General features: G+C 37.8%; 2 protein-coding genes across 4 annotated transcripts; one reads left to right on the plus strand and one right to left on the minus strand.

Annotated features, from left to right (window-relative positions):
* Window positions 1-16,351: 16,351 nt before the first annotated feature.
* tmem121aa (transmembrane protein 121Aa) lies at window positions 16,352-56,657 on the plus strand. 3 transcript variants are annotated; one of them, XM_065288439.2, is made up of 3 exons: window positions 18,111-18,432; window positions 21,249-21,346; window positions 54,483-56,657. In XM_065288439.2, exon 3 carries the CDS (start codon window positions 54,920-54,922, stop codon window positions 55,868-55,870), a length of 951 nt encoding a protein of 316 aa, XP_065144511.1. In that variant the 5' UTR covers window positions 18,111-18,432; window positions 21,249-21,346; window positions 54,483-54,919; the 3' UTR covers window positions 55,871-56,657. The 3 variants fall into 3 exon arrangements, 2 of the variants coding, with proteins under 2 accessions (XP_065144512.1, XP_065144511.1); XM_065288440.2 differs by lacking the exons at window positions 18,111-18,432; window positions 21,249-21,346 and adding an exon at window positions 16,352-16,572; XR_010544396.2 differs by lacking the exons at window positions 18,111-18,432; window positions 54,483-56,657 and adding an exon at window positions 21,481-21,561 and having other exon boundaries at window positions 20,981-21,346.
* A 7,980-nt stretch (window positions 56,658-64,637) lies between these two features.
* On the minus strand, window positions 64,638-68,603 carry pth2 (parathyroid hormone 2). The gene is made up of 3 exons (XM_065288805.2): window positions 68,340-68,603; window positions 65,514-65,623; window positions 64,638-65,419 (listed from the first exon to the last, which is right to left on the minus strand). The coding sequence occupies exons 2-3, from the start codon at window positions 65,621-65,623 to the stop codon at window positions 65,056-65,058; spliced, it is 474 nt and encodes a 157-aa protein (XP_065144877.2). The 5' UTR covers window positions 68,340-68,603; the 3' UTR covers window positions 64,638-65,055.
* Window positions 68,604-72,089: the final 3,486 nt, after the last annotated feature.

Here is a 72,089-nt window from a genome sequence, read left to right on the forward strand (position 1 = left end):
ACACACAAGCAGATGTCGGGGCAGGCGGCAGACAATCAGAATAGTCAATAAACACTCCAAAGTAGGCACGGGGTAATCAGACAGAATAATAACGCTTAGAAATGATGCCAGAGCAAATCAAGACTTCGCAAAGAGAGCCCATTGCTAAGAGTCTTAAATAGGCAGAGTGATGGGAATCAGGTGCAGGCGAAATCAGTTCAGGTATGTGGGCTCATGGGAAACGTAGTCTGAATAACACTAATACCCAGGGGCTGGCTCCCTCTAGTGGTGATCGAGGAGCGAAGCAGGAGCTTCACTCGTAACAGAACCCCCCCCCTGCGAGCGGCTCCCGAAGCGAGGAGGCGGATGACGCCGGGGTCTACCACGAGGTCGAGGGGCCGGCTTCCCAGGATTGTCTCGGTGAAATTGTGTGATGAGTGATGGGTCAAGGATATCTCTGACCTCCACCCAAGATCGTTCCTCGGGACCGTACCCTTCCCAATCGACCAGATATTGTAATTTATTACCCCGACGTCTGGAATCGAGGAGGTCGTGGACCAGATAAGCCTCCTCACCATCTATGCGCAGGGGCTGGGGATCCTGCCCAGTGGTCGTGTCCTCCTGCTCCTCCCTCGGACCACCAGCGGGTTTCAGCAGAGAAACATGAAATGTAGGAGAGATGCGATAAGTGGGAGGCAAATTTAAACGAAATGATACAGGAGTTATTTGTTTAGAGATTTTGAAAGGACCCACATACCTGGGACTGAGTTTCTTGCAGGGTAGTTTGAGACGCAGGTCTCTGGTGGATAGCCAGACCCACTGTCCGGGTCTGTACTCGGGATTGGCTCTGCGGTGGCGATCGGCCTGAACCTTTTGTCTCCTGACGGCTCGTTGGAGATGGTGATGAGCTTGTTCCCAGGTCTCTTCGCTTCTTTGAAACCAGTCGTTAATGGCGGGTAGATTAGAGTGTTCATCAGACCAAGAAAAGAAGGGAGGTTGAAATCCTAAGATACACTTGAAGGGAGTTAACCCCGTAGAGGATTTGGTTAGTGAGTTCTGTGCATATTCGGCCCACATTAAATATCTGCTCCAGTCCTGTTGGTTCTGGTTGCAATACGAGCGGAGAAAGCGAGTAAGTTCCTGGTTCATCCTTTCAGTTTGTCCATTGGATTGTGGGTGATATCCTGATGTGAGACTGATATTGACATTTAACTGTTTAAAAAAAGCAGACCATACCTTAGAGGTAAACTGTGGCCCTCGGTCGGATACAATGTCTTCGGGAAGTCCATAAAATCGAAAGACCCAGTTGCATAAGGTTTCAGCTGTTTGAAAAGCCGTGGGGAGTTTGGGTAGGGGAATGAGCCGACAGGCTTTAGAAAATCTGTCCACTACTGTCAGAATGACTGTGTGATTGTTGGACTTGGGGAGATCAGTGACAAAATCTATCGCTATGTGCGACCAGGGGCGTTGTGGAATGAGGAGAGGTTGTAGTAGTCCGGCAGGTCGCTGATGGGAGGATTTGGATGTATTACAGGTGTAGCAGTTATTGACGAAAGCAATGGTGTCCTTAGACATGGATGACCACCAAAATTTCTCCTGTAGTATATTAAGGGTGCCTGTAATACCTGGGTGACCTGTGCTGGGTGATGAGTGAATCAGTCTGATGAGCTTCTCACGGATAGGTTCGCTTACGAAGGTTTTGTTGAGGGGACATTGAGCTGGTGGTGGAGATTGAGCATTAGCCTGGTTGATCTCTGTCATGATATCCCACTGGATGGGGGAAAGAATGAGGGTCTCAGAGATGATGTTTCTGGGAGGGTTGGGTGGGTCGGAGTCCTCATAGCAGCGAGACAAAGCGTCAGCCTTAGTGTTCTTTGATCCCGGTATATACGTGACTGAAAAGTTGAAGCGGGTAAAAAACATCGACCATCTTGCCTGTCGGGGGTTCATTCTCTTAGCGATCCGAAGATATTCCAGGTTTTTGTGATCAGTGAGAACTGTAAAAGGATTCTGAGCCCCTTCTAACCAGTGCCTCCATTCTTCGAAAGCGGCCTTCATGCCCAGTAATTCACGGTCGCCCACATCATAGTTGCGTTCTGCAGCTGAGAGTTTGCGTGAGAAGAAAGCACAAGGGTGCATTTTGGCAGGTGATCCGTGACGTTGTGAGAGAATGGCACCAATACCGATGTTGGAAGCATCTATTTCGACAATGAAAGGTAGGTTTGGATTGGGATGATGAAGGATTGGTGCAGATGTGAATCTTTTCTTTAATTCCTGAAAGGCATCTAGAGCTTGAGGAGACCAAGAGAGGCGGGACGTTGAGCGTTTGGTCATGGCGGTGAGAGGGGCTGCTACAGTACTGAAATTACGGATGAAGCGTCTGTAGAAGTTAGCAAATCCCAGGAAGCGTTGTATTTCCTTAAGGGTTTGCGGTCTGGGCCAATCGAGTACAGCTTTGACTTTAGATTCATCCATTGCAACTCCATCCGATGATATGATGTATCCTAAATATGATGTTGACGTCTGATGAAACTCACACTTCTCCGCTTTGGCATACAGTTGGTATTGAATGAGACGCTTTAATACTGTTCTTACATGTTGGATGTGTTCTTCAAGGTTACTGGAGTATACTAAAATATCGTCGATGTAGGTAATGACCCACCGGTCCAACATGTCTCGAAACACATCATTGATGAAAGACTGGAAGACAGAGGGACTGACAGAAAGGCCGAAGGGCATCACCAAGTATTCGTAGTGACCAGATTTAGTAGAAAAGGCTGTTTTCCACTCGTCTCCTTCCTTGATACGAATAAGGTTGTAAGCACATCGCAAGTCAAGCTTGGTGAAGAATTTTGCCGTACGTAATTGCTCTAGGGCTGCTGGAACTAGTGGTAGTGGGTACCTGAATTTTACCGAGATATCATTGAGAGCTCGGTAGTCGATGCATGGTCGAAGAGTGCCATCCTTCTTCTTCACAAAGAAAAAACTAGATGACGCAGGAGAGACGGAGTGACGGATGAATCCCTTAGCTAGTTCCTCCTCAATGTATTTGTTCATGGCCTCGGTTTCAGGTTGAGAGAGAGGGAAAATTCGCCCCCTAGGTGGTATGGTGCCTGGTAACAGCTCGATACTACAGTCGTTTGGGCGATGTGGTGGTAATTGAGACGCGCCCTCTTTGCTAAAGGCTCTACTGAGGTCAGCATATTCTGGAGGTAGTTTACATGTTGCAAAATCCTCAGATGTAATGATAGTGTTAAGGGAAGTAACAGGATGAATGGATGACAGGCAGGTTGAGAGACATTTATCGCTCCACTTAACTATTTGGTGTTCCCTCCATGAAATGTGGGGGTTGTGTTCCTCCAGCCATGGCAGTCCTAGAATTACTGAATAATGTTGAGAGGGGATGATGTAAAAGGTGATGTGTTCGTGATGCAGAGATCCAACTTGTAAGTGAATTTTGCCGGTACAGTACTCAATATTCCCCTCTCCAATGGGTTTTCCGTCTATCGTCTCGACTGTTAAATGAGATGGACAAGATGTTAATTGTAGATTATGACAGTGAGCAAAACTTTGGGACATGAAATTTCCTGCAGCTCCAGAGTCAATTAAAGCAGAGGTAGAGATACATCCTTCATCAGTGACTATTTGAACTGGGACTTCTATGTTACGTTGAGAGGAATGAATTAAAGCACTCACCATGGTGGTTTTGCGAGGAGGAGGTCTGGTGGGACAGGTAGCCAGAACGTGTCCAGGTTTACCACAGTACAGGCACAGATTATTCTTAATCCTTCGATCTCTCTCCTCCTGAGTGAGATGAGTATAACCCAGCTGCATGGGTTCGGAGGGAGTCGGGAAGAAACTGGGCTGAGTGTAATGACGACGGGACCGGATTAGGTTATCTATCTGGATAGATAAGTCAATAAATGCTGCTAAATCTCTCCCCTCATCACGGCAGGCCAATTCCGCTTGCAATTCGTGGTTTAATCCGCGTCGATACATCAGTTTTAAAGGGCCTTCGGGCCACCCAGTCTGAGCAGCGAGTGTGCGAAACTCCAAAGCATAATCCGCAGCTATGCGATCACCCTGACTAATGGTAATGAGACGCTCACCTGCATTCTCTCCTCCGGCAGTATGTTCAAACACCTCTCGAAATTTAGCCAAGAAAACCTCAAAGGTAGGGAAAATCGAGCCGTCGTCCTTCCAAACGGCAGTAGCCCAGTCCAACGCTTTATCAGTGAGTAAATTGCACACAAATGCGATTCGGCTTGCATGCGTGGGGTATAAACCCGGTTGTTGCGAGACAAACAGAGAGCATTGTAATAAGAAGCCCTTACATTTGGCTGGATCACCGTTGAACTTCTCAGGAAAGGCTAATCGAGGGTTCACAGTAGCCGATGCTGAATGAGCACTTCCGCTCGATGAAGCATTCGTCGCTGCGGACGGAGAGATCTGTAACCTTTGTAAAGTCCTAACCAACTCCTCGGTTACGGTGCTAAGGTGTCCGAGTTGTTGTTGTTGTGCTGCTAGCTGGTGAGCTTGAACCGACAACTCCGTAGTGATTTGAGAGACGGTCGCTGGATCGCTTTGCGGCGAAGTCTTCTGTAATGAAGCTCCAGTAGGCTGAGGATCCATTTGCAAACTTTATTTCACTCGTTGTCGTACAGGCAGGGTCAAACACCAGCAAACACATATATGGAGGGTAAGGCAATCTCGTAGTGAGTAAACAGGCAGATGTCAAGGCAGGCAGCGGGCAAAGAATAGTCAACACACAAGCAGATGTCGGGGCAGGCGGCAGACAATCAGAATAGTCAATAAACACTCCAAAGTAGGCACGGGGTAATCAGACAGAATAATAACGCTTAGAAATGATGCCAGAGCAAATCAAGACTTCGCAAAGAGAGCCCATTGCTAAGAGTCTTAAATAGGCAGAGTGATGGGAATCAGGTGCAGGCGAAATCAGTTCAGGTATGTGGGCTCATGGGAAACGTAGTCTGAATAACACTAATACCCAGGGGCTGGCTCCCTCTAGTGGTGATCGAGGAGCGAAGCAGGAGCTTCACTCGTAACAACGTCCTTTCCACAAAGTCTCAACCTTGATAAATGTCACAGATCACTATAATAGCTGATCATTATCAATAAAGAATGAAAGCCGTGCGAGAGCTGTGATTCTGTGAAACTTTGCTTTTATCACAGTAAGTTTGTTCAGTCATTTGGTTTTGTAAGATCACTCAAAATCTTAAGATTTAATGTAAGTGCACCGTTATTTTTTCATGTAGAACCTGGGTCCCCAATGCTGTTCCTGAAGGGCACCTTTCCTGCATATTTTGTGAGGTCATTTCACACTCACTGTGTGCTCATATTATGGTCACAATGTGAGGTCACACTACACTCACAGTGAGCTCATACTATGGTCATGATGTGAAGGCACGGTACACTCACAATGTGCTCATACTACAGTATGGTTATCGCTTGGGGTTGGGGTTAGAATCACTTTCTGTTACATTTTTAGACATCCTAACCCAAACACCAACTCTAACCCCAACTCCAGGCGTGAATAGTTTTAAAAACAAAAAAAACCTGAAAAAATACCTCTTTATATTTGGGGGCCGATAACTGATATATATATAGGCCGATAAATATTCATATTAATTTCACAATGAAAAACTCCCAGACCGCAGACATCTTGTCATTGCGCTAGACTAGCATACTCTTCTTAAGCCCACAACACGTGTCATCTTCGTGCTATGTCACAGAAAGCACCAATCAAACTCCACATGGCCAGCAATGAGCAAGTGAAGTGGTTCAACAAACCAAAATAATCCATAATTTATCGGCTTTCATTTATCGGCCTAATTTTGCTATCAAACCGATAATATTAAAAATAAGCAGTTATCGGCCGATAACGATATGTCGGCCGATATATCCTGCATCCCTAAAATTTTGCATGACTATAACACGACTTTCAATGAGATCATGTTGATCTGGAAAACATTGAAACGTCACCCTTCTTACCTATTATTTTTAAGAAATATTATAGGAATGATCATAGGATCAAATTTAGAACACTTTCTACACAGCATTTTATACAGCCATATACATGGTGTGTATATAGCATATAAAATGTCAACAACAAGGTTATGGCATGAAGAAGCCTACAAATAAAGGTTCTAGAAAGCTCACACAGATCCCTGTAAAATCCCTGTAAAGTCAGATATTAAATGTGTTCTGAGTTTGTCAAAATAATCGCACTGAATCGCACAGCCGATATTATTCACAGCTATTTCATGTACTATGGCTTTTGATCAGTAAGTCTTATCGATCTGAAATCACTGTTAGTTGGATTTGTTTAAAACATGCATTTGAAAAATCAACACTCGTCAAACATAATCATTATACATATTTTTTATTATCATGAAAATACCTGAAAAGGTGTGAAGAACAGCAATATAAATATATCCTTAAGCCATTTCCTGGAGCGTGTGTAGGGTTCTTCGTCTACCGTGCATATTGAGTTTCAAGAGCGAGAGCGCCCTCTGGCTTTCAGATGTAGTGGCATTTCACCGAATTCATTGAGAAGCATAGCACGCATCATCGGCCGATATATCGGTGCATCCCTAAAAATAAGTAATCAAAATCTTGGAAAAATGGGCAGCATTCTTTACTCTCAAGCGGTGGGGGCGTATTCGCTGTTAGCGCTGAAACCACGCCCACTCGCAGCATAGCTGCTGTCTCTCTCAACTTTCAAATATGGCTGCAACCTAAATAGATGTTTCAGATTGTGTTAGAGGCGGGGACATGCGCATTGTCTCAAGTGCGTCATTGAGCCACCGTTTTAGGCCCGCCTAAAAAATCCTGAATTCAGAATTGGTGAAAAACTGTTTAAAGGAATATTCCAACATCAGAAAAAATTCTGATAATTTACTCACCCCCCCATGTCACCCAAGATGTTGATGTCTTTCTTTGTTCAGTCAACAAGAAATTAAGTTTTTTTAGGAAAACATTCCAGGATTTTTCTCCATAAAGTGGACTTTAGTGGACCTCAAGTTTATAGTTTCAGTGCAGTTTTAAATTGCAGTTTCAGTGCAGCTTTAAAGGGCTTTAAACAATCTCAAGCAAGGCATAAAGGTCTTATCTAGTAAAAAAGTTTATTTTCGACTGAACAAAGAAAGACATAAACATCTTGGATGACATTGGGTGAGTACTGTACATTATCAGGATTTTTTTTTTTTTAGAAAGTGGAGTTTCCACAAACCATTGAAACAATGTTAAAAACAGTTGATTTGTCAATGTTAACTGCATTGAATCAATATCAGGTTTGCATCCTCCATTAATATTGAAAAAATATTGAGATTTCAACAAATCACCATTATTGTGATCAGTGTTTGCTTTAGTTGGGTCCTTGACTCTTGTTATTCACTAAGTTAAATCTTTCTTTTTTTTTATGTTTGTATGTGTTTCTGTAGAAACACATCTGCATTGGAAAAGAAAGATGTGTTTCAAAGTTAAGTTGAAACATAATGCTTTTTGTGAAAAAGTCAAGATTATATAAAATTAAGCTGCTTTACATGGCTATGTTGGTCCGTGTAACGCTTTTCAGTTCTTTTTTCAATTTGCACCATCAAAATGAATCAAAGAAAAATTGGTTTCAAAGTTTCATTTTTCAATTTTCATGAGTAATTTACAAACGGAAAATTGTCTCTCGGTTTAATTTTCAATTCTACGTGTTTAGGTTGTTGCTTTAGAATTTCAGGTTTTGGAACAAACATAAAAATGACGACTTGTTCTAATTTTCCATTTCTGTGTTTGCGCTTGCGGCTGGAACGTACCATTATCGCCGGGGGTGGAGTGTAGTCTACAGCCGGTCACAGACCCACAGCGCTATCGCGTTAAATCTCACCTTATTTATCTCCTCTATGTATATTACACATTTATTATATATATTTTGAATAACAATAATGCCTGTTAACATTTATCTATCGGACCTCGGTTGCCGTTTTGGTTTTTATCAGTAGATGGCGATGTAACGACCTGGCAGTAAGTGCATGCACTCGAGACGTGATGGATAAACCTGTATCTGCCGCAGTTCAGCCTGCATAATGGCTCGGAAATTTAAATCATGTTACCCCGATATATTACGAGGTAGCGAGTCAGGTTTGTCACCTGAAAGTTGCCGTTTCGAGTCTCACGGGCGGCCGCTTGGGACGTGTCATTGAGCAAGGCACTTTACCCATTGCTTCCCGGGCGCTGGGTGCCCACTGCTCCGGGTGTCATGACTAGCAGTGCGTGTGTTGACTACTTACTGGATGCATTCCTTACTTGAAAACCATGTCACTTTCACTTTTGTTTTCCTTTTTAAAAAACTTTATTAGCCGCGAATGCCCACCCCGTGACGCCTGCCCTGTTATATTGGCTCATTTACTTAATATTTGAGATATCCACAGTGTATCCATTCCCAGCTCTTCTACCAGCTAACGGATCACACCTACAGTGGTGTTAAAAACATGGTAGTGTACTAATAAAGGTGAATAAATTGCAAACATTTTATAATTTGATGCTGCATGATCATAAACAGTGGTGTTAAAAAAATAGCAGTGCAACATCAGTAACCTGATAAACCACTATTGTTATTAGTAGTAGTAATATTTCTGGAAATTATTTATAGAAAAAAATAGAGCCATTGGTAATGATATCCACATTACTTGCTCTGAGTGATTCATTTATTGAAAGTGGCGTGATCAAAATAATAGCAGTATGAAGTTTAAAATGAGTTCAACCTGTGAAAACAGCTTCTTTCTGTCCTTTATTAAGAAAGAGAGAAGGCAAATGTTTTGCCCATTGTTATAAAATATATAATATGCTGCTGAATTTCTAAATAAAATGGGTCGTTTCAAACATTGCTCAGAGGAACAGAGCAATTTGATTAAAAATTTGAAAACATTTAGAAAGATAAAAGATGATGATCTTGTGACAGTCACTGATGCAAGAAGCCCCAGTAAAGCACCACTGTTGAAAAAAGACATCTATAGAATTACATCAATACATCAGCTGGCCCAAAGAAAAATAGTGTAAAATTTTGTGGCCTGATAAGATTAAAATCTTTCTTTTTGGGGTCTTTACAGAACCTCAGGCAACCCCCGGGTACTGAATTCAAGCCACAGTACAGTGTAAAGACAGTTAAGCATGGCGATGTAAAAGTCATGGGATTGGGATGTTTTCATACTGCCGTGTTGGGACTATTTATCAAATACAAGGGAACATGGATCAGTTTGACTACAGTAGAATACTTGAAGAGATTATGTTGCCCTTTGCCGAAGAGGAATGCCCCTAAAATGGGTGTCAACAAGACAACAAACACAAAAGCAAGAGGGCAAAATCTGGTTCCAGACAAAAAGGATTAAGATTATAAAGTGGCCAACTCAATCCTCTGATCTCTCTGCACCATTAAAAACTTGTGGGGTGACTTTACAAATGCAGTTTCTGACACAAACCTAAAAATTGACAGGAACTGTGAATACTGTTTTAAATTAAGGCAGCTCAAACATGCATTTCAGTCTGGGACTAGGATAAGCCCTGTCCGGGAAACCACCTTTAAGTTGTTAATGCTTTGTTTTGGAATTGAATGTGTAATGTTTTCAATACATTTAAAATAAAGAAATAATCTCACTTTATATTTTTTTTGCAATTTATTCACTTTTATTAGTACCATGTTTTTAACACCACTGTAGGTGTGATCTGTTAGCTGGTAGAAGAGCTGGGAATGGATACACTGTGGATATCTCAAATATTAATATGGTTAGTAAGCCAATATAACAGGGCAGGCGTCACGGGGTGGGCATTCGCGGCTCATACCCTAATAAAGTTTTTTAAAAAGGAAAACAAAAGTGACATGGTTTAAAATATGGAATGCATCCAGTAAGTAAGCAACACACGCACTGCCAGTTATGAACACACACCCGGAGCAGTGGGCACCCAGCCCCCGGGGAGCAATGGAAGGTGCCTTGCACAAGCGGCCGCCCGTGAGACTCGAAACGGCAACTTTCAGGTGACAAACCTGACTGGCTACCAGGCTCGTAATATATCGGGGTAACATGATTAAAATTTTCGAGCCATTATGCAGGCTGAACTGCGGCAGATACAGGTTTATCCATCACGTCTTGAGTGCATGCACTTACTGCCAGGTCGTTACATCGCCATCTACTGATAAAAACCAAAACGGCAACCGAGGTCCGATAGATAAATGTTTACAGGCATTATTGTTATTCAAAATATATTTAATAAATGTGTAATATACATAGAGGAGATAAATATGGTGAGATTTAACGCGATAGCGCTGTGGGTCCGTGACCGGCTGTAGACTACACTCCACCCCCGGCGATAGTGGTACGTTCCAGCCGCAAGCGCAAACACAGAAATGGAAAATTAGAACAAGCCGTCATTTTTCTGTTTGTTCCAAAACCTGAAATTCTAAAGCAACAACCTAAACACTTAGAATTGAAAATTAAACCGAGAGACAATTTTCCGTTTGTAAAGTACTCATGAAAATTGAAAAATGAAACTTTGAAACCAATTTTTCATTTGATTCATTTTGATGGTGCAAATTGAAAAAAGAACTGAAAAGCGTTACACGGACCCTATGTTGATCCATTTTTGACATTTATAATTGTTTTGATTTGTAAATATTGACAAATCAACGATTTTTTACATTGTTTCAATGGTTGCATGCTATCTTGGTTTTCATTTAACAATCTAACTCTGCAATCTAGTACTACATAGTTTACAGTCCTTTGGGCGTGATTCAGCAGTACATTTCTAACATTTATAATGTGTTTAGAAACTGATTTTACAGGGACTTTAAAGGTAGTCAAATGTCTTTGTTCTGATGAACACGAAGGAAGATAATTTGGGGAATGTTCATAATCGAACGGTTCATGAGCCGCATTCACTTCCATAGTATTCTTTATTCCTACTAAAAAAGTGAATGGGCCTCATGATCGGTTTGGTTACAAATTTCCTCAAAATATCTTCCTTCGTGTTCATCAGAACAAAGACTATACAGGTTTGTAACAACATGAGAGTGGGTAAATGATGACAAAATTATAATTTTCGGGTGAACTATCCCTTTAAAAAATCCCGCTAAATAGCACTAAAAGTGGTTCACTGCCTCGTAATCATAAGGGAAGCACTTTAAGTGCTATATAGCACCTTTTTTTAGAGTGTAAAGTATCTCTCAACCTGCCTCAACCAATACTGTATTAAGGATAGAACTACCTACTTGTGCATCTTATGACAGTAATTGTTTAAAATGAGTAGGCTGCTTTTATAATCCTGCCTGTATCAGTAACATGCCTGTCACTTTCACCTGTAAATGTGTAGGTTTGTTTATGCCTCTGCATGTTAATAGAGTAAAATAGAGAGAGAAAGGGAGAGAGATGGGATTTAAACCCCCATACACCTTTTATTATTTGTGCTTACACAAAGCCTAAGTGATAATGACAGTTCGGTGAGTGTGTAAAATGTGAATTGTATGATCTGAATTTCAAATCTTTTTGGGATTCATTTAACTTGATACAGTTTGTGTTGATCCAATCAACAACATTATACAGTATCCTAATAGACTCTTTTTGGAAGAACGATACTGAGTGGCCTCTTTGAATCAGCATTGCAAAATAGCCCCTGTACACAACACGCAGGCCGATGGGAGACAATTACCGAGTTCCAGAAGAGGGACTGAGCGAAACTAGAACTTATCATACAGATGATGGCAGAGCCAATATCAACACTGAGAAAACAGAAAAGTATTAGATCTGCCAATATGGCCTAATGCTTTCTTTCCGGTACTGTTTCTCTCTTTCTCTTTTGCAGTCCGTGTATAATGGTCCCTGATGTGATATTTCACTTTAGCCTGGACTTTAGTTTGGAGGTAATAGTCACTAGCAGAGAAAAAATGTTTAGAGGCTTGTGTAAATAGGGGTTTTGAGTCAGAAAGCATATTAAGATAAAATAAAAAGCAAACAAACAAACATTTATACTAGGGGTTAAAGAATGAACTAGATTATACTGGCATTTATGCTTTTTGTCTGAAGCTCGTCTGAGATTTTGAAGGGGGGTCGGAGATAGTCTTTGATATGATAAAGAGTGCTGCATGTCTGGTTCCTTAGTCGCTCACATGAAAGAGAGTAAAAAGGGGGCATCAAAGGGGACCTGAAGGGTGGAGAAATCATTTATTGTTCTGCTTTTATCATTTGCTGGACATTGTTGACACACAAACAAATACACGCTGGCACAACCGCTCCGAACGCTAGGCAGTACTTCTGTAACAAGTCTTTGTCGTGTTTTTTGGAGTACACATACATAGACAGATAGAAAAAAGCATCAGACATCAAAAGCCATCAGAGATCTGATCCCCCACATATATATCTATGAATTCGTAACCTCCCCCCGAATCCTTTTAGCATTCCATGGGTGCAGACCTTGTGAGTGAGGTGAGAAAGCATCACTACCATGAAAATAAGCTTGAAGGATAAATTCTCTTACGCGTTTATTATACAAAGAATAGACAGGAGCTTAAGCTTTCTGTATTTTAAAGCGAACAATGACGTAAGAAGTTAATCTGCATTTGATCTCGAAAAGGTCTATTTTCCTTCATTGCCTTTCAAATGCCTTCCGGCCTTGAATATGCTCTGTGAGGCAAAGGAATATATCGCTTTTCACAGCAAGAATACACAAGAGGGAATAAAAGTTTACGGACTCCAGAAATGAATCACTCAGATGCTGAGCTGCAAAAACACTGATGAAACTGTGGCGGAGTGAAACTAAATGATTTATGGTTTCATTTAACTTAAGCTTGATACAAACTTGTTGCAGACTTGTTTGCTTGGACCAAATAATGATTTTGCATGATTATATTTAGAAATTACAAACAACAAAGCGCCTTTCATATTTTTATATTGGTACAGACTTCTTGCAACTAGAAGTAACAAGGCCACTGATTTTAGTAGCAAATAAAGATGTTAACTTCTCAACACACTGCTAATTAGTTCGCCTGTGCGGTTAAAGGGCCGGTGCTAATGAGAGGCAATGTGCGAGCCGCACGGTGTCAAACTGCTACAGGGATTGCAAGTGGAGGGAAGCAGACCGTGTAAAATCAGAGTGATGTTTAATTAAAATTACATGTCAGTCCATGGCCTAAATGCTGCCAGCCCAACAACACTCCAACACCCTCACAATAAACGTCTGTCCATCAGGCACAGCGTAATAATGAAGGAGTATGTGTTTGACTTGACTGCTAAAGAGTGGCTACATTTAATAATGAATTGAACTTCCAGTTACCTGGATAGAAAGTAAACTTGAAACTTTTCTCTTTCGTGAGTGTGAAGAAGCTGCAGTGCCCTCCATAAGTATTGGAAATAAGTATAGAAAAGACTGAATTGCTCTGTTTGCTGTGAAGACAAGACATTTCTAAGATAAATATGAGGCGAAAGTACAGAATGTTATTTGATTATGTTTTAACACATCCTTTACCAGCAAAAAAAAAAAACTTTTCATCCAGATGTACAGTTTGTGTGTTGTCACCAAGTGCAAGACTTGGAATGCAGAAGCAATGGATCAAACTAAGGCCCTGTTTACACAAGAACGCTCGAGGGTAAAAACGTAAAAATATTTTATCGGATGTGAAAAAAAAGTGAAAAAGTGAAAACACACTCCAGAGTGGAAATCTTAAAAACGCTCTACCATCGTGTTCCAGTCTAAAGGGTGCCAACGCAAAAGTCTGCTCACGGTGGCTCTCGTCGCATACGCGTTTACCTCACAGGCATGCACCAGTTCAGGAAAATAACAACAAAGATGTCGGATTATTTCCATACATCGGACCTTCAAGTTGCCATAGCAGTTCTCATAAATATAAAAGTTTTTCCAGCAGTTGTACGAAATATTCACAGCTAGTAATACTGATCAGAGAAGGCGCATTAATTGCCTCTATCAAATTTTTGATGCGCCAATTCGTCAGAGACAAACCAGATGGCTTTGGACGAGACCTGGGAAAACAAGGAAGAAGGTTGTACGCAGGTGCGTGGACTTGGTGTTGTTGTGTGTCAGTGCTTCACATTGCCACCTAACCGCCTGGAGTATATATTACATCGAATATCACACACTTTTGCGTCACCATGCACGCAGATTTCCCTCAAAACGCTTGTATAAACGCGGAATAAAAAGTGATAATGCAACACCACTTTTGCGTTTTCTCTTCAGATTGTTACCGTGTAAATGTAGTCTAATACTATAGATTCTCTGTTTTTGATATTTAAACACTTAATGCATTAAAACACAGCTCATATTAACAATTGTGAGCCAATTTTCTCAATATGTTCACATGAGATAAAAGTATTAAAATCCAAATGTGTTGTTCTGAGAGTTGGTAAATTGCAGGCATGCTGCTAGACCCCTACTGAGGCACGCGCCCCAGTGTAAATTTGCGGTGCCCCAGTACAAATCTCTAGTTTAAATTTGAACAATTTACTTTAATTAGATGTATTCATTTAAAATGATAATCATTCATGTTGGTATTTTGGCTGTGAATAGTCATTGGGATGTTTTTGGGATAGTTTATAATGATCACTGGGCTGATTTTGTAATGCAGATCTGGCAACCCACGTAGCCACACACAGAAGTCTGTAGGGCGGTATGTGATTGAGGCATTGTACGCTATGAATATATGAGGAAATAAAGTGATTTCTTTTTTTGCGAAGCCGGGAAAGAGAAGCACAAAGGAGAAATTATGAGTTTGAGGGAGATAGAATTGATGAACAAACTAATCAGGTCAGTTTTAGATATCAGATAAAAAATTCTCAGGAAAACCTCTCTATAGACTTGCATTGTTGCTGAGACAACACATTTGTGTTCTGTCTTTGTTTGTGTATGATAACAATAAATCAATCTTTCAGATATTAAATAAAAATTTTATTCACAAGTTTAGGACACGTATTTTAAATGCATACATTTCTAGTACGTGTTGCAGTGTAGGGATAGTGGGTTAAGCAAGCATTATGCTGCACATTTCGGCAGGCAGCAAACGTTTAAGAAAAAGTGATAAAAAAGTAATGGGGGGCATGTGCCCCAGTACAGCTTTATGTCTAGCAACGCCCCTGATAAATAAAATGTGACATTCTGCACTTTTGTCTCATATTCACCTAATGTTTAGACAGTTCTTGACTCCTCAGCAATTTTGCATTTATTGTCCCAATTATGGAGGGCATTGTGTTTCTCCTGAACTTTTGAGAACTCAGATTCCGATAGTCTGATAGAGTTGTTTATCTGCTTATGTTGTTATGCATTTTTAGTGTCCTCTATCAGGCTGCATTTTACATTCATTAACTTTCATTAAAAAGAATGATGATGTTTTGTTGTAAATGTTTTATTGTCATGTTCATGATTTGCTCCTGTGGGAAATTCAAAAGAAAATTCAGAGATTGAGATCTTGAGTTTGCTCTCCACATCTGCCAAAATACGATGCACTATTCATTTATTTCTTAAAGGCGTAGTTAACCTAAAAGTAAAAAAAAATGTCATTATTTTCTCATCCTCATGTCGTTTGAACCCTCAATGTCTTTCGTTGTTCTTCAGGAACCAAACTGTTTTAAAATATATAACACAAGTCAAGGGAAGTTTTTTTTTTTTAATTGTAGGTCCTTTTGTAGCTAAAAGGTTTTTCTGGTTACTTTAGAAGTGGAAGGTAACCGATTTGGACACATCCACTACCATAGTAACCAGAAAACCCCAAACAACACATTTTTAAAAAACTGTGTTTGGGTTCTGAAGAAAAATGAAATAATGAGAGTGAGTGAATACTGATAAAGTTTAAATTTTTGGATAAACTTTACCTTTAACATTGATCCAATTAGATACAAACTACAAGTACATGTTAGGTACAGTATCTGCATTGTCATGGTTCAGGCAAATATTCATATTATTTGTTACCTACAGGTATATTTAAACTATAAAAGCTCTTGGAATGTAATTATCTATTCAATCTATAAATTTCTATAGACAAATCATATTAAAATAGACAAAGTGATTGACACGAAATAGTAATATTTCACACACATGTAAGCACACACGCAACATTGACTCGGTTTTCATTTAGCTGTTGCAATGTCCACTAAAGGGGGAAGGCAGTTGGCTGACGGTCTCCCAACATAAGCAAATTGCCTATAAATTATGTTTTGTGCTGGAAGGGTGAGGGGAGTCAGAGTCGCAGATTTCGACAGAGAGAGAGAGAGAGAGAGAGAGAGAGAGAGAGAGAGAGAGAGAGAGAGAGAGAGAGAGAGAGAGAGAGAGAGAGAGAGAGAGAGAGAGAGAGAGAGAGATCGGACTGACCCGCACACGCGTGCCTGTTTCCTCTCAGTGGTGCTCACGCGCGTTTCACTACTTTTGACACGGAATTGCTTTTTTCTTCGAGGCGACATCTCTTAAACGTCAAACGTAACGCTGTTTTCCATCAAGTCTTTTGTCGGCGTGTGCTTGATGCGGATTAAATCACTCCAGAAACATCAATCTCGTCTGAAAGCGGATCAGCACCGTGGACAGCGGATGCCAGAGGTACAGTTTGCTGAACCGTCTTTTCGGATAAGGGAGGGTTTCCTGTCAAAACCATGAATTACCCGTTGTGCAATGAGCTGTGCCCAACACATAAGGCGCGATGGGCTTCCTAAATTAATATCAACTTAATTAAACTGACTGCGTGACGGGAGCCGGTGGAGGACAATTAGTTAATGGCTGGCTACATACATGTGTGGATAAAAACTATTGTGATTTATAGCGGCAGTTCTGTTTTGAGCATTTGTGAGTTTTAGTCCAGTTTCAATCGCTTAAGTGTTGGTGAATTCGTGGGATTTAACTAAGTTAATGGGCTGTTGATTCAGAAACTATCGTTTAAAGATACTAAAGAAGGTAAAAAATTCGTGACTTTAACAGATTGAATTCACATATTGTCAATAACGAATGAAACTGGAAGATCGAAACCGTGTTGTATTTTAAGTGTGAATATAGATGTTTAAAAAGTAGTCCGTGAACTGTCTTGTGTCTGTGGGGATACCGTTCACCAACACGCGCGCTTAGCTTAACGAAATTTAGGGACCAATATATCTCACTTCAAACAACAGTATTTGCCCCATTGACTGAAAAACATACCTGCAACTCGTAGGATATGAATGGTTTTTACAAACGACTCGTACATCTGTTTGCTCTCACAGCAAAAGCACGAAAGCCGTGGTGATTTTTTTTCACGCGCGCTCGCCACACTGCTGCAGTGTGTCTGAGGTAAGCCAAGAGCGCGAGACTTCGGGCGCACGTCACACATCAACAACCTGAGGGATCCTCAAACCCAATTCACCCTTCGACCATCTTTCCAATTTTACTGGATTGTTTGTTCATGAGGTTTTAATTTTGAAAGTAAAGTTTTGTAAAGGCACAAAGCTTATAGTATTATTACAAAAAGCTGTTGTCGCTGTTGTTGATTGAACACACATTGACCCTTTTGTGACATGTCCCTTTATATCATCTGGCTTTAAATTAAGTACCTACTACTTGACCGTTGATGGCTGCAGTATGCTTACACTCCGGTCATATCCTCCATGTTTTCATTCTCATATGACCCATATGTTTGTTCAACTATGACATACTATTGATAGCCTTGGATTATACTTTGGCTTAACATCTGATGCATATAAGCACACCAAACAGGAAGCACTTTAGGAGTCAGGGACATCAACTTCACATTTTCACGCCCCTAAGAATGACACTGAACTGATCAAACTGTGATTGGTTGCTTAGCATTTCAGTGAGATGGCCCCCTGAGCGGTATTTTGCTATAAAAGCTGCTGTGGAGTAAGTCTGAAGGTCTGGCCACTCTAGACTATTGATGTAATGGCAACAACCACAAAATAATTTACTCAGATATTGTTAGACAAGAACAATTTAACCAAATAAATGCATTTATTTGAGTCATAGTTGAGTCACTAGAAAATAGCCACTCAGTTCACGGTTCAGGGCCGGCCCGAGGCATAAGCGAACCAAGCGGCTGCTTAGGGCCCCTGCCGGCCACCAGGGGGCCCCCGCCCCAATCGTTTTTTTATTTTTATTTTTTATAAAATTAAATAACTTAAACAGGTAATATAAATGGATGAATGAATGAATACGAATTTATAAATGAATAATTAAAGACAAGAAAATTTTGATTTGCAGACAACTATGTGTCTGCAGTGCTAGCGTTTTAGTCAGGCGCAACATAGACACCTGCGCCACCTGCGCGTCGGCGGCGGCGCGCAAGTGCACAACGTCGTCACTCACTGTAAACAATGATGAGCCATTTGACATGTCAAAAAAAAGGATATATCCCTCTGGGGCCGAAAAGAGAACAAAGAAAAGGACCGAGGATGAGAAAAAAAGAGCAAGATAAAGGTATGTTTGCATGATTATATACAGTATGTTTCATTTGTGTTAGTGGTGTGACAGATCGACGTTAATCCGTGACCGTGATCGACCCACGGTTCGGCTCGCATGCGCTTAAATAGCGAAAGTTTATAATTCGCACGTGTTTCAAAGGCTTGCAAAAGTTAACATTTCAAGTGATTTTAAACAATTTATCCCGCAAAAAGGCGCTAAAGTGAGCAGTATTCTGCGAGCCCATGCGGTTTAAATTGTCCAGCCCAGCTCCCTTCAGAGATCAGAACACTAACACTTGATGTTTAAACTTTAGAGAGAGTTACGCTATTTTGTGTCATACTGTAGTCCATTAACATATATTTGAGGAATAGAGCACTGAAAAGAACATAACGTTTTTATGCTCCGCCGTGTGTATTTCCGTCTGTGTGAGCGCGCCGCGTATAAGTGCACTTAGTAGGGCACACATAAAATCTTTCTGTTCTTGACAGGGCACATGCAAACAAAATGATCTCCACAGTACTCTTTTCCAATAAAAACAGTTGTTTATGTCTTTAGACGGTTTATGTATAGATTAGGCAGAAACCAGGTCCGTGCTTCTCTTAAAGAGACAGTAACCTTAATTAACCTACTTAAGTCTGTGTCATTAATGTTAATCAAACCTTTCAAGACAAAGAGAAAATCACTTCTGTAGCTCTAAAAAAGAATAATTATATTTAATTCATACAATAAAGTGTTATGATTCATTTGATTTGATTTCTGTTCCTAATGCTGATTTTAGCCCTTACTTAATGTGCAACTTTGTTCTTTTTATAAATGTTTGTAAGTAATTTCTTCATTTTTTTATTAGTTTTTCCAACCCCTTATTCTGCTGATCCGAAAAATGATCAGATCTGTGCCTCAAAAACCATAATGTGATCCGAACCGTGAGTTTTGTGATATATCTAGGGCTGGAACGACGCGTCGACGTAGTCGATTACGTCGATTACGTAATTACGTCGATTTGCCGGAAATGCGTCGATGCGTCGCACTGTTTACATTTTGAAATGAAGGCGGGCTTCAGTGTTATACCAAACAGACAGAACGCGATCAAAAGTGTGGGAATACTTTAAGCAGAGACCAAATAAAACACATACTGTGTAAAACTGAAATGGCATACCACAGCAGCGCAACACCTGTGTATGATCATCTTAAAAGAAGAAAACCTGGTGCTCTCCGACCTCAAAATGACGAGACGTCAGCGTAAGAATTTGAACTATTACAGTAAGTTTTTATACTTACTCTATAAACAATAGAATCAATACATATTGTGCTTAATACAGCTGCGTTTACATCTTCGTTTAATACGAGCTGCGAGACGCCTGACAGACGCGACATTGCATCGCTTCTGGGCAGTATGTTGAAACAGTAAATAAAGAGCAGGACATGTTTTTATATCAAGAAGTTATGAAATAATAAGTTACTGTCACATTGAGAACTGATAGGCATGTGCCCGCGTGCACTGAAAGCCAGCAGCAGTGCAGAGTTCCCAATGAACGTCTTTTTTGCGAATATGTGCGCAGATATTACAGAAGCTCGTCTTGTAAGGTATTCCTGACATGCGTTTATTTAAAGTAACAGCGGCGTAAACGCTGTTTATAAAATATTAGAAGATCATACTAACTGAACTTGTTTTTTACCCGGAACTTAAGAAAAGTTAAATGTTAAAGTTAAATGAGAATGCAGTACTACTGTAATAATATTAACAGTAATAATATAACCATTACATCTTATATAAGGGTTCATGAATCACAATGAACTTATTTTTACTTTAGTCTGAAATAATGCTGAGTTAATGCATGTACTAATCATAAACTAATGTTTAAAATATTAATATATGCCTATTTTATTGTTTAAGGTGAATAATGCCTCTTTTAAAGTGGCACTGCCACTTTATTTTTCATGTTGAAAATTTTGGTTTGTGTGTTTGTTTAATTAAGAAAATGCTTAAATAAAATGTTAGCGTTAATGGCAGATGTTACATTTATTATTTGTTGGGGAATTATATGTATAAAAAAATCATTAGACTATTCGATTAATCGAAAAAATAATCGATAGATTAATCGGTTGAAAAAATAGTCGATAGTTGCAGCTCTAGATATATCACACCTAGGCATGGGCCGGTATAAGATTCTGGCGGTATGATAACCTTTAGCAAAAATACCACGGTTTCACGGTGTTACGGTTTTGCCATTGCAACACTAAAATGTGTTATTTTTTAAATGCCAGGTAAAAATAAAGCCTTTAAATTATAATATGCTTTCAAAAAATATATAATATTTTTGTAATGTATATTAAATGTAAACATCAAATCAATCACATGACTTAATGATTTAATGAATTTTGTATAAACACAGCTCATACCTTGGAGACGGTATCACAGAATATTTCAGTGGTTTTGAAACCTTGACTGTTTAAAACCTCGGTATACCTTGAAGCCGGTAATCGGCCCATGCCTAATCACACCCCTAGCTAGCATTGCTGTATGTGTTGAAGTGAACGTTCCAACATCGGTAATGTTCCAGCTTCATAGGCAAAGCACATGCGCTCTCTGTCTAAGATCTTTGGTAAGAGATGGTATTGGACTTTATGAGAATATATACCAATACCATGTTGGGTAGGGAGATTTCTGTGATGAAAATGGACTTCAATCTTATTTATATGGTGGGTAGTGATGTAACAGTGCTATCCTATATTTATTTATTTATTGCTTGTTGTGTAAGTAATGAAAAATAAGCAAAATAAACTCATTCTGCTCGATCAACTATGCACTTATCCAATGCTATTTTTTTCAGGAACACTGTTGAAGTACTTTGGAGCACAACCAACTCCACCCGCCCCTGATGTTTCATCAAGTGTCAGTGTCTCCACAGCTGATGATGCAGCAGATGAGGTTTTTCTTGTTGGTCAATGTTAACATTCCATAGCCTGTTAATATGACATGACACATTGAAGAATAAAGTATTTTATTTAAGTATAGATTTTTTTCATTATTTAAATTATTATTCATTTATAATGTAACATTAGAGCGTGACATTTGTGTCCGCGTGGTGGGAGGGGGGCCCCCAAACACATTCTGCTTAGGGCCCCCAAGAGGCTCAGGCCGGCACTGTCACGGTTTTATGGTATTTTTTTATTTATTAACTTAATTTGGCAGCTTCTCAGCTCCCATGGCTTCATGATATAAACGTGTCCATCCAAAAAGGGACAAACCCTGCCATTAGGTTAAATTACCCCCCAAAAATGTTACATTTGACCTAACGCCGCAGCATTTTGGGTTGCAACAATCCAGGTTAAATTAAATTAAAATAGGTTAAACGTTTATTCATTTTTGACTTAACACTGGGTTGAAAAAAACACAGGATTTTTTTACAGAGTAGTGTATTTAAAATGTGTTTTTGTCACACAGAGTGATGAAGCACAAAAAGATCAAAGACCTAAAAATATTTCAAATCATTGTTTATCCAATCATTGTTTCAATTAATGAATCTTATTAAAGATTTAAACACGTCATATACGGTACTCTACAGTATTGCAAAAACAATTGACCTGAGCACATGCACAGTTCAGACTTTTATGGGTTAAAATCAATCCTTTCCTCTTTTTCAGTTGGTCTTTGTTTGTTACTGTAAGTGAACTTAGTCATTTATTGGCATTAATATGAGACCAATGCTTTGCATCTGACCACAGCGTTGTTATGTGGCGTTGTAGTATTTACCAGAAAGAAATATGCCAGCCAGCTAAAATTGAAATGACTCACTTTATCTTCAGGAAGTCTTACTGTAGTTTGACTGGTGTGTTATTACAGAGATACTGACATATAAGAAGTGTGCCTGCTCCCTTTATGAAACCTATGAATTCATGGTACAGTATGCATATTTCATAACATACAGTGATTATGCATCTGTGCCTTCAAATGTCACATCATTTTATGTGACCACCAAGCCCATATAAATTAATGTCAAGTTGTTTCAGTGATTTAGAGGCATTTATGTGGAAAATAAATAACTGGTAGAAAGTCGGAAACCACGTCAATTATACATTTAATAGACCCCGTGAAATCAGAATAGAGCTTTGTGGCTTTAAGCATATTAGGGTTCATATCTCTGCTGTAAATAAAGGCTATTGGCTCTGTAAAAAGGGAATGGCTCCCAGTCCAATTGCTTTTTCAGTAGATAATACATTAACAGGAGAGAAAGTGTGCTTTGTGATTGCCGGCACACTTGCAATGCAGTTCACAACCCATTTTACTTCTGTAAAAAAATAAGAGGGATAGTTGACATCACCTGAAAGGGTAATTCAGAAAGCAAAACATTTTATTACATTTTTATGGAAGTTAAGATTCATGCAAAATACAACCAGAAAGAAGAAAGTAAATAGGGACAATTTTGATTTTCATGCTATCAAGTGACCTTTCTCACTCGTCTGATCATGGCACTCAAATCCAAGCTTTGCTGCTGCCAAAGACATGCCCTTTATCTCATTTTCCGTTTCATAAAAACTGAGATGGGTTTCAAGGATTCACACACCCACTCTATTCTCCCACTATCCTGTCTGCCCATTATTAGAACATTGGTATGACCGGTGCGTTCACACCTTCCTGATAGCAGTCCATGGAAGTTCCACCTGCAGGTCTCCTCTGGGGTTTCAGATGTGTGACATGACGGCCTCCATTTGCAGGCAGACAGGCTAACTGCCTCCCTGCCAGTTCAACCCCCCGCTGGCTAATTACTGTCGCAGTATCAGTACGGACAGCTGGCTGGGCCATTTTGTGAAGGGAAGCATTTGCCTTGGATTGGCTTGATGCAGGCCTTCTCCCCAGAACTGCTTCCTGAGTTACACAACTGTAGGATGTCCACAACAAACTATGCAGTGGTGCCCAATGAGACAATAAGAAATGATGGTAAAGACAAATCAACTTGTTAAAAAGTTGCTTTTCTATTAAGTGGTACGATGCGGCTCAACACCACGTGGCTCGGCTTGACTTGCTTTACTTTGGCTCAATTGGTTTGGTTTTCTAGTGCATATTGGTTGTGTTCTTGATTCTCGGCATGCAGATGTTTTTCACTGCTGAAAAGGAGTTTGAGAACTTGTACAACAAAGCACAGATGATGATATAACCTGGTTAGCTTGTTGACGCACAAGGGTAAGCTAATCTTGCATTTAGCAATGACGCTGGTAGTGATGATTCACGGTATTAGTATCAGTACTGCTTGCTTGAAACTTCATCTGAGGTTCTACTAAAGAAAGTACCAGGTACTAGATATTGTACACAGTGGGACTGTAGCCAAAAGTGAGCTGTATTGAGCCGTACCGAGTCATACTACTTTTTTCAGTGAAAAAGCGCCATAAAGTGTTTTATCTAGATATATACAGTATGATCACACTACCCTATCTCAAGTCGTGTTATAGTCACAAAATATTATATGAATTTATTCGTGTTTGACATGATTTTCCACTGTTTTTCGTGCCACTGGAGCACAAATGTCTTTTTCGTGTCACTCAGCACAAATTTCTATAAATAGTTTAATGTCTGTGTCACGACTTTCTTAATTGTGTCATTATATATATATTTTCTCACTGTTTTTTTTCTATTTTTAAATTATTTTGGGGTTAGATTCGGGGTTTGCGTTAGGATTTAATTGTTTGCATTGGTTTCTACATGTTTTTCTTTCGCTTGTAAAACTATTCTCGCTTGGAGTTGGGGTTAGAGTTGGGTTTTAGGTTAGGATGTCACAGAAAGTGATTCTTACCCCAACCCGCGACACTGGTGAAAAATAGGAAAAAACTACGAGAAAATGAAATATAAAATGACACTATAAAGAAGTTGTGCTACAGACACAAAAACTATTTATAGAAGATCGTGCTGAGTGACACAAAAAAAGCATTGTGCTCCAGTGGCACGAAAAACACTGGAAAATCGTGTCAATAACATTAATAAATTAATCAAATATTTTGTGACTATAACACAAATTTCCGTGAGATTGGGTTTGATCACATCACATATACTATATGTTTGGTGCAAAGTTGTTAATTCATTACCAAATCTAAAGTGAGCCCCGGGCCTACACCCAACAATGTAAAGGTGGTTTAGACACAGGGCCACTTGCATCACAGGACCCGGGACAATATTGCTAGATGGCCCATTTGTATAATTATGTATCATAATCAGGGTTTATATGCCATGTAGTCTACATTTGCACTTAGAAGGAAGGGGACTTGGTGAGCTCGACAATAAATCTACACAATTACAATGCAGTTTATGCAGCGTGGAAGAACAAAGAAGGGAACATTTAGCATATGGAATTACATACATACATGTAATAAAATACATGTACGTTGAATTAATTCATGAAAGGTCTGCTTCTAAGGATATACATCCAAAATATAATTCGAGTCTATTACTGGACTTTTTTTGGCAAACCATCTACACTAAAAATGCTGGGTTATTTTAATTTTAACTGTTGATTTATAACTTGGTTTAACTTGATTTGTCTGGTCAAGATTTCTGAATGAAAGAGCATTTTAAATGAGGTTTGTATTTGCTAAAGGGAATATCACTGCTTTGTAAAGTTTGCAAAACAAACATTGGATTTGTGTAAAAAGACATCAGAGCCTTTGCTGTCGTCCTTAATGATAATGAGGTTCTTATTTGGCTGCACACATGTATCAACATGCAGTCATGATGCATTGTAAAGGAAGCTATTGATGATTAAATATATGCAATTTCTAATTTTCTTAGGCTCATTTATGCTCGGAAATTGGTATAGATAAATTGCATTTCAGAATGCAAATATTATTTGATGTAATGACAATCAAAGTTTGGAATGTAAATAGAAAATTATTTCCAAAATTCTAAAAAAAAAAAAAATAGAAACAATTTAGACATTCGATTTCTATGATAAAGTTATTAAGTAAATAATATCAGAAATTTATTTTTTGTTTCTATTTCTTGATCCAAGTTTGTTGCATTCACAACAAACCAGAAACCAAAATCAATGCTGCTGCTTTGCAAACACTGTAATCAATAACATTTGAACAAACCAAATGAGAAAAAACCCAGCATCCACTATGTCCAAATTTAGTGGAGTACTTTATGCCCCACGTGAATTAGTTTCCATGACAACCTAGTCATCTATTAGTCATTAGGAATAATGACAACACTACAATAAATGGCATACTTTCACAGAGTAGACATTAGACATGATAAATGTAACTCTATTGTTCTTTCCATTGTGCAAGACATTACAGTATCTTAGGACTTAACGTTTCATGGCTGCTGTTCTTGCGTTTGCTTTTTGTGTGGGTGCATGAGCATGAGAACAAAGTTGCCGTTGTTTGCATTCCGGGAATGAACATATTGTACTATGACAGATAGATTAGCTGGGTTTGGTTTTTGCCTTGATGCTGCGTGACAGTTCATAACACAGCCTTCCTCAGCTGCACAGGTGTATCTGACAATCAAATTGCCTCAGGAATCCGCACGGACTGGAAGAAGTTTTCACGGCTATAAAAATTCAACAAGCTTGCTGTACAATGCGGTCAATCATTCAAAGTCAAATTACATAGTTATTATTTACGAGATGCATTTATTCAAAGCCACATATAGTGCATTTAGGGTATACATTTATCTTTTATCTTTTGAAAGTATGCATGTTTTCTTGAAATTTAACTCACAACCTTTCTACAGTACTAGCAAGGCTGCAGGAACATTATAAATGTACACATACATGGTGGGGTTTGGGTTGGCCCAACTAGGACAGGTTATGGGTGGTATGGCCCTATACAGTATACTGTACCAGCAGTGTGGGGGCAAAAAAAGCCCCATCACAGAGCACCGGTAACCGCTGAAGAGTGTGTGGGGCCTGAATTGAAAGAGAGAGAGAGATAAAAAGAGACAGTAGCAGTAGCGATAACATCTATGTGCCACAATGCCTGACTGTGCTGCTGGTTACAGGCTATTGCCTCTTTTATAGCAAATTTGTAGCTTTTAAAATGTTTTAGTGTTGCTACTCTGCGTAGTATGCATAAAAAATACATGTTGTCATAAACCTGATCCTAAACTTTCTGAAATCCATTTACAGGTTTTTAGTGGTTTGTTAATCCTAAACCTTTAACGTACAGAACATAATATGTCCCGCACCATTTGTGTTATGAACATGAGTGATCCTTTAAATAACAGGCCATATTGAGAGATGTGCTATTACTTTTCTAACCGATCATAAAATTGTTTGATGGACGATAAAATGGTGCAAAATTATGTTGAAAGATGGTCCGGAGCCATCTACTGTACAGTATATACAGTAGGAACAAAACATATTGTAGGGTATTGGGAGGGGGCTCTCTTTGCTATTTTTGATTTGGGTCTTTAAGTAATCACACAGAATACTATTAACCATTTACCAACACCCTAGCAACTGTACAGAAATGTTCAAGTACTCAAAACACTTAAACAACCATCAAGCAATGAACTTGTAACAAAATAAGTAATTGTATCATTATACACTCTCAGAAAAGTTACAAAAGTTTAAAAAAGGTTCAATATGTAACATCTTGATACAGATATGTACCTTTTAGGAACCAGAATGTACCTCTAAGATAACAATGTGTACCTTTGAGGCACCAATATGCACCTTTATGGTACCAAAGTGTACTTTTTGAAAGGTACCGCCCTACTTTAACACATTAACAGTACCTTTTTGCTCCTTTATTCTGAGAATGTAGAAAACATTAATTATGATAATAGTCTTCATCTTACAAACTATGAATAATGTAACAAAGTGTTATTGGTTCTCTTTTTTATCCACCTGTTTCTCGAATGCGGAGGTAAGTGATGTGACGTATTTCCTTTCCGGTCCAAGACTTCCGTTTTAATAGCCAGCTGGTAGAGGGGCGTACTGGGAGCACGCATAAAACATGATTTTAACAGTTAATATTTACTACACCTGCCATGTATGAACCAGTGTGAGGATGAAATTAACAAGTGGCTTGATATATGAAGATATATTCAATAATTTCGTGTTGTTGAGGTGACGGGTCTTCAATGTGCAACTATAAAAGCAGAGACATACCAGTATCTTTACAATTGGAAAGTCAGTCAAGTGTTTGTACATGGATTTTACCAAGACTTCGTGTTTTTAACTTTTCAGGGGCTGTTTAAAATGTCACAACTGTCCCTCTGATCTGAGGTTTTTTTTAAACGGCAATTTTTAATGGACTTTTTCTTTTTTAAGTGATTTTTTTTAATCGTTTATGGCGATTGGCGAAACGTCGAGCTTCTCGTGGTCCGACACAGTCAGCAGTATATTTTTCATTCAACACATTGTAAGTTATCTAAACAAACCATAACAAACATATTAAACTACTACATGTATTGAGTATTGTTTTTGTTTAATGAAAATATTATTACATCGCTTCTTATGCAGGTGAAGACATTAGCTTATGTTTTAAATAAAAAAGCAAATAATTTTAAAGTACGCTCAAACACATTACGAACTTTTATAAACATTAACTAAGCTGATTATGTCATATATTCTGTCATGTAATCGCATTTTTGTAATAATATATAGTAGCAGAATAAATAAATCAGCATATTTTTATCAACATAATTTTAGTTGTTTTTAAACTATAATTGCATTTTGTTTACTGGTAGTTTCTATGAAAGGTTTTACTGGATGGATTTGTAAATACAGATCATGATTGCATGTGCGCCACACATTCAGCTCTTGTGCATGAGGTTAAAACAAATGTTTTGTAGAGATTTACTGCATTTGTATCAGCTATTATGGCAGCCCCTAACTGCACAAATTATGTCGGTCTTCTTGGATTTCATAATAAACATTAAACAGCCAGCCAAAATGACACACTTGTGTCCTTCGCAATAGACTACCATTAGCTTTAGTGGCTCACCGGAAGTCATAAACCGTAAAGCTCAAAGATGGCGGCGCCTGCCTTAACGTCAAGAAACAGGTGGATACAATGCAAATCGATGATGTCGTTAAGCTTTAAACAAAAATCTGCAAAGTTATCGTATGCCATATGTCTATGGAACATTTACTCTAATGTGTACTAAAACTAAAATACAACGTATTAAAATTAAAACTGTCGTCGAATTTGCTTATATTCTTCATGCTTCTTGGAGTTATCCATAGCAGTGTCATTTCAAACACATAACTGTTCCCGGTGTGGTTTAATAAAACATGATGTATCCAAACATTAATTCTGTATACCCAGTAGGTGCCTTGGTAAATATCACAAACATAGTTAATGCATTTTTTATTAGACCCTTTGGCGTGAAATGTAAATGAAGTGAAATGTAAAGCCGACTGCAGTCTAAACTTAAAATTTGCGCTCGAGGTATGAAATAATCCTGGATTTTAACTAGCAGTTATCCTAAACGTACATGTATTTAGTCAATTTGAACCAATCGATTGAAATTCTTCTAGCTACACACATTCCTACACTAGATGTCACCACAATAAGCACAATGAGGTCATATAGTATAATTTACAGTCGTGAAAAGTGGTAGTGCGCAGCTGCAGTTTGGCAGTATAGCCCTCCATCTTTAACATCTGTTGTGCCGCAAACATCTCAGGTTTCCCAAAGCTCTTGCTTTTATGAGAAAGAGCCGAAGAGGCACAAAAGTGGAAAAGAGGAGATGCTCTCGTCTTCTTAGCACTGCACTGGGGACAGCTGTGTCACAGTGAGATAAAGAATCTCTCGAACGTGAGCAGAATCCTAATGCCCTGCCTGCCAAAGTTCTGCAGTTAATGTCTTTCTGTCATCTTCAACCAGAAAGACATAAATAGTAAGTTCAGGATTTCTGAGTCTCGCCTCACGCTTTTGCCTGATTCTTTAGCTGAGATACCCACGGGACTTACCGAGTCTGTGGAGGGAACGGTGCAGTTAAGAAATTAAAAAATAAATCCTGCCGGTGAAACAAGATCTGCATTCTAATATCCAATATCTATTCTAATATCTAAGAAGGGAATTCGTATGGGAGTTACCCGACTCTGATTTCCTATTCCGAGCCAGGCACGTTTTTAAAAGGGATAGTTCATCCAAAAATGATCATTTTGTGATCTTTTACTCGTCTTCATGTTACAAACTTGTATGACGATGAATAATGTTACAAAGTGTTCATGGTGCTCTTTTTTATACAATGCAAAACGATGAAGGTGCACACTGTTAAGCATATAAAAATCTACAAAACTAACAAAGACTTTAAGCAGAATAATATAAAATAAGAATACCTTGCACATTCAGTTTGCTGCCTTAAGTCCGTGTAAAGTCAGATATTAAAAGCTGTCATCTGTCTTAACTTTGGAACACCGCTATAACCTAAATTGATGCTTGTGATTGTGTCCTTAACACAGAAATATGGGAAAACTGTCTAATGATCTAACTCCACAATTCATTACTACATAGTTTACAGTCATTGTGACCTGTTTCAGCATTACATTTCTTATTAAGTGTTTAGAAACAATTTTCTGATTTGACTTTACACAGACATTAAGTATAATCAAAAAGGTTTTACAAATCATTTTTTGTTTACTATTTTAAATCTTGGAAACACTTTACCTTGATTAAGCTAGTTCAACCTGTTAATTAGGTGCTATAACACAGTGCTTCTCAAACTCGGGGCCGGGGACCCCAGGGGGGCCGCGAGATGGTGCCAGGGGGGCCCCAGTTTTATGACATTTTATAAAATACATTCATTTATCATGAATTCTGTGTAATTAAACCTAAAAAGAAATAAGGCTACTAAGCAACAGCACTTCTTTGTATAACTTAATATGTTTTGTTTAATTAAAATGTTAAATTTTAGCACAGTTTTTTGTCATAAACTTTCTTTGGGGGGGGGGGGGGCTGCGAAGGAATGCATCGTACACAAGAGGGGCCACACGCAGAAAAAATTTGAGAACCACTGCTATAACATACTCTATAAAAACAAATAAAAATTGCTTAATTTAATATGTTTAAGGGGCATATTTACTAAATGGTGGAAATTAGCCTCAAAGCGCAATTCCAAAAAGCGCCAATGGGAGTGTTAATATCTGCAGGTTATTTATTAAAAAAGCGCAAATAAAATAACACCGGAACAGCGGAAAATTTGGGGTGTGTAATCCCAGCTAACGAAGCCATAGGACACTGAAAAGAACTGGAGGACAAAAAAATGAAGGTTTACAAGAAGTTTTGAAACGTCTGGTATTGTGTGACTTTTCCTAGTGACTCCTATCTTATTTACTTCAGCAAACAAAAAAATAACATGGCTTGGCAAACAATATTTTTGAATAATATGTTCCTCTGGCATTCCAAATAAACTGTTAAATGTTAAAACAATCCTGTGCAGTGTTCTCTGCTCTCTGTAATGGCTCTTTTTTTAGCAATAATTTCAAGCACACAGTAATTTAAGACATGCTTATATTGGCGTTAAATAATGGCACAAATACCAATCATAACACACTCGCAAACATTAGTAAATCGCGCTGCGTGGATCATTTAAATAGTCTCCTCCCCAAATTTTAGGCCGCCAAAATAACTAGTCCACACTTTTTCAGCCCTAATGATCCACTGTGCCCTTTAGTAAATCCTGACATTGTTATTTACCGCCAAAATGATGTTTTGCGCTGGGGCAAGCTGTTAGTAAATCTGGCCCTAAGTGTAGTCCAAAAAGTACTGCATGCTTCAGCCCAACTGTTATCAATTTCACGTCCTGTGCCACGTTATTTAAATAACAAATTCATTTGTGCCCATATGTGCACCCATGGGCAGGCTGGTCTGAAAACAAGGTGTTTGTTTAGGTGCATTGCTGGTGCATTGTTATTTTGAGGCAACTGAAATAGACAATGCCATTGACCAACTAAAACCAGGTCTAAAGTCAATGGCGCAAATAGTTTTTGTTATTTAAAAAGCATGTTAGCATGCGCCTATAACCGGGGCGACAGCCCACATACATTGCTTATCACACACACATAAACACGCAGCAGCACACAACATTTTTTAGAATGAAAAATTAAAGGATTAATAATAATAATAATCAATTAATAAGCAATAATATTAAGCAATAATAATTTTTTATATCTTGGATATAAATGAGGACAGTTTACAGGACTTTAGAAGGCTCGAAGCTGAGATCAGCTGGCAGAAGAGCTGCTTCACCTGTAAGCAAACTGAATGTTTTGCTTTTTAAAAGTGCAAATACTGCATTTTTATTTTGAAATGTTTTTTTTTTTCAAAATATTTGCAAATACCGTACAGATTTATTGTTTGTGATTGCTTTGTACCTGTGGATATGATGAGATAAGAACCATTTTTAATTAAGTAATAGGCCGCTTAAACAATGACAGCGCTCTCGCAGGTGCTGCAACGTTGCGACTCTCAAAACAGTTGTAAACTCTTTATCTACTGTTTGTTACAAATATAGTACTTTTAGTGTGCACACCTTTTTTTGGCATATTTGTAAAATATTCTTACAAAAATAATTTTTTAAATTACAGTGATCATTTATCCATACTTTCTCAGCAATTAAAACCCTGCTGATTTTACTTATTACCATGACTGAAAATGGCTTTTAACTTATTTACCAGACCAGCCTTTTTTTTATGTTGCCCGCCAGCATTTTTTGTGATTTTCACAAAAGTTTCACAAACTTTCCAGGAAAATGTTTTTCTATAAATATATAAACATAAACATACATCAAATGAAAGAACAGACCCTCAAACTTTCATCATATCTTCATTTGTTCTCTTTTCATAACCTCTTTTCAATGTTTCCAAAAGCTGAAATAATTGCATTTTTGTAAAGGAATTTGAAAAATTCGTTTTTGCTTTAGTTTTTTATAAATTAGGTAAGAGTGTCATATAGTGTAGAGTTCTCAACGGGCCTGAAAATTACAACCCGACCCGACCCGGCCCGTGGCTTTTAAAGCCCGGACCCGATGTAACCCGACACATCAACGTGAATTATCTGTCCGAACCCGACCCGCGGCCCGACCCCGCCGACCCCCCCTGCCTTTTTTTTCTCATACACATAGGCTATTATCATGACCAGCAGACGGGAATTCAAATCAAGCTTTAATGTTCACGCCTTTTAACAATACAAACAACTGAAACAATAAACTTTAAATATAGGCTATATAAATATGCCTTAAATAAAAATCACACAATAATAAATAAAAAGAACTCAAACATGTACCCAGCCAGCGGCTTCTCCTCCTGTAGTAGCAAGCAACGGTGAATTCACCTGCGGCAAGTTTACTTTCCTCCATCTCTTCTTCTTCAGACAACAGGGGTGCACGCAGTGATAGCAATAAGCTCCGGGGCGGATCCGCAATGGATCCGCTCTAAAGCCGGCAGCTCCGGTCTGGATCCGTTGCTGATCCGCGCCGGAGCTTATTGCTATCCCCCGCCCCTCTCTGTGATGCACGCAGCAGCCAGACCAGACTTTCTTTACGGTGAACAGCAGTAATGATTAATAATTTTTTTCACGAAGCGTAAAAGATTAAGCCCGAGGTCCGACCCGACCCGACTCATTTGCTTATATATTTGACCCGAACCCGGCCCGAATCCGCGGGTCCCGTCGGGTTTGTGTGGCCGCCCCGACCCGTTGAGAACTCTAATCTAGTGGATAATAGCAGAATTACAGATTACCGTAAAAACTCGCCAGGAAGGCCTCATTGGCAGGGAAATGTTTTCTCTTAATTGATGAGATAACTCGTCATTCGCCGAGATTGAGTTAAAGAGAACCAAAGCTTTAATGCAAAAAAGAATCATTTAAAAAATACACAAAATAAACAAATTCTTCAACTAGTTGTTTTCTTCCGATTACAAGTAATTCCATGTAAATAGAAAATCCAACATGGCTTTTGAAGTGGATGGGAGATGAGACTCTCATTGGTTTAATTCAATTCAATTCAATTCAATTTTATTTATATAGCGCTTTTCACAAAAGTCAATTGTTTCAAAGCAGCTTTACATAAATAGAAGCAGTGAAAAGCACAGAAAACGACAGATAGCACAACAAAATACATGAAAGCATGAGCAGTTAAATTTGCTGCGGCTATGACTCAATATTATAATTGCACGTATTACTAAAGCAACGTATAGAAGAGGAAGCTAGGTAAAGCCCAAAAAGGCTGCCTCCCCGGGGTGAAAAACCCCCTAGGAGAAAAAAAACCCCCGTGCTTTTATCCGAGGAAAAATAAGTCCTAGGAGGGAAAAACCCTTGGGAGAACGGAAATGGAGATTTAGCGGAGATTAAGCGGTTCTGCCGGTGATCGTTGGTCAGGTATCAGCTGGGCATAACGTTGAAGGACAGCCAGTAGATCAGAGGTGTGCCGACTTTCATATCTACCGGGACTGGGTCTGTTTGTCTCGTCCTCGGGTCGAGGACGAGACAGGGAGAGAAAAACAAAATCGTATTAGCGTAGCGGCCGTTCATATGTATTGAAGTGTCACACAGTGATGTGGTTTAACTCAGCTTAGTTCCAGACAGACTAAATATTGCGGCATAATTATGTTATCCATAGTTGAGGATTTAGCAAATTGGGGGCCCAATGCGAGGGTATATATGGTAAATAAGGGTCACCTTCCGATCTTTAAGAGAAAATGAAACCTGACGACCCGTTTGACTAAGGCCTAAAGCCCCACTGTCGTCGTTAATACAGGTTCAGTGGCAAACGGGTCTATATTGTATACCATTTACAGTTTATTGCATCTTACACTTAAAACATACCAATTACTCATAATGAGAATGGGGACAACCCTTTTAGACCATGTGCCAAGCACATCGACCATTTCTCCGGATGTTGCACTGTGCACTTCAGACCATCATTAAAATAGGGCCCAATATGACTTGCATACAGCGTACATTTACATACAAAGTGTTTTAGGGTGAACAGGTTTTTTTTTGAGAACAGTCAAAATGACAAAATGGCTTAAATAAATTTAAGCAAGAAGTGTTTAAGAAAACTTAAAAAAATACTGGTGCCAGCAAAATAAAGAAAAAGATGAACCAGCCTGATGTCACGGAAAACCGTGTGTAATTTATGAGTGAGCTAATTTGTGCAAAGTAAATTGTACAAAAACGTACAATTATTATAAAAATCAATAATGAGACCCGTCTTTAACTCCAGTGCCACAGGGATGAAAGCAAATCGTACAAAAGTTATGTATAAGCCACATTGTAAAATACATACAAATTGCCATGAGATTGTGTTGAATGCACAGTAGAATAGAGATTGACAGGAGTTTTAAAAAGAAAGCAAAAAAGTTAAGATTTATCCGTAGTGACGTGACAAGATAGAACGATTTGCACCGGACAGATGTATAAGAAAAAACATCAGAGGACGGAGCAAGGACAGTGAGATAAGACCAAAGCAGGACAGCTCTAGCACTTAAAAAAAAAATGATGAAGTCTGGGAATTAAATAAAGAATTTTCACATCTTTTGCTAAGAAACATGGCCCACGGGCCGTCCTCTCTTTTTTCACCATCAGATTCTGCTCTGAATTAAGAGTCTTAATGACCCTTTAGAATATCAAGCAAAGTCCTAGTCTGCCTTTTAAAACTACCAAAGAGACCCCAGACCAGCACATGCCCTCTTCCTTGATATTTTCTTCATTTGTTCTAGTTTTTCTATTTCCCGTCTTTATTATTTTCACAGAGTGGCAGTTATAAGTTGGCGCAGCAGGAATTCACTTTAATAAGAGAGCTTCTTGTGATTGCCGTTTTACTTATAATGTAATAAAAAGCCTGCATTGTGCTCATAAAGAAACATCAATAGGTTAAAGGGTAACACAAAGTTAAAAAAGACTAAAACTAATTTGAGACAGGGGTGCATTTAGACTTGATGCTATTTGCATTTTTGTCTACAGTAGTAGTGAGAAACGATAAATCACTTTGAGAATAACCATTGCAAAAATGTCCATTCTTTTGGTGAAATGCCTTTGTCAGATTTTTCTTTCAAACAGCTTTTGTGAAATTGTGGGTGATTGAATTGAATCAATCCTCCCCCTGCGTTCCTGAATCATGCTGCACTTTCTGTGCACTTATTCAAGCAGATTTGACATTTTGTAAATGGGCATCCCTGTGTTAAACTCGCTAACGTCATGTGGATGCTTCCAAGAATTTCTTTTCTATCTTGAATCTTTCCGTTCACTCTCATTAGATACTTTTACTTTTTTGCGAATGTATGTTGGTTCAGATCCGTTTTACAGTCTTTTCATCTCATCACTTCCCACAAGATGCTGCAAGGTCAACCATCATCGGGCGCCATGCAGGCTGCAAGGCAGCTTTGGCCGGCTCCCAGGGAGGTCTTACTTTGATAATTTAGGTAGAAGAAGACCGTGCTGTTTAAAATATAGTATAAAAGGATTCATTGTGACGTCTTATCTGCCGTTTCTGGGCTGTCGAGAGGGCTTTGAACATGCAACAGTAGTACGCGACCTCCCTCAGGGTTTTTTTGCATGGAGCCAGTCATCACAGATCCCGTTTCTGTGGGCTTTGTGCAGATAAAGCCGGCATGAAGCAGCGTCTCCAATGGCCACTGAGACGAAAGCAAGTGAGACAAGTGGAATTGAGGCATTTAAAGGACAGGATGAATGAGGTCATGGAAGGAAGAAGGAAGTAGAAGTGGTGCTTGGGGCCGATGCAATGTCCTCTCTTTTACAATCTACTCACTCCTGTGCTATGGGGTAAGAGATATTGAAAGTGTCAGGCTCGCGGTGCCAAGTCAGAAACTTGTGTCACAGAAATATAACAAATCTAAGGACATACTTGTTTACTTGCAGTGCTACTTGGTAGAGAAGACGAGCCTAAAGTATCTAATGTATCTATTAAATATGTTAGATGTAGTATCTAAAATTATTAGACCACCACCCAATGTACAGTAAGGTTTGTGCCAGCTGCCCTAAATTAACTGTATTGATGATTATCAAAATAATTTTTATGTTTCTGTAAAGGTTCATTCACCAGCAGTGGCAAGGCTTTAAACCGGTTCACGTAAAGAAAACGAAAACCAGAAACTTTTGATGTTTTGCAAGGAACAGAAACGAAACCAGAAACTTTTAAAAAATATATGTTCCAGAACAGAATCATTTATTTAAAATAATTGTAACCAGTTAATACCATTATTTTTTGTCTTTGACAAGATTATTTTGACAAGATTGCCACCAGCAAGTAGCCTCCACAAGCCCAAGTCTCTAATGCTCAATCATAAGATGTAAATATTGTAGGCTACCAAGTATCTCAAGATGTTTGTTTTTTTTAATACTAATTAGGTGTGTAACGGATTGCAGTTGATCCATGTCAGATCACGACCCACAGTTCGGCTCGCATGCGATTCGCGGATTAATATGCAAATTTAAATATGGTGAAAGTTGATCATTTGCACGCATTTCAAATCCTTGCAAATGTAAACACTTAAGTGATTTTAAACCATTTAAACACAAAAAGGCGCTAAAGTGAGCAATTTTCTGTACGCACAGACGCACATGCGGTTGAATGTGTCCGGTCCAACTCCAATCAAACAAGATTATCCCTATAAATACATTTCCCTTAAAATACATTTGGGCAGTAAAGCATTGAAAAAAAAACGTAATTTTCACTTTATGTGGAGTGACTGTTTATGCTGCATCTTCTTCCCGAAGCACCGCTTGAAATTCGTCCTCTTTCTGTGTGTGTGTGCGTGTTTAAGTGCACTCACAAGTGCATACACGGAGACACGCGTTTCAAAAAGCAAGCAAACAATCTTTCTGTTCTGGACAGGACACATATAAACAAAATGACCTTGAAATACCACAGTATTCTTTTTCTAATAAAAACATTTAAGATGTTTGACAGTAAATGACATGGCAGAAATTGTCCTTGTCTTAATGTATAATGCTGACAAATGTAAGCATGTCAGAATTACAGTTATGCCGCTTACATAATTTAGCCTTTTTTAATGTTTGATGACAAGATAGAGACTTACAGAAAATTATGTAGACTAATAATTTAAGTTTAATGTCCTTATGATCAGCCTACTTATTTGTATGGCCCACAGCTGACATGGAATGTTATTAATTGTTCGGGAACTTTATTTTTTGTTCTAACCGGTTCAGGAACGTCAATTTTAGGGTTGAATCGAAAACCGGAAATGTTAAAATACTGTTTCTGTTCGTAACAAACCAGTTGGGAAAAAATCTGGTTCAAAGCCCTGGCGGCCGGTGACTTTTCTTCTGAGGGGCGCACATTTAAAATATGTGTGTCACGTGTGTGGCTTGTCATGTCAAAGTATGTGTTCGTTGCGTTATGTAAACTTATGTGCATCACATGTCATGTCAAAATTAGTGCCTGCTGCACAAGCCTCAAAAGGATTTATGATAAAAGAGACGCTCATGTTCACAAAATCGCAAGACACTTGATACTAAACTACACATAAGATTAAGCGAGTATCTGGCAAATGTGAGCGTCTTTTAACGCGTCTGCAGCAGGCACTTATTTTGAGATAACACATGATGCACATAAGTTTAAATGACGCACTGAAAACATATTTTTAAATGACGAGCCATCGTGCTCCCTTGAAAAATAAATCACCGGCCATTACTCTTCACCAGTATGTAAGCTTTTTGTTTAATTCAGATGCCCAATTTCAGTTATTTACTTTCAGTCCCTAATAGAAAAATACGTTTTAATGGTTGAATGTTACGCTCAATTGATTTTCTGACTTCTGGGGAAGTTTAATGTGCCGGCTTAAATTTGGGTACAAAAACGAAAATTCAATTTGACATTCCTCTCTCCTCATGGTGAAATGTGAACTCTCTGAAAAGGAAAGAGTCTGCATTCAATTATTTCACAGTGCTGGATGTTCTTTGAGACAAACAGACGGGTGGTCTAAATAAACTTGTTAAGCACTGTATATAATAAAGGTATGATGCACAGTTTATGCAGTATCCATTCAATTGGTCTTTCACCAGCCACATACAACTAAATAAGTTATTGTCGTGCTACATATCTGTAAATGAGTTTTGTAATTTATACCAGGGGAGCAATACTTATTTTAACTTCTGGAGGTATTCCATTCACTTTTGAAAATGTCTTGTTTCCCTCCCCATTCCCACATTTAGTTCAGACTGTGTTTTAAGTGGCCACAGTGTGATGCCTTGTCCATACTAATACGTTTTCGAATAAAAATAGTTTTCATTTAAAAACCCTCTTCGTCCACACTAGTGTTTCCAAGCAGCTTTCAAAAGCTGTTTATAACCTCAGAAAACACTTATGGCCCTGTACTGCATATGAAATGAAAAGTTATTTTGTTCCAGCACTGAACAACAACTGGGAGTAAACAATCCATGTCCTTTAAAGAAATGTAATGTGAAGTGTGTACAATCTTTAACAATGCTATTAAACTGGTAAGAAAACAAAACAACTGCTGTACAATACTGTCTAATATTTTAGGTGTGTTTGACTTCATAAAGCACTGTGCAGACTGATCTGCGACTGACTTGAAGCAAGTGCATGCCGGTTAGAAATTTTGCATACAGTATAAACAGCAACTGAAATATTCAATATAAAGGCTTTCTATTTGCACTTTTTTACAGTTTTTCTTGATTGCTTTGATGCAGCCGTCAACTTAAACTCTTTTTGACACATTTTGTTTGCAAAAAACTCTTAACCGTGCCAAAATAATTAAAATATGCAACAAAACCAAAATTTGCCTTTAAACAACATTGCACACAAGCAGGGGCGTCAGTTTGTGTTGAAAAGTGGTGGGGACAAATTAGATCAAATGAAAAAACATTACAGCAGGATGGGAAAAATATTGAGTAACGGTGCATCAAAAATGGCAATAGTGTCAACAACAAAAAAATACTCAGCATAAAACCCTCAACAATGTTGAGTGCACATGTAACAGTACCTGCAACACCAGCTCAACCGAACAGTGCCAAAGCACCATACTGTAGAAAACAGCAGCGCGTAAAGTCACTGATTACAATGAATTTCATTATTATGTAAAAGAAAACACACTATACAACACAACATATGTGACCCTGGACCACAAAACCAGTCGTACACTGCAAAAAATGATTTTCAAGAAAATAACAAAAGTTTTTAGACCAAAAATACCAAATGTAAGTGATTTTGTGCATAAAACAAGCAAAAAAATCTGCCAATGGGGTAAGCATAAAAATCTAAAAAAAAATTCTTAAACACTAAATTCAAGAAAAATTCAAGAAAAAAATTGCTTACCCCATTAGCAGATTTTTTTGCTTGCTTTATGCACAAAATCACTTAAATTTGATATTTTTGTCTAAAAATTAGAGTTTTGCTCATCAAGAAAAAGCATCTTAATTTAAGAATTTTTAGATGTTTACTGAAAACAACACAAAAATACTAATATTTTTTTTCTTGAAAATCTGACTTTCTTTCTTAGTATTTTTGTCTTTTTTTCCAGTAGAAATATCTAAAAATTCTTAAATCAAGATGTATTTTCTTAATGAGCAAAATAAGTCAAATTTTTTGACAAAAACTATACAATTTAAGTGAATTTGTGCTTAAAACAAGCAAAAATATCTGCCAATGGGGTGAGAAATTTTTGCTTAAATTAAGTGTTTAGGAAAAAGAAATCTTATTTTTAGATATTTTTCTCACCCCATTGGCAGATATTTTTGCTTGTTTTAATCACAAATTCACATAAATTGTATATTTTTTTTATCTAAAAACTAGACTTATTTTCTTAGGTATTTTGCTCATCAAGAAAAAGGATCTTGATTTTAGAATTTTTGATATTTTTACTGAAAACAAGACAAAAATACTAAGTAAGAAAGTCATTTTTGCAGTGTAAGTCACACAGGTATTTTTTGATTGTTCAGAACATTTTAACCAAATTGTTTCAAAAAGTGGTGGGGACAAAATCAGCCATTTCAAAAAGTGGTGGGGGCATGTCCCCACCGTCCCCAGTGTAAATGACACCTATGCATACAAGTTTATAAGCTCTTTCAGTCAATCATTACACAGTGGTCAAAAAATACAAAATAGTCGAATCAGTGCACCATTGCCTGTCCATGTAGCTTCCTTCCAGTGCCATTTGTTGTCTTTCTGTATTGGCTGTGTCAAATTTGCCTTAGCTGCTGATTGGACTCCAGTTCTGACATACCCACCAAACAAGAGAAAACGTATCTCAAACCCTGGTGCACGCCGTTTCCAGGAAACCTTTCGTCCAACCCGGAAACCGTAGCAACATTTTGCGCATCGTTTTGAGCTTGAACGTGCCACAGGTTTCTTTAACTTGAAATGGCACTGCACAGACTGGCAGACGGATGACATTAAAGTACCATTGAAAGCAGAATTCTCCTTATGATTTCTTGAATCACTTTCACGGTACTTTGATGTTATCCGGCTGTCTGTTCTTGCGGTGTCAGGTGAAGTTGAACAACCCTATCATTTTCAAAACGACCCCAGCAAACAATTTTGAGTTTAATAGCCACCCAAACACAGCCCAGATGTCTAGGCTAAAACAAGGCTAAATTTGGGATGTCAGTGAAATATGTATAGACGTCTAACCAGAGCTGAAATATAAAATAAATAAAATAATTAAAGAAATTAAACCAAACTCTTCGTAAAGACTTTACATGATGGAATATTACACATCTTGCAAGATATTTTGGCAAAAATTACATGTAACTAAATTCAAGTTTATTTTTGCTAGAAGTGGGTTACTCATAGACTATATCGTGTTGCTTGCTGGGACATGCAAATTGTGTCTGGTTGCAAATACAGGCCATATGTTATGTCCTCTAATAAGCCAGGCTAATAAGGTTTATAATGTGCCCCCACCTATTCAGGTTATTCCTACTACATTAACCCCTGAATATTTATTGCAATGAAGGGAGTGACTTTCTGTTTTAAATATAGGTGTCACTCCCATAACTTTGCAGCATGCATGTGGTCGCTTCATCTTAAAGGATGATTCTTGGACTGTCTCTGCGCAGAGACAAACAGCGTTATGAATCTGCCTTGCTGAGCTCAGTCTCCTCCTGCTGATATAGCTCCATGGGGAGCTCTCGTTCATTGCGGTTTCCAGGCTGGATGAACATATTGATATGATTACTGAAAAGGGCTGCAGGCCGTCAAGCTCTCTATCTGAATCTGCTGAGCTCTGTTTCCTCCCCTCTGGTCCTGTCTGTTCTTGCCTGACCTACTCACAGAGTCCATTCACAATGTCAGTGATACACAGAGTCACAAAAACAACAACTGAGGAAACTGGGTTAATCTCGTGTAACCTGTTACCATAAAAACACAAGATGCAATTAGAAAAAAGAAATACAATTTCAAGATTTTCGCATTATTTTTATGACCGTATAAGCATGTTTTCTCTGTCAATTCTCGTTAATGTTATAATGTAAATAGTATAAATGTAAAAAAATGTAGAAAATAAATGTAGAAAGACAAATTTATTATTTAATGTCTAAGGTAAGGCTGTAACAATATACCATAATTAAAATAACAGTGATAATGAAAGTCATTATTACCGATATTGTGATTTTGTAAATAATTCAGCAGCTATTTAAAAGAGCCACAATGGAAACAGACTTTCTCTTTTTTTTAAACAAAATAAACAATACTAAAGATGAATTTGAATGATAGTGTTGTTTATTTATAAACAAAAATCCCAATAGATTTTCTGATAATATTGTTACTGTGAGTTCCTTTGGACACAATAAGGGGCCGATCACACAGAACGTGTTTATGGCAGGCGCCTTTTTTGAATAAAATTTTATGGTCAGTGAGTGTTACGCTCGCTGTTTATCCGCATCAAACGCCTCGTGTTTTGGCCGCCTCCCGCGCCATGCGTTTTTGAAGGAGCACTCTAAATGGAAAACCGTCTGACGCTATCTGCGTTTTTTCCATTGTCCATTCGAATAAGAGGGGAGGTGATTTACAGCTGCTTGGAACTACGCCTGTGACAGTGGCAGTATTTTACCACTGGGGTGGCAATGCACCAATTCACTGCAGTGGTGCGGTGGATATAAAATGTGTTTGTGGGGGGGGGGGCACGCACATTGTTGCATAAAGGCTTGTATATAACGCATACATATATTTTAAAATGTAAACGATGATCAGATATGTTTTTAACAAACGTGCGTGTTCACATGCGGCAGTTTCTTTTTCCTCCGGTGGTTGCTCTTCTCAAAGTCAAGCAATGCTTAGGTAAATAAGCAACGACAGACCATTGAAAAGGAGAAAGCGGGATTGTTGCGTTTTCCGTGTGGTTTTAGGAGTGAAATGTGAAACAGATGACCATATGTGCTTGGCCATTTCGGTGGGTGCTCGAGCCCAGCCCCGGAGCACCCACGGGATTGGCGCCTATGTGCAAAACAACACTTGGTTCAAGTAAGAAATCTTTTTGGGGTTATAATGTTTGCAGCCGTGCTGAAAACGTGCTGTTATGATGTACTGGTAACACAGATTTTTTTACTTTTTTGCAACCTTGAGTGTGAGAAAGAGAGAATTTCTTGCCTAGTTGTTTTGCCTTCCAGGCAGCGGGTCATCACTGATAACGGTTGCCCCCCTTGCAAATAGTGCACTAACTTTGAGTTTGCTGGCCGTTTGTGTTCACACAAACTTGAAGACATCTTTGGGCGGTGGTGGTTCAGTGGTTCATGTAGGTTGTCTACAAATCAGAAGGTTGGTGGTTCAATCCTCGGCTCCACCTGACCAAGTGTCGAGGTGTCCTTGAGCAAGACACCTAACCCCAGCTGCTCCTGACAACCTGGATGGTGCCTTGCATGGCTGACTGAGTGTGAATGGGTGAATGTGAGGCAACTTGTAAAGTGCTTTGGATGGCCATAAGTCTGTTAAAAGCACTATATACAAGCAGTACCTTTACCATCTTGCTGTGCAAAATTGTCATTTATATTTTTCATTTTTTGTGACGTACATACCACCGCGGGTCGCACTTCACCACCGTAGTTGTGTGGTGGTCACAGCCCTACTTGGAACAACCGGAGACTGCACTCACTCATGTCTAATGGGTGTTTGTGCACCACTCCCCCTTGATTTAGGTCAAAGCAAGCACCCTCTTTATAAAGTTTCTGCTAATATGACAGTTAACAGCAAAAATCAGAATTTGATTGACAGGACAGCTGCCTTGGTGGTTGCCAAGGAACATAAAAAGCCACACGCAGTGATGTTTTTTAAAGTGACCAAAAAAAGGCAGTGCAGCACGCCTTGCGTTTTCAAACGTTTCCAAAATGTGTATGGTGTGATCGCCCCCTTAGTGTGTAGTAAAGTCTGATATTGTGAAGGCCCTTGTGTAATCATGAAAACACTGTATTTTTAGAGGTTTGGCGTTCTTTGCTCACTTTGCGTTAGCAGGGGCAAAGGTCATAGGTTTGATTCCATTACACACACACTGATGAAATGTATGCACTTTAAGTTGCTGTGGATAAAAGCTTCTGCCAAATGCATGAATGTAAATGTGTAATCGATGGTGTAGGCAAAATGTATTGCAATGCTAAACACATCTCCTTATTTGCTCCTGTTCTGAAAACCCATTAGAGATTCTTAAGGGGTCCCATGACAAATTATTCCTACGGGTGGGTCTATAAATTGATGTCATCACTGAACAGCTCTATTTAAGTGTAAACCTTAAACCAAAAATCTCAATACTCCCAAAACAGGCTTTGTTTTATTTTTTATTTTGAGTTTTTTTTGTGATTCACCCAATTAGAGCAAAAAGCCTGCACATTCATTACCTTACAAAGCCCTGCACAGATTTTCTGAAAGCGGCTTTTTTAATTAAGTGAATGAGTGGGTGGAATGTGGAGGAAAGTGGGGAGAGGGGTCAATCAATGAATAGGAGAGTATTATACATCCCTAGAGAGATGCCAAAGAGATAGAGGAGGATGAGTGACCACGGTCATCAGGGAATGAGGGATGACAGCCCGGAGAGGTGGGCAGAGAGAACAGAAAATACAAGAACAAGGAACTGCTCAGCGAATACATTTATGACAGAAGTGATTATCTTTAAAATCATATAAACACAAGAATAGACACTTGATTCACTTTCTATAAGAAATGCAGAGTCTTAAATCAATTCCTATTTGAATAATTGATAGTTGAACCACTTTCTATAAGAATAACTGACTGTTAAATCAATTTTTGTAATGATTGATTGAATCTCTTTTTATACTCAAAAGGATGAAATGTCCTATTTTCAGAAAACAGAAACAGTCAGTTTTATACACAATGCGAATGTTCATTCTAAAATCTTTATGTTTTGCTGTATGTGTGTCTAGAGAAAAGGGTTGGGAAACGATGGGCCTTCTGATCCCGAGTTTTATTCTGTAATAACACGAAGATGAAAAGAGGAAAATAAAAAAAACTTTCACTTTAAGACATGTTTGAGCACACAATGTTTTTTTAGTTTTCATTACTGAGCCGAAATGAGAGACACAATCATTATTGTTTTCTTCTATTGGGAGTCTGCCGTAGAGAGTCTGATGGATGCCTTGTTGCCACAGCAACGTGGCCCTTTCAACTGAATCTTTCAGCAGTACAACACATGTTACATATATCCGGCCCTTGACTTCTAAACCAGTTGACAGTTGATGGGCAACAAAGCCACCAACTATGTCAGTCAGTGAAAGAAGGACAAAAATAACTAGTTTGTTTATAGCTATGGAGCTGCAATGGGGTTCTCTGCATATTTAATTTGGGCTTCAACTTTTTCTCAAAAGCTTTCCTAAAATTCCTCAGCATGGATAAAGTTATAAAGGGCAAAACTGACGTTTGATTGTAGGTCTTGGGATCTAAGTAAAAAAGTTTACTTTAAAATGCACTTTTAATGTAATGTCACTTTGAATTAAAGAGTCTGTCTGATGCATATAGACCCCCTTTCGCCTTCAGAACTGCCTTAATTCTACGTGGCATTGATTCAACAAAGTGCTGAAAGCATTCTTTAGAAAAGTTGGCCCATATTGATAGGATAGCATCTTGCAGTTGATGGAGATTTGTGGGATGCACATTCAGGGCACGAAGCTCCCGTTCCACCACATCCCAAAGATTCTCTATTGGGTTGAGATCTGGTGACTGTGGGGGCATTTTAGTACAGTGAACTCCTTGTCATGTTCAAGAAACCAATTTGAAATGATTCGAGTTTTGTGACATGGTGCATTATCCTGCTGGAAGTAGCTGTCAGAGGATGGCTACATGGTGGACATAAAGGAATGGACATGGTCAGAAACAATGCTCAGGTAGGCCGTGGCATCTAATGATGCCCAATTGGCACTAAGGGGCCTAAAGTGTGCCAAGAAAACATACCCCACACCATTACACCACCACCACCAGCCTGCACAGTGGTAACAAGGCATGATGGATCCATGTTCTCATTCTGTTTACGCCAAATTCTGACTCTACTATCTGAATGTCTCAACAGAAATTGAGACTCATCAGACCAGGCAACATTTGTTCAGTCTTCAACTGTCCAATTTTGGTGAGCTCGTGCAAATTGTAGCCTCTTTTTCCTATTTGTAGTGGAGATGAGTGGTACCCGGTGGGGTCTTCTGCTGTTGTAGCCCATCCACCTCAAGGTTTTGCGTGTTGTGGCTTCACAAATGCTTTGCTGCATACCTCGGTTGTAACGAGTGGTTATTTCAGTCAAAGTTGCTCTTCTATCAGCTTGAATCAGTCGGCCCATTCTCCTCTGACCTCTAGCATCAACAAGGCATTTTCACCCACAGGACTGCCGCATACTGGATGTTTTTCCCTTTTCACACCATTCTTTGTAAACCCTAGAAATGATTGTGCGTGAAAATCCCAGTAACTGAGCAGATTGTGAAATACTCAGACCGGTCTGTCTGGCACCAACAACCATGCCATGCTTAAATCACCTTTCTTTTCCATTCTGACATTCAGTTTGGAGTTCAGGAGATTGTCTTGACCAGGACCACACCCCTAAATGCATTGAAGCAACTGCCATGTGATTGGTTGATTACATAATTGCATTAATGAGAAATTGAACAGGTGTTCCTAATAATCCTTTAGGTGAGTGTATAACCACCATACCATTGCAGTGATTTGGTGCATTACCGTTGCAGTGGTAGGCCTAGGTGCAACTACAATGCAGAAACTTGTTCAATGTATCATGCATTTATGCATTTGGCAGACACTTTTGGCCAAAGCTTGCATTGCATTAAAAGCTATACATTTATTCACCAAGTGTGTGTTTCCTGGTTTCAAACCCATGACCATTTGCAGTGGAAACTATATAGGCAACTTTCTATTGCAAGCTAATAGCAAACATAGACTGTTGTAGTCTGTCACCTTAGTTATGCTTTACAGTAAGTGTGAAGATCTGTTGATGCTTCAGAAGAGAGGAATATTCTTGTCTGTGTATTGATTATGAGCTCTACTCCAGACACTTATTTGTTCCCATGTGTTTTTGCTTCTTTAATTAAACTCTTGATTTAATGCTCTCACTCCATTACTCACTTCACACACTGTATTAGAGTACATTATGAGAGAAATGTGTGTGCATGTGTTTGTGTTTCTATGCCCTTGTCTGAGGCAGAACTGTTAACGACCCACTAAAAGAATCTCTGAATATGTAATCAATGTTAAACTTACAATTATCAAAGACTGAACTTAATTAGTTTAACTTAATCTCAATGATGTGAACATGGGTGAAAATTAAATTATTTTACTTATTTGGTTTGAGCAGGTATTTTATATTTTTGTCTTGTTAATGGGTGAAATACATTAAAGGGACACTCCACTTTTTTAAATATGCTTATTTCCTAAGCTCTCGTAGAGTTTAACATTTGATTATTACCGTTTTGCAATCCATTCAGCCAATCTTTGAATATGGCGCTAGCACTTTTAGCGTAGCTTAGGATAATCCATTGAATCTGATTAGACCATTAGCATCACGCTAAAAAATAACCAAAGAGTTTCGATATTTTTCTTATTTAAAACTTGACTCTTCTGTAATTCCATCGTGTACTAAGACAGATGGAAAATTTTAAATTGAGATTTTCTAGGCCGCTATGGCTAGGAACTATAACCATAGGAACTATGGTTATATATATATATACTTTGCTGCCGTAACATGGCTGCAAGAGGCGCAATGATATTACGCAGCGCCTAAAATAGTCCCCTTGGTAACTTTCAATAGCAGAGGACTATTTTCGCGGGCACTGCGTAATATCATTGTGCCTCCTGCAGCCATGTTACGGCAGCAAAGTCCTTGAGTATTACGCCAGAAGAGTCAAGTTTTAAATTGGAAAAATATAAAAACTCTTTTTTGAGTGTGATGCTAATGGTCTAATCAGATTCAATGGATTATGCTAAGCTATGCTAAAAGTGGTACCGCCAGATCCGCTGAATGGATTCCAAAACAGTAAAAATCAAATGTTTAACTCTAGGGGAGCTGGAAAATGAGCATATTTTCAAAAAAAGTGGAGTGTCCCTTTAAAAGGAGAAACAACCTTAAATGCATGCAAATAAATATAACATCCCCTTCAAAACTCATTAAACAACATAGGACCCTAAATTGTTTTGTTTTGTTGCTTTATGATTGCATGCAAACAAACTGCAGAAAAATATAAACAGAAATGCCACCTTCCCCTCATGGAAACACACAGTGCACCAGAAGGGCACTTTCAGTTTATTGTTTGAATGTTGCCTATGACTCATACATTGCTGATCTTTTAATAGCTGATGAGGGTGCATACAACCTTTATTGGCTTTAACACTAGAGACAGCATTAGGTGGGGGTGTTCAGTGGTTCCTCAGAGACGTGCTTGTGTGCCCTGGAGCCGACTGCAATACTCTTTTATTGAAATGCTACCTTCATTGACAAAGCAGGCAAATTCATTTTGCTAAAAGTTTTAAAAATTAAAAAGTACTTCATAATAGGAACAAACCAGTTAGCGTTATGGCTGTGTTCGGAAACCAAATCATGATCTAACAGAGCCCCGGGATAGAAACTCAATTAGACCAAGTCTAATAGAAAAGTATTTAAGAAGTCTGACTTAAATTACAGCAAAATGGAGCAAATTGGAACGTTATCTGCTCCTTAATAGAGAATAAAAGTTACACACAATTCCTGACTATTATGACCACACACAATAATAGCAAATTTAACCATTTGCGCTTGTATACAAAATCAATGCAAAGATGTGAATTTACGGCAAGCGATGCGAATGACGCGAATTGGGTGCTGCGATTGCCTCGAAAACACACTATTTACCTCAAACGCATCTAAAAATATAGTGAAAAATTAGACACTGTTAGAAATCTAGGAACGTGTTGCTAATGTTTGGTGTGTACGCAGCATTACACAAACCACATTGCTATCAAAACAGGATAGACTTTGCTCTCATTTCACACATTTTTGGGGTGCAACAAATGTTTGCCTCTTGACCTCATGCTTTACCTATACACAAACCTGGCATAGCCTACATTTTTCTTGTTTTGCTAAATGTTCCAAAAGAAATACGGCAATTGAACTCCCAGATCTACTATATTCTACCCAGAAAGTGAAAACCAAGTACTTCTAATGAACAGGTTTGGTTATTTCAGTTCAATTCATTACTAACAGGCCCATAAAATAAGGCTTACGGCCTTGCAATGTCCTTAGACAAACATTTTCATCAGAATTTGGTGTACACATTCTCTGTTCTGCCACAACAATGCCCTGTGTGCACAAGGTGAGGTCCATAAAGAAATGATTTATGCTGGATATGGTGTGAAAAAAACATAACTGCACAAACCTGAAAGCCACTGGGCACCTAAAGAAAAAAACTAAGCATAGACTGCAAGCCAGATTTCATCACTTAACAACAGTGTGTGACCTTATATGTGTGAATGGAAAGAAAGCATTGCAGCATCTGAAAGCAGCAAAATAGGATGAACTTAGTATTTATGCTAACGGTTAAATGTTCAACAAGCTGAGAGAACCATAGGAATAATAAATACCAAGCTATAAGGCATCTGTTTACCTTATACTGATCAATTATTTATGCATGATTCAGTAAATGCACATAGAAAAATAGGTTTTCAAAGTAAGTGATGTTCCTGTAGCTTAAATGGTAAAGCATTGCGTTAGCAGTGCAAAGATTGTGGGTTTGATTCCCAGCAAACACATATTACTCTTAAAGGAAAACACCACCGTTTTTTTATATTTTACTATGTTCTTACCTCAACTTAGACAAATTAATACATCCCTATCTTTTTTCAATGCATGCACTTTTAATCTTTGTTCAGCACCGTGAATGTGTTAGCATTTACCCTAGCCCCATTCATTCCTATGGCTCCAAACAGGGATGAATTTAGAAGCCACTTAACACTTCCATGTTTTCCCTATTTAAAGACTGTTATATGAGTAGTTACACGAGTAAGTATGGTGGCACAAAATAAAACTTTGTTTGGAGCCATAGGAATGAATGAGGCTTGGCTAAATGCAGTTTTGGGTGTGTCCTTTTAATACCAAATGAGATCTCTGCACTAAATGGCAGTGTCGTGATTGGATAGTGCAGATTAAGGGGTGGTATTATCCCCTTCTGACATCACAGGGGAGCCAATTTCAATGACCTATTTTTTCACGTTTCTTTTTCACATTTTCTAGGTTGATTGAAGCACTGGGCACCCAATTATATGGAACAGGGAAAAAGTCAGATTTTCATGATATGTCCCCTTTAAATGATAAATGAAAGTTGCTGTATGGTTGTTGTTTTTTCTGACATTTTTAAATGCTTTCACCAACATGTTTGCTGCTTTTGGTTGTCTTTTACTCCCCACTGGTTCCTGTTAAGGCCGGGGTATACCTTTTTTCCGCGTCTGCGCAGCTTTTCGAGTATACTCCCCGTGGCTACACGCGGATGGCCGCGTTCGACACTATACGCAATACAAATTATTTCTTATTCAAATTATTAGTCCAACAGGCTGTCCGCGCAGCACTGATTTGGCGACATTTACAGTACATTAAAACATTAGGATAGGTGAAGAAAAGTAACTGATCCACCATTGCAAACACAGTTTAGAACAAACAACAAGACAACAAAGAACAGGAATCAAACAAACATGCTCCAGAGCTTTCTGTTCTTGGAAGAAGTAAAAGTTAAAGAAGAAAAACGATAGTGTGTGTGCAAATTCTGTCAATTTCCTTTGTATAATTGTTTATGGTGGAGTGCCCAGTCTAAATATTTTCACGCGCATGCGCTGTTGTACGCGGACTGTCCGCGCGGTCTCAAATTTTGGGCTGCACGCGGACGGTCCGCGGGGCCGGCCGCGGACCCTCTTGATGACGAAAATGACGTCATGCGGACGGCGCGCATACGCGGATGTCCCTAGTATACTTTCGGCTTTATTCGGTAACATTTATTCTGCTTTTTCACTTGTTTTTTGCTATTTTCAACCAATTAATTTGAGTTACCAAAAATTTGGTGCATCCCTACTTTTAACATCTAAAGAACCTTTCTATCCCACAAAAGGTTCTTTGAGGTGAAAAAAAGGTTCTTCGATTAAAAAAAACATTATGAAGGAAATGCTTCTCTAAAGAACCAAAAAGGTTCTTCTATGAGTGTTTTCACATACAGTATGTTGGTGCGCATCGTGGTGCGGCCTCGGAGCGCACCAAAATACATTATGTTATTTTTCAGTTAGTGCGGTCCATGTTCACATATATATTTTTTTACTGTACTCGAAATCCCGCAACGTACACCATGTGACAACGGTCAGCGCTGTCATTGGTCTCTGACAGCTCTTACCATCTCATGACCACCCCACGTTTCTACGAAAACCAGCCTGACAGAGAGAGCGCAGCTATCAAGATGTGGAGATGAACGATGCACGTCTTTGCGAAGTTTCTTTGCTTTAACGCGAAATTGCGTAGCTGTTCTATTAAAGCCTTTCTCACGGAGCCGTTTGCTAAAAAGCCCGTAATGTCACTATTTGTGTGTGGAGGACAGCTATGCATTTATAAAATCATCAGCTCAAACGTAAAAGAGACAGCGAATCTCTGCAACGGATCAGGATTAGCTTGTTTGTTGTTAACCCAAAATATAACACCCGGCTCACGTCACGACGGAAACCCAGTGGCTCAAACATGTGGAGAACTTCCTGTATTTGGTTCACCCCGAGGTCCAGCAGTGTTCACACCACAGGTGGGTCGCCCCAGAGTTCGGCGACAGCCGCTCCGAGACCACCTGTTTAGAGCAGTCTCGGAGCGGCCATTTAATGCGCACCCGAGTGCGGCTGTTGTGTTCACACTGACCCAAACAAACCGTACTCGGAGCGACACGTCATTTGGGCCGACCTAAACAGTGTATATGTGAAAGCACCCTATGTCATCGCTGTCAAGAACCTTTTAAGCAACTTTATTTTTACGAGTGTTTGTAGTGATAAAATGTTATTCAGATTATTAAAGGGCAAAAGAATTGTTTCTTTAGAGAACCTTTTACTAAATGATTCTTTGAGGAACCAAAAAAGTTTCTCCTATGGCATCACTGTGAAGAACCTTTTAAGCACCTTTATTTTTTAAATACCCTACTGATAAAATGTTTAGCTGAAATGCACTCTAAGTCGCTTTGGATAAATGCATCTACCAAATGCATACAGTATATGAAAAAAATATGTATGTGTAATAAAGATTAATTAGATTAATTCATTATAAATCCATTTGAGATAAATGCATTTGGCGCAGAAATAACTGCAATGTACACTGATGTATTTTTTGTTTGCTCAGTTTAATTCTTTACATCCATTTCCTCTGCCTTCACAAATCTTCCCAGTGTGATTTACTGTATGATTTATTTCTACCCTCTGAGATAGAAATCAATCACTTGAGAAGACACATGAGAAAATAGTCTTGACGTTTGCTTCCATATATATCATTTATTCCGAACAGTGTTGACGTGAGCTAACTAGCAATAGTTTCAGAGATGTGAGTTGTGAGAGTGGTGTGCAAACTGTTGCTGTGATTGGAATTTCATACAGAGACAGACAGCATCTCTGTGATAATCTCATGATTTAATGTGTCCGGCTCTGTAATCTCCCATCTGAAGAGGAAATCTAGTCACAGATATATACAGGAAGCAACCGTGAGTAGCCTAGTAATAAGGACAGGGTAATTCAGAAGAGTACTTTCGTCTTATTTTCTGTCATTTTTTTTGTTTAAAGCTATTATTCCTCCGTATCTGAAATAATCTTACAGACGAGGTCAGATGTGGTCCAACCGTAGCCTCATTTGGAACTATACTCTTATTCTGGCGTAATAATCAAGAACTTTGCTGCTGTAACATGGCTGCAGCAGGCGCAATGATATTACGCAGCGCCTGAAAATAGTCCTTTGTTATTAAAAGTAATCAAGGGGATTATTTTGGGCAGTGCGTAATATCACTACGCCTGCTGCAGTCATGTTACAGCAGCAAAGTCCTTGATTATTACGCCTGTTTGAGAGTATAGTTCGTATCCATATCGGCTTAGATAATCTTAACTTTTAATTTTCCGTCGGTCTTAGTACATGATGTAAGAAGAGTAAAGTTTTAAATAGGAAAAAATCGAAACTCTTTGGTTATTTTTGAGCGCGATGCTAATGGTCTAATCAGATTCAATGAATTGTGCTAAGCTATGCTAAAAGTGGTAGCATCAGCTGAATGGATTTCAAAACTGTACAAATCAAATGTTTAACTCTAGGGGAGCTGGAAAATGACCATATTTTCAAAAAAAGTGGAGTGTCCTTTAAGGTACAGTAATGTACCCAAAAGCCACCACTGCGACAAAAAAAGGTACAGTTTTAAACCTTTTTTTAGTCAGTATATAAATCAACTTGCCTTGTCTCGAATCTGCAGTTTATTTATAGCAGCTTTTGGTGGATAAGGCACGTCCCCTATACTTTTAGAAAAATGTGATTCTTTCCCCTACATTAATTTTTTGACCCAGCACCAAAATTTCCACCATTGTTCTCTGGTTTGTTAGATTTGAGTGAACTAAATTCAACCAATCGCAAGTGATTGCTATACAGTAAGGTGAATTATCTCTTGTGGGTGTCTGATATGAGCATTAAATCTGGTGTTGCTCTTGGATTTATTGTTGGCTCGTTTTCTATTCTTCTTTGCTGTTTTGAAGGGTTGGGGATCTGTTAAATGCACCCCAAAAAAATAGCAGAGGACAATCACAAGAACAACGCATGCAAATTTGTTTGGCCTTTGAGGGTCACATCACCTGACAGATATGCCCCTTTTTATGCATTTGGCAGGCATTTTACTCAAAACAACAAGCTAACAATGCATTTAAGGTATATAGCATATATTTTATATAGCATGTGAGAATCAAACCTATGGCCTTTTATGCCGCTTATGCAATACTCTACAGGTTGAGCTACAGGAGCGCTGAAGACCCGTTTTAGTTGTTGTCATTCACAATGAGTCACCTCACACATACCTATAAAGTGAGCGAACACCCTCTGCCTGTCAAGTTTCCAATAATATCTCCCTTTCCAGAGATCCGAGGGTTCCCTGCTGCTTTAGGCTCATCATCACTTATTATCACTTCTCTCAATAGAAATGGTTGCTATGGAAGCAAGTGGCTCGGAGCACGTATGAATATTAGGGAAAGATATTCCTGTAGCAGACATTGTCATATAAGAATGAATACATAGTGAGACTCCTGCTGCTAGAACTCATACTGTATAAAAATGAAAAGTTTTGTATCAGAAGTGTTGGATAAAACTTTGGACGTTTGGTCCTTGGATCTTAAAAACATAATTTCTTCTTAAAACCAAACTAAAGATTTTTTTCCTGTGTTCTTGAACGTTTGCCTAAAATCACTTGATAGATTCAGCGACCTCCAAACAGCAAAAGTCTTACATTTAAAAAGCTTTAGAGGAATGCAAAACAAACCCAAGGACTCGTGGGAGTGCGTATCTGATTGTGACAAATTACCACAGTGACCTCTAGTGTTGTGTTTCAAAGTTTCATTGTTTGGAACAAAGTCATAACCATTGCTATCTCTAAAAAAAAACTAATTCTCTCTCTTTGATTCACAGAATCTTTGATCCGTCAAAGAGGAAACGGAGATTTGACATTCCATTTTCTCCAGCGAGAAATCCAGTATCTGCGCACAATACAGCACGGATTCGCATCAAGCCATGCTGTTTTTATGGATCAGCTGACACAGATGAGGAAACCCATGTCTGTAAGGTTGGGAAGTCGCTGCAGTCCAGCCTCAACCTCATTTGTAAGGATAAACCTCACTCATATCAAATTACAGAGACACTGTTGAACCAACAACAGTGCTGAATGAGCCATGTGAAAGTCTAAATGTGGTACAGAATAGTCGCCGGACTCTCTGGAGCTTGATGTTTTCAGATGCAAATGGATTAGTCCACTGCCGAAAGGATCACCAGCGCTGATGAACGACCATGAAATAACCTTTTAGATACATTTTATATGACTTCATTTTTATTTTGGTAGACACAGCACCATGGTATTACCAGCCCCTGACAAGCGGCATGTGTGCCTAACCACCATTGTAATAATGACCAGCATGGCCTTCATGGACGCATACCTTGTGGAGCAGAACCAAGGTCCACGCAAAATCGGTGTTTGTATTATCGTCCTGGTTGGAGATATTTGTTTTCTCATAGTCCTCCGTTACGTGGCGGTGTGGGTGGGCGCGGAGGTAAGGACTGCGAAGCGTGGCTACGCCATGATCCTCTGGTTCCTCTACATCTTTGTTCTGGAGATCAAGCTCTACTTTGTATTCCAAAATTACAAGGCTGACCGCAAAAGTCTAGAGACCGTAGCTCGGAAAGCATTGACTTTGTTGCTGTCGGTTTGCGTACCGGGGCTATACCTTGTTCTCGTTGCACTCGACAGCATGGAGTACGTGAGAACCTTCCGGAAAAAAGAGGACATGCGCGGTCGACTCTTCTGGGTGGCGCTTGACCTCCTGGATGTGCTCGATATCCAGGCCAACCTTTGGGAGCCACAGCGGACAGGTCTGCCCATCTGGGCCGAAGGTTTGATGTTCTTCTACTGTTACATCCTGTTGCTCATTCTCCCGTGCGTTTCTTTGAGCGAGATCAGCGTGCAGGGTGAGCATGTGTCACCTCAGAAGATGATGCTCTATCCTATACTCAGTTTGGTGACCATCAACATCGTCACCATCCTCATCCGAGGCGTTAACATGGTGTTGTTCCAGGACAGCCGCGTATCGACCATCTTCATCGGCAAGAACGTCGTCGCCATCGCAACCAAGGCTTGCACCTTCTTAGAGTACCGGCGACAAGTTAAAGAGTTTCCTCCGCAAGATCCCGCAGCCATTGCCATGGAGATACAGCAGAACTCTGTGTCGCACAATCAAACTCTGCCGAATGCCACCACCACCCTTCCTGAAGAACCCTCACCGGCACGTGAGGTCATTGACACGTGACCAGGGCCCAGGAGAAACAATGCTTCATTTTAAAACACAAGGGACAAAAAACAGAACTTGTGGTTCCTTTACTACACAGCAATGCTAAGAGTTCAGTTTTTAAAGTCATGCTGCTCTTAACCAAGTGTTCAAAGGCAATTATGTCGCAGATGCACAAATGGCAGCACACCAGAGTTCTGTTATCATAATTTTAACTGGATTTTATAAATTCGAGCAGCTGTTAAATTATGTTCCTTATAAAGATGTTTTTTTTTGTAACATTTGTATGATATAAAGGTGGCTCACCTTCATGATGACCAGGAAAATGCAGAGTCTGTGCCTGCAGGACTCCCCAAACAGAATCAAACCTTATAAAAATTCAACACTTCACCCACTGATTTGATTATGCAACCAATAAAAGTGCAGCAGACATCTTTTTGGCAGAATTCTGAAAATCTGTCAATCACAGCCTGCAGCCAGGTTTAAATTCATGAAGTGAATTTAAAATAACATTTCTATGACAATTATGAAGCTGAAAAGTAATGATTCGATCATGTTTTAATGAAAAACACAGAACTCTTAGGATTCTCTTCCTGGGGAACTAGTTTAGTTCAATGAAAATTGCAGTCTTTGAGGTTTATGGTCATGTGTGTGTGTGTGTGCGCGCGCGTGTGTGAAGAGAAAATAATTTAAAAAAGAAAGTTTTAAATTCAATGACCATTAAAGATTTTAGATTTCACTGACAGCTAATACATTAAATAATATACACAGTCCAGTTTTTAATAATTGTATTATTATTATTATTATTATTTCCCTTTAGCTGTGACATTTTAAATGTTGCCAAAATGTAATAAAACCTGCATAATCTTAAAACTGTGGTGTGCTTGTCTTTGACAGCCTAATTATGTGTTTTGAGGTGAAGTGTGTAATTTTGCCACTGCTGTTTAATGTCACCAAACAAAATTGCAAAAATATATTTTTTTTAAAACTCATCTTTCAGTGGGTGTGTTCGAGATCCCCCGGCGCTGCGCAGACCGATCGGCGAGGTTTGCCGCTTGCAGTCGAGGGAGGAACTGAAGACGGAGCCGTCAAGCCGGACACCTGGGGCACGTTCAATCTCACACCGGTGCACAACGATTTGCTACGGTTTCCGGGTTGAACGACATGTTTCCTGGAAACGGTGTGCAACGGAATGCAACAGGTTTTAGAAGCGTTTTCTCTTGTTTGGTGGGTGTGTCAGAAATGTCGGCCCAATCAGCGGCAAGATGTATAAAACCACGCGGTAGTAAAGAGACAGCTCGCTCAATGGGTTCAAGTTGGAATGTTGACTTTTATTCTGGACGGCAAGGTCAGTGACTGTAACATCGAGAGTATTTTACAGTATTAAAAACACATTTATATCGATTTCATCAGGCTTCAGAAACATTTAAAAAAGAACACAAAGAATTGCCTCTCTACCGTAGTTGCAACTCTTGCGTCATCACAACAGGGTGTTCAATGCATCACAGTTTCAGTTTAATAAACGTTGTGCAACGTTTTGTCGGGGCTGAACGCAGCCCAGCTGCTTGCCGTAGTGACGTGTGCGCCGTGTTTCCTTGTTATAATCGCGAATGAAGTGAATTAGATGCTGAATTTGATAAAAACAAACCTTTTAATAAAAAGTTGCCACCAGAAACATTTTATATAGTATATTTTAATTGCTGCTTATACTGTATACCCGAAAATAACGGGAAACAAGCCTATATTATTAAAATACCAATAGAGTTTGTTATTTTCATTTTTATTTTATTACACGACACAATATAACATATTTATACCTAATAACGTGTTTTCCCTGTTTTAAAACATGAATTTATAATGTTTATTAGTGGAACTAAAGGTTGGATTAAACTTGAGACGCACGTGATCGTTGTCATCAGTGAGGCGACCAATCACGTAAAGCTGTCTCGTCATCACAACTCCGTGCAGCCGCTCTGGAGAAGCTGCACCGGCTGAGCTAGCCGGCTACTCTCGAAACGCTCTCGCGGTTCTTAAAAACCATATGACACAGTCACGTGTCTGCAGCGCCAGCTGAAGTCGGACAAGATTACTAACCGGAATGCACTGCTTCAAGTCAGTCACCGATCGGTCTGCGCAGCGTCGCATGAAGTCGAACACACCTACAGTCTCACCTAGTGATGGGAGAAACAAAGCTTTTCGAAGCTTCGAATCAATTGAACCAATTGCTTCGAAAATTGATTCAGTTTTTCGAAGCAGTTCGAAACAGCACACACGCTGGCGACCCCTGCTGGTCAAAATAGTGTAAAGCAGATATGGCCAAACATTTTAGACTTTTTTTTTTACAAAAAATAGCAATATTTTTATTAAAATATGTTTAAAAAATATTTAACTTAATTAAGACATAGTTAAAAGTGTATTATGTGTTTTTTGTTTTATTTAGGGCAAATTTTGTAATTAAATCTGTCTATAAACAATAAATAGACAAAATGGCAGTGTAATTAGTCAGAAGGATAAATGTTTTATGAACTTTTATAATAAAACTGACCCGAGTTCACCGAAATATATTAGACACTGGTCATGTGATCAACTCCCCCTAGTGGTGAATTGTCGGATTTTCGAAACGTTTCGAAACAGTTATGACGTAATGAAGCCTCGTTTGCTAAAATCACGTGACTTGGGCCAGTTTGAAACACGCTCCGAACCACTGATTCGAAACAAAAGATTCGTATGTTTCGAAGCCTCATGAAGCAGTGCTTCGAAAACGACCATCACTAGTCTCACCCAAACTCATTAATTGGATTGGCCCTCAGTGTTTAGCAATGCTGACATCGTGGGCGGGCACGATCGTCAAATTTCTGGGGCAAAACATGTGTTTTAACCTGCTTGATACTTTAACTTATTCCCCGCCAGCATTTTTAATGAATTTCACAAAAGTTTAATGCCTCCCAGAAAATTCTCCTCTTTAAATGTATAAACATACAATATATTAAATGAAAAAACAAACCATCTGCTTTCCAAAAAAAAAAACCTTTCATCCTACCTTCATCAGTTCTCTTATTTTCACCTCTCAAATATGGGTTTCTTCAAAAACACCAAATTTTGAGCAAAAAGCTGAGATAATCACGTTTTTGTAAAGGACTTTTGATACGGATCATGTGCAGAGCGATACTCAAAACTTAGACGGACATACAGCTGTTTGCTCTAGGGCGATACTTCCGTGTTTTATAAGTTGCGGAAGTGCGCCACCTGGTGGATAATAGCGGTTTTGTGTATTGACGAAATAACTAGTCAGTGGTGGGGAAAGAGTTAAAATGCGTGTCATGCAATATCCACTTTTGCCGCATGGTTGTAGTATTTTTTACTAAATACTACAATAAATACGTGAAGAAGAACCACCGGAAGCGTTTGATATTTTGAGCTTTCAGACCTGAGGTGTTTTTAATTTACAGCAACTGTTTGAAAATGTGTGTCACTTTCATTCGGTCGGTGTGCTTCCACTAGATTCGGGGGACAACTGAAAGGTAGGGTTGACAAATATATCTTTTATCTTGGTACTGATGAAATTTCATCGTAACCTATGGAGGAGAAGGTATTTAAATGAATCGCGGAAATTTGGTAGTCACGTTTGTGGTGGTAGATTAGCGAACTTCCTGTCAGAACATTAGAACTGCAGGTATAAAAACCATGGGTCTGAGTCTGAATATGACAAACTCATTCCAACTAAATGGTCCATTTCAACTAAAACTGTAAATGTTCATGATTTAATTTGAACTAACTCACTAACCAAATTCTACCGTTTGTTAAAATTTCATGCAAATATCTGATGAAATGAGAAAGTTATAACCAAAAACATTGTGAATAAGCATAAACCTTCCATTGGCATATAACTTTTTCCTCTGAATTCTAATATTAAAAATATCATAACTTTCTCAATCCTCAGATTTTTACAATCCAGGTATCTTTGTAAATCGGAATGTCTAGTCTGTCTACTCATGTGATAAACTGTGAACTTTGGGGTTTTTGAAAATGTTATCATCATATCTACAGTGTTGCTGCTTACCCAAATAAACGATACAGAATTTGATAGCATCTTAGAGACTGTTTAAACCTGGTATTAAGATGCTTTTTGGTCGATCGGTTTACAAGTGGACAACAGGGTGTGAAACGTCCCCTTTAAAACACATTCAGAGGACAAAAACAGACAACTTCTGGCTGATACCGATGTCGAAACTGATATTAAACACTTGTATACAATACTATACAGTTGGTCTATTAGCTAGTTTATTCCTGCATCAAATTATTTTTACTGAACATTGGATCTAATTAATATTCAACTGACCAACATAATAAGAGAGGCACAAATTAAGCTAAAACAAATATAGTAAGACAGCATGACAACCTTCAAAGGTGGTTTTTGCTATTCAGCAAAAATATACCTTATGCAGTTAATTAATAAACAATCGGTATCGGCCTTTCTCGTGCTATTGCCGATATGCAGAAGGTTTCAAATTCTTAAAAAATCGGCCGATAAATATCGGCGGCCGGTACATCGGTGCATCACTAGTCAAAAAAGCATTTGACCAAATTTCTTTTGTGGTAGATGCACATGTGGTCGTACACCACAAAAGACCTCCACTCTCCGCCTAATGATTAATGTGACGTACCGAGCACAATGTTTTTACACCAGACCTGACTTCAAGCGCGAGCCCACAGTGTTCAGCAAGATCTTTAGGCTTTCATTTATAAAACTGAAGCGGCTGCTCTCCGCCTCTTTCATTTTTGTTTTATTTTATAAGCATGTAAAAGTTGTGTGAGGTTATTTGATAAATTGCTCGGAAATATCAGAAAAAACTCTTTCATACATGTACAAAAATCTGTGCAGCACGTTTACTAACAACATAATCAGCGGACTCGAAATAATATTAGTAAAACCCTAACTTTCTCTCGCTCATGTTTAAAGAAACAAAGGGGCTCGCTCACAGACCACCTCATCAAAGTAATCAGGACAGAAGCGGTCCTAAGTGGACAGGAGATATTAATTAAAATACCAGTTGTAAACATGAATGTGTCTCTCTTGTCCTCTTGTGATCTGATCGACCAAAACGCATCTTATTACCAGATATAAACAGCCCTTAGTTTCCTATAGATGTGGTTTCACATTCGGCTTGTATAGGAGAGAGTATGGAAAAATGCTGCACTTGTCATTTTCAAGGCTAATTGCATTCACATTTAAACAATGGAGTCTCCTATAGCCATGCAACTTGTGCTAGATCCAAAGAAAAAAAAACAGAAGGATTCAACAATTCAACATGAGGTTCAAGACGTTGCTGCAATTGGTGAGAATGGGCTGCAAAAAGCAATTTGGCTATAGCTGATAGATTTTGGCTGCCATATGGGCCAGCTGTAGAGAGTGATAAATTACAGTTTCTGCGACCCTCAGACTTCTCATCCGTCTTGCCATGAGATCTGAGCTGCAAGAAGATTCCTTTCCTACCCACAATTTACAGTCTTAACATAGATGCCATTTCTCTGGACATTCCATAAGAACCATAAATTGTTCCTCTTAACTTCTGAAGTGGCACCCAGACACTTTTGACACCCGAAGACGAACGATGAACTGGGTAAGTCAATCAATTCCTGCTAAAAGTTATAGCCTCCAAAAAACAAGCCATAAATATCTCCTTGAGCACTGCATGCATAGCCGTCGATGAGTTTTTAACAACTCCCCCTGGTACAATGCAAAAAATGAGTTTCTTACTTAGTATTTTTGTCTTGTTTTCAGTACAAATATTAAAAAATTCTTAAATCAAGATGTTTTTTCTTGATGAGCAAAATGACCTAAGAAAATGAGTCTGGTTTTTATACAAAATGTATCAAATTTAAGTGAATTTGTGGATAAAACAAGCAAAAAAATCTGCCAATATGGTAAGCAAATTTTTCTAGAATTTTTCTTGAATTAAGTGTTTAAAAAAAAAGTTCCAAGTTTTTTTGCAGATTTTTTTGCTTGTTTAATCCACAAATTCACTTAAATTTGATCATTTTTGTATTAAAACTAGACTTATTTTTTTAAGGTTATTTTGCTCATCCAGAAAATGCATCTTGACTTGAGAATTTTTAGATATTTGTTCTTAAAACAAGACAAAAATGCTAACTAAGAAAGTCATTTTTTTTCAGTGTACAACAGTTTCAGTAAAAAAATCAAAAAATTCTTAAATTAGGATTTATTTTCTTAATGAGCAAAATGACCTAGGAAAATAAGTCTAGTTTTTATACAAAAAATATAAACTTTAAGTAAATTAGTGCTTAAAACAATAAAAAAATCTGCAACTTTTGGAAATAAGTTTTTCTCATTAACACTTAATTCTAGAATTTTTTTCTTATTCCATTGGCAGATTTTTTTTTTTTTTGCTTGTTTTAAGCACAAATTCGCTTACATATTATTTTATTTTTTTGTCTAAAACCTACACTTATTTTTCTATGTCATTTTGCTCATGAATTTTTAGATATTTTACTGAAAACAAGACAAAAAATAATATAGGTAAGAAAGTCGTTTTTTTTTTTTTTTTTGCAGTGTGATGGTATGTTTACAGTAATATAGTACACAATGTATTGATAGCTTAAATAAGCTCCAAATATTTATTGTCTTCTCTCTCAAACATATTATTTCACTTCAGAAGACATTTTATTAACCCACTGGAGTCATTTGTGTTAATTTATTGATGTGTGTTATTTAATTTCACTCCAAATGTGTTCAACTGAAGAAAGAAAGTATGCAATATGAGGATAAATAAATAATTTTCCTGTGAAATACTTTTAAGTTCACTCTTAGAAAGGATGTGTAAATTTTTTACACATCTTTTTGTGTTAAGCTTTAAACACATTATGTGTAATTTTAACACAAAATGTGTTGTTTCAATAATTACACAAAGATGGGTCAATTTTGGGACAACACATTTAGTGTGTTGTTCCAAAATCAACACTAATGTGTTGTTTTTAACACATCTGTTCCAAAAGTGTTCAGACATCAACTTGACCTTTGTGAACTAATTGTGAAAGAAATCGAAATAAACATTAAGACATTTCAACAAATGACCCAATGGAGATATTCAGCTGTCACGGGCCTTGCCGTCAGTACTTCAAAACTCTCCAATAATTTGATTAATTGTCTGCTAGCCTGGGTTCATGGGGGTGTATTTAACTTTGGACTTTTCATTTTCTGCTGTCAAAACATTAAAAATTCAATTTTAAGCACGTTGGCTCAGCAATAAATTGCATCATCATGGGAGGTCCTATCACTTCTGACACAGCTCAATTTACCGACTTCACTATAGAGCACCTCTGAGAGAGTGAGATAATCTATTACTTCAGTAAAAGCAATTAACTATCAAACATGTATGCAACCTGTGTACTTAGCCTGTTTAAAGGGGTAGCTCACCCCATAATGAACATTCTGTCATTATTTACTTGCCATTATGTTGTTCTAAACCTGTATGAGTTTATTCTGTTGAGAACAAAAGGAAATATTTTGATAAATCATGGTAAGCAAGCACACAGTTGACGGTAGAGGTCTACACAGGTCCAAAAATTCCTACCCGAACCAGAAGAGACCCATAAATGTGCTACACTGAACCGACCCGGACCGGTCTGTTATTTTGAAAGCTGGACCCGGAATCAACCAGGACCCGTCTATTATTTAAAAGCGGGACCCAGAACCGACGCAGACCGGTCTATTATTTAAAAGCTGGACCCGAACCCGTCTGGGAAGAAACAGACCAGACCAGCAAATATTCTTAAGCTAAATGTTATTAATAAGTCAATAAACAAGTAGCGAATATTAAAGTTTTTGTCTTACCCATAAAAGTTAGCCTTGTACCTGACTGTGATGCACAATCCTTATTGCCAAGAAAGTTCCATCCATGTTATTCCTCTCTTGACGATTAATGCTTATTCCAGCTTTAAAAGTCCACTTTACAGTCACGGTAATGATTAACGCAGTTTTACATTTGTTGTTTATCGGGTCAACGTATATGTATATATATATATATATATATATATATATATATATATATATATATATATATATATATATATATATATATATACATATACATATACATATACATATACACATACACATACACATACACATACACATACACATACACATACACATACACATACACATACACATACACATACACATACACATACACATACACATACACATATACATATACATATACATATACATATACATATATACATATATACATATACATACATATATATACATATATATACATATACATAGATATATATACATATATATACATATATACATATACATATATACATACATATATACATATATACATATATATATATATAGCTCATTTGGATTATAATAACAATTGCTCGTTCAGTGCAATGGCTGCTTTCGTTACCTTTACTTCTTTACGGAGCCTGCCAGAGGACATGGACAATATTTGGGATAAGAGGGAAAATAAATTTAACAGATTTTGCGTTCCCAGAGAAACATTTAGAGTTTATGCTCAGCATAAATAAGTACATCCCCTTTGAAAGTTAAGATTTTTCTCAATTTTTTAGTAAATATGAGACCAATTTGTTATATATATAGGCTATATATAACTGGCACATTGGTCTTTTAACAGTAGCTACACATCATTAGACATTCTCTGATGTGAACAAATGACCCAGATGTAGTCCTAAAGTGTGAAATAACTCGGCTTGTCACAGATCTACAAGGTAATTCACACTGACACATACATACTCAGAAACATTTAATGAGCTGAAACCAATTCACCTTATGTGCTTTATTTTATTTCCAGGTCGTCTAAAAACTAAACGGAAATAAATGAAAACTATTACAGCATCTCAAAGTCAATGGGTGCCATTAAACCTTATTTGAACCATTTTCAACAGACCTCCTTATCGTATGTTTTGCCTATTCAGTCAATCATCATCAACATAAAAATATTAAAAAAAAAAATAGAAACACATTTATGTGTATGTTTTGTTTTTTTCTTTTGTGTGTGTGTTTTTAATATAGCTAACTTTTTAACTTTAAACAAATTTTTGTAACAAGTTACATTGTCTTATGTAGTGATGATCAAAAGCTTCCCGTCATGCTTTCACATAAAATGCAAACTTTTTATGTATGTAAACAATTACACAAATATTGAAAATCACTTTGAATTGACTACTAACAGTTTCTGCATATAGGAATTCAGCCATTTCTGTCTTTCCATTGCTGTCAAAAGCTTACTCTTCTCTCTAAATGCAGCATCATCTGCCACTACAATGTTTCTCTTCTGCTGGTGACCCAGCCGTGATGCCCAGTCGCCCGGCCAACTCTTCACCAGCTCCTCCTCCATCTGTGACTGGCTTAGTGGAAGCCACTCATCCCCAACCAGCTGATCTGTACCAGCCTTTGCTGCACCGAAATCTGGGGCAGACAGCATCTGAATTCTCCAATCACGAAGAGAGATGGAAGGGTAAAGCTCCCACTGTTCAATTTTGGAGTCCTCTTGACTAATAGCAGGCAAGTTACTGTTTAAAGTATAAGGATGATGAAGAACTATAAGACATTTGCCATTAAAATGTTATGTACAAAGATAGATTAATATATGCAAGGATAAATTACCTTTGTAGGGGTCGAAGGTGAGGTTGAGGAAAGGCAGAGGTCATTAGCGTCATACCCATCAACACTAAGAATAACAGGGTGGAACGAAGAGGCATAGATGGGGCCACCATCTATAGATGCATTTGCAGACAAGGACATAAGAATATTCACACTTATTTTTACACTTCTAAAAATAAAGATTCCTGAAAGGTTCTTTGTGGAACCAAAAATGGTTCTTCTGTGGAATCACTTTGAAGAACCCTGTTAAAACACTTTACAAAATGTACAGTAGATACTGAATCATTTATGTTATGCAAAACATGAAAAAAATATACCTATTCCTGCATATTTTTTGGCTACAGGCCGTTTTGAAATTAAACTCATATATCAGCTAATCAGATCGAAGTATATTTCTACCATACGCATAAATTATTCACACCCCCTCACATGTATTATATAACAGTACATTTCTACATAGTAGTGCTAAATATTTATAGTTTTTATATATAGAGTTTTTATATTGTATAGAGAGTTTTTACTGTAATTGTACTAAATTCCTGTTTGCACTTAAATTTTTAAGTTTAAACAACTTAATTAATTTAATCTTTTTTGACTAGTGAGAAGTTGAATTAGCTGAAGTTATTAAAAACTTAAAAAGAAAATTTAAACAACTTTAAAAAGTTAAAAGTGAATGCACCTATATAATTTTTTATTAAAATTTCTACATAATAGTTTTAGCATGTTTATATTTTTATATACTAAGATAGATATATATGTATGTATATATATATGTATGTATGTATATATATATATATATGTATGTATGTATGTATGTATATATATATGTATGTATGTATATATATATGTATGTATGTATATATGTATGTATATATATATATGTATATATGTGTGTGTGTGTGTGTGTGTGTGTGTGTGTGTATATATATATGTATGTGTATGTATGTGTATGTATGTATATGTATATATATATAAAAATATATATATATAACCAAACTTTTCATATATATATATATATATATATATATATTATATTATAATATAATATAATATAATGTATGTGTATGTATGTATGTTTATATATATGAAGAGTTTGGTTCCAAAACGCAATAAATCCATTTTGACAAATTTCGGTTAAAACGTGTTTTCTATACCAAGAAAGTGACAAGATGAAAACCACTATTTCCACTTTTCTGTTACAAACTTTCACATAGCATCTTTAGGTTATAAAAACATAAAAAATTAAAATCCATAACTTGATTTTCAAAAATGTATTATAAAAACAAATTATTTTTTCCACAAAATGCAATAAATCCATGAAGTTTTTTTTTTTTTAATTCTATAAATCTATTGAATCAATATATAAATGTGCATTTATCTTTGCCATTTTATATTAATTTAGTTGAACAGTTGTACACACTGATTAAAAAAATAAACATTAATGGCATTAATTAAAACACTTACTTTGTCATATAAGAACACTGTCATTACTGCGCGGTTATACTTGACATCTTCACTTAAAATTTTTCACAGCGTTCAGCTGTAAAATGTTTTAGTCCTGCTCGATTCTCGTTGACTTTCAGTAAAATTATTGTTACGTTTTTCATAAGATCCCATGGGGTCAATGTGTTAGCATGACAGATGCTGTCGGAAGAATAAGCGATCGTCTACCGAGTGCCTCTCGCGTAAATTATTAGATGTTGATGGCTTACGTTTCTTTTTCCGTCACAGAAAACCACTACAGGTTTATCAATGCAATTAAAGTTTTATTTTGTTTTTGTTTGTTTGTTGATCACGAAGTACAAAGTAGATGAGGAAAGCTAGGACTCTGTGTACTCAACGTGGCGCCATTGTTTGGTTACATTGCGTGGAATGGTGCGCTGTAATTTGAGAAGCGGATTTATTGCATTCTGTAAAAAAGGAGGAGTGGCGTTTATTGCGTTTTGGAAAAAAAGGGAGAAAAGATGACAGAATAACATGGCGGATATTGGATTTTGGGTAAAATTTAGAATTTACTTTTAAATACTGACCTGATATAATACTGATTTATGCAGTAACTCATTTTTTTCAAAAATGGCGTTTATTGCGTTTTGGAACCAAACTCTTCATCTTATCAAACTCATATTCATCTTATATATATATATGTATATGTATATGTATATGTATATGTATATGTATATGTATATGTATATATATATGTATATATATATATATATATATATATATATATATATATATATATATATATATATATATATATATATATATATATATATATGTGTATATATATATGTATATATATATATATATGTATATATATATATATATATATATGTATATATATATGTATATATATATATATATATATGTGTACGTACGTACGTACGTACGTACGTACGCACGCGCACACACGCGCACACACGCACACACACACACATACATATACATACATATACATACATATACGTATATATACATTATACAGTTTTTACTCTAACTGTCCAAAAATTCCTTTTTTCACTTACATTTATAAGTTTAATCAACTTGAATTTACAATTCATTTAAACATTTTTGACCAGTGAGGAGTTGCTATAAATTATAAAAGTAAAGTTGAATTAGCTTCAGTTATTAAAAACTTCAAAAAGACAACTTAAACAACTTTGAAAAGTGACAATGAAACTGAATGCAACTATAGAAATTGTTATTTTAAATAAAGAAATTGAATTTTTAAACAAAAAAGAAACCGAGAAATAAATGCAGCAAATTATTATTTATTATATTATAAATAATTTATTATTAAATTATAATAAGAAATAAATGTTTATGTACCTTTTTTGAGTTGTTCTATGCTGTTGGTTTCTGCAATATTTGCTCTCCAATGCGTCAGAAAAACAAATCTGTCTCGAGAGGCTCCAAGCTGTTTGGCAACTCTTCCATGCAGCGTTTCAACAAAATGTCTTATTTTATATATTTCTCGGTTTTAGTTAATTGTTTTACAGTTGCCTAAATGAACTACTGCTATCACTATTTTGGGTTGAATAGCTACCTTAGTCTCTGTTTATATGTAGAGCTGTAATGCATTTTAAAGTGCCAGTGTGAATATGGACAGGTGTTGGTTGTGTGGGATTATATATATACCTCTCTTTTGTCAGAAGTTGTTGGGGGAAAAGACAAGATAAAAAGCCATGTGTCATTCTCCTTGTTGCAATGCATACAAAGCCGAAACGGAGAAGGCCACACCTCTGGATGTCCTTTTTGGATGGAGTCTTAAAATAAAAGCTAGAAACGCGTCGGTCGTCAGAGCACCTAATGATCTCTTAAAAAAAAGAAGAGAAGAGGTCTGAAAAGATCACAAATTATGATCAAAACTAGATGTCCGCTATGACGAATGATGTCCTTTAACCATGTGTTGAGTCAAGTGAGTGACCGGTGTGTTCCTGGGCGTAACCTATAGGATCATGAGATGCAAACTAAGGGTCGGTAATGAGGACCCTGAACCAACTTTGAATTGAGATCTTTACCGTCCTTTGCAGCCTACGCACATGTTCAGATTCTGGGCCAAGCAAGACGTCACTCTCATTAAATTTGAAAGCCTTTTGCAGGTTCCTGTCAAACACGCTGAATCCCCCACAAGACAATTTGTCGCATTTTACACAACCATAGCTAGGCATTCATTTCAGTAAGAGCTGACACAATCTGACAACTCTTAAAATGGACCTGTGACTTGCCTGCTGGAAAACTAACTAAAAGAGAAAGTGTTTTTATTTCCTCATATTTATCAAATCTTTTACATTTATCTAAGTTTAATGGTAACTGTTTTTCCAGTGCAAAAGCGCACAGCATTTTTTTCCTTACAAACATATGAGATGAACATTCTAGTCAAACAATAAAACATTTTTTGTTAAAAAAATTAATTGCTTAACGTGTAACAGTTCACCTAAATGGGGTGATATGCTGAGGTCACATTACCTGGTAAATATTCATCATAATGTATGCTGTATAAATATATTTATTTCCATTTATATTTCATTGTGCAACTGCATATTAAATGGTCAAAATTGTTGAATTGTCCCATGGTGTCATTATAGATGGTAGAGTCAGAATTTTGCGTAAACAGAATGCGAACATGGATCCATCATGCCTTGTTACCACTGTGCAGGATGGTGGTGGTGGTGTAATGATGTTGGGGATGTTTTCTTGGCACACTTTAGGTCCCTTAGTGCCAATTGGGCATCGTTTAAATGCCACAGCCTACCTGAGCATTGTTTCTGACCACGTCCATCCCTTTATGACCACCATGTACCCATACTCTGATGGCTAATAATGTGGCTCTAATAATCCTTTAGGTGAGTGTATATTACTTCATTGTCTCTTTTCTAATGCTATAGTTTGTTGAAATTAGCTTAAAAATATTTAATACATTTTAGGGCAGGGGTGTCAAACATGCGGCCCGCGGGCCGGATACGGCCCGCAAAGGTGTCCAATCCGGCCCGCATGATGATTTATACAGTTTTATTAAAAATTAAATACATATTTTAAAAACCCTTTCAGGCGGGTGTCTAGTTCATTTTTAATATGAGAGACTTGCGGAACCAGCAAAACGCGGAACAGACTAAACACGGTGCCCAAAAATCTTGCCGTTTTATTGTTACCGCTCCGCTAAAGATCCACTGATTCCGGTAATCCACTTCGTGTTTTCCCGCCCGCTCCGCAGCATCTCTGTGTCCACTCTCTGCCTGGAGAGCGAAGACGACAGTTTCCAAAGTTCGTTGCATTAACAGGTAGATTCATTACATTATATCAGTTGTTAAACCGCAGAATTAGTAATTTGTAAGTTTGTTTATGTATTTCTTCTTGTAATGATTTGCTGTCAGTGTTCTAAAAGTGCTAACAACTTAGCAAGCTAACAAAAACAAAATATCCACATTTTTAGTATTAACGTTACAATGCTTGTCTAATGGATTTAATGTTCCCGATCAGATCTAAGTTAATATAAACACTAAATTTGCTGTTGTTGGCACACTTTGTAGACAAAAAAAAAACACCAATGCCTTCACAAAATAACGACAGAGAACGGAAAGGGAGGCTTTTAGCAGCAGTTCAACATTGCAAATATGGATTCAAAGCTCCATCAAGCCAGCAGGTAAATCATATTGAATATTTAGCAGATTGTCACACTTTAATTCTTATTATATTTCCCATTATAATCACATGTCGAAGTTGATGCTAGTAATATAACACATAATATTTATAATACTTTATAAAAACCATAAGTACCACCCCCCTTAGTGCCAGTTTTGGTTTGGGCCACTGCCCCATCTAGCATTTTCATTTTCTAGATGACTGTTCTCATTACAAATATATTCCAAAGAAAAGTGAATGGTTTATAAATAATTTTGGCATTAAGGCAAAATAAGTTAAATTAAAGCTTTTCAACCTAAGGCCAGTGGGTTTTGTTCAGATGTAAATTTGTGTGTATAATATACAATATGAGTGTGACCTTATGAAATGTAGTTTTCACAGAGCTGTGTGTTTCTCTAGTTTTCTTGCTAAACAAATTAATTAATTGGTTTGTTTAGTTGATTTTAACACAATTATCAGCACACTAAGGTTTAAAAAAATTATCCGGCCCGCACTTGGTGGCATTATTTACCATCCGGCCCTCAGCCTAAAATGAGTTTGACACCCCTGTTTTAGGGCATTGTTTAAAAGACCAGTTTGATATTATTAATAAAATAAAGTTTAAGTATAAAAGATAACTGCATCAACTAAAAAGCTGATTATTATTTTATATAAAAAGAACACAGATTCGACCTATAGATAAAATACATCCGTTTTTATTTCATTCATCACACCAAGTTTTCTAACTTGACTTTAGTGAGGTCTCATTTAAAATAATGGGCAGCTGTGGCAAGTGCACAGTTCAGATGAGCAGGCGCTGACAGTCATTATAAAGAGCTATAACAGCGATGAGGGCCGGTCGGGTCAGACTCAAGTGGAGCTGGATGCTGAAGATCTGAAGCACTGCGTAAACTCTGTCCTCATCTTGCTTGCCAGCTGCACGTTCATCCATCAGCTTGTGAGTCACAAGCATTTTTACATAACCAAGCACTCTCTCTTCTCTCTTATTCCACACCTCCTCTTTTTCATATCCTCATCCAAACCTCAAAATGTTTTTTTCTCTCACAAAATATTAAAGAGTGAATGCTTTATTGTATGAATAATTAAATCACAAAGATGTATTTTTTACTTTTCCAAAAGAAACTTTTTGAGAGCTATAAAGAGCCCTATACAGTACATGGTCCACAATGTATTTTTGTTTAGCTTTACTATAATCTATTGTCTGTTTGTAGCTTTTTAGCAAACAAAATACAAATTTAAACCATTAAAACAGCAAGTGTGATGAATTACAAAATAAAAATGCGAAAATATATGATTTCAACTTGAAAAGAAAATATTACAAAATATTTTTTAGAGGTGCTTGGTGGATTTATTTTGTCACATAAAGTTATACAGAAGAAATCAACCCAGTATCACGAAATTGCGTGACTATTTCACGCATGGACCAGTGTGACAATG

This window comes from Paramisgurnus dabryanus, chromosome 17 (assembly GCF_030506205.2).
Source record: "Paramisgurnus dabryanus chromosome 17, PD_genome_1.1, whole genome shotgun sequence".
NCBI lineage: Eukaryota > Metazoa > Chordata > Actinopteri > Cypriniformes > Cobitidae > Paramisgurnus > Paramisgurnus dabryanus.

Excerpts from the sequence above, each read along its gene's own strand:
- tmem121aa (XM_065288440.2), top strand. The coding sequence starts at position 54,920 with ATGGTATTACCAGCCCCTGACAAGCGGCATGTGTGCCTAACCACCATT.
- pth2 (XM_065288805.2), bottom strand. The coding sequence starts at position 65,623 with ATGGTGGCCCCATCTATGCCTCTTCGTTCCACCCTGTTATTCTTAGTG. Across the intron at positions 65,420-65,513 it reads CACCTTCGACCCCTACAAAG|TAACTTGCCTGCTATTAGTC; the intron begins GTAATTTATCCT and ends TACTTTAAACAG.